The sequence below is a fragment of the Glycine soja genome, chromosome 17 (genome assembly GCF_004193775.1).
Source record: "Glycine soja cultivar W05 chromosome 17, ASM419377v2, whole genome shotgun sequence".
NCBI classification, from domain to species: domain Eukaryota; kingdom Viridiplantae; phylum Streptophyta; class Magnoliopsida; order Fabales; family Fabaceae; genus Glycine; species Glycine soja.
In genome coordinates, this window is record NC_041018.1 from 36,289,569 (window position 1) to 36,361,657 (window position 72,089).

The 72,089-nt window shown below is 33.6% G+C and overlaps 3 protein-coding genes, 1 long non-coding RNA gene and 1 pseudogene across 18 annotated transcripts in view; 3 read left to right on the top strand and 2 right to left on the bottom strand.

Annotated features, from left to right (window-relative positions):
* LOC114391794 (rust resistance kinase Lr10-like) overlaps positions 1-196 on the top strand; it is a 2,104-nt gene extending 1,908 nt beyond the window's left edge. Inside the window, exon 2 of the mRNA XM_028352769.1 lies at positions 1-196. This exon is cut by the window's left edge and continues 1,026 nt beyond it. Coding sequence (XP_028208570.1) covers positions 1-65 — 65 coding nt within the window. The 3' untranslated portion in view covers positions 66-196.
* Positions 197-3,310: 3,114 nt separating this feature from the next.
* Positions 3,311-5,239, top strand: LOC114391713 (annotated as a pseudogene).
* A 16,326-nt stretch (positions 5,240-21,565) lies between these two features.
* LOC114391790 lies at positions 21,566-54,102 on the top strand. Of its 15 annotated transcripts, none has more exons than XM_028352751.1 (38): positions 21,566-22,243; positions 22,567-22,964; positions 23,077-23,123; positions 23,493-23,678; positions 23,787-23,904; positions 24,274-24,455; positions 25,269-25,438; positions 26,268-26,369; positions 26,869-27,045; positions 27,133-27,263; positions 27,885-28,015; positions 28,521-28,687; positions 30,650-30,765; positions 30,885-32,033; positions 32,120-32,297; positions 33,152-33,255; positions 33,343-33,474; positions 33,573-33,755; positions 34,038-34,124; positions 37,818-37,922; positions 38,576-39,224; positions 39,315-39,403; positions 39,521-39,619; positions 41,631-42,312; positions 42,440-43,396; positions 43,522-43,636; positions 46,308-48,091; positions 48,301-48,373; positions 48,484-48,604; positions 48,705-48,800; positions 49,123-49,575; positions 50,299-50,394; positions 51,611-51,772; positions 51,903-52,067; positions 52,723-52,836; positions 52,915-53,097; positions 53,519-53,563; positions 53,739-54,102. In XM_028352751.1, the coding sequence occupies exons 20-38, from the start codon at positions 37,830-37,832 to the stop codon at positions 53,868-53,870; spliced, it is 6,108 nt and encodes a 2,035-aa protein (XP_028208552.1). In that variant the 5' UTR covers positions 21,566-22,243; positions 22,567-22,964; positions 23,077-23,123; positions 23,493-23,678; positions 23,787-23,904; positions 24,274-24,455; positions 25,269-25,438; positions 26,268-26,369; positions 26,869-27,045; positions 27,133-27,263; positions 27,885-28,015; positions 28,521-28,687; positions 30,650-30,765; positions 30,885-32,033; positions 32,120-32,297; positions 33,152-33,255; positions 33,343-33,474; positions 33,573-33,755; positions 34,038-34,124; positions 37,818-37,829; the 3' UTR covers positions 53,871-54,102. The 15 variants fall into 15 exon arrangements, with proteins under 15 accessions (XP_028208552.1, XP_028208549.1, XP_028208551.1 ...); XM_028352748.1 differs by having other exon boundaries at positions 30,885-31,686; positions 31,900-32,297; XM_028352750.1 differs by having other exon boundaries at positions 30,885-31,071; positions 31,168-32,297.
* A 29-nt stretch (positions 54,103-54,131) lies between these two features.
* Positions 54,132-58,213, bottom strand: LOC114391797 (hydroxyproline O-arabinosyltransferase 1-like). Its single transcript, XM_028352771.1, has 8 exons — positions 57,651-58,213; positions 56,340-56,407; positions 56,027-56,228; positions 55,843-55,940; positions 55,674-55,743; positions 54,814-54,885; positions 54,525-54,638; positions 54,132-54,426 (listed from the first exon to the last, which is right to left on the bottom strand). The coding sequence occupies exons 1-8, from the start codon at positions 58,062-58,064 to the stop codon at positions 54,367-54,369; spliced, it is 1,098 nt and encodes a 365-aa protein (XP_028208572.1). The 5' UTR covers positions 58,065-58,213; the 3' UTR covers positions 54,132-54,366.
* Positions 58,214-71,020: 12,807 nt separating this feature from the next.
* LOC114391798 lies at positions 71,021-71,261 on the bottom strand. Its single transcript, XR_003662174.1, has 2 exons — positions 71,201-71,261; positions 71,021-71,091 (listed from the first exon to the last, which is right to left on the bottom strand). It is a non-coding gene; the product is annotated as an uncharacterized LOC114391798 (long non-coding RNA).
* Positions 71,262-72,089: the final 828 nt, after the last annotated feature.

The window sequence follows — 72,089 nt, forward strand, 5'->3', positions numbered from 1 at the left end:
CCACCATTCCTAGTGGATTCACTTCGGCAAGACTACCTTTGGAATTGGAAGTAATTCAAGAATGAGAAATTAACTTATTGATTTATTTACAACGGGAGATGATTAGTGTTTACACATATTTTGTTTTCTCCTCAAGGAAAAATTGTTGTGTTTGAATCAAATGTATGAAAATAAAGTAAATTATTATTATAATTAATCAATTATTCTTTTATACATACATATATATATATATATATATATATATATATATATATATATATATATAATTGAGTATATAAATGATGTTTAATATTTGGATATGTTTGGTGAAAAATGATTATGAAATAAGAGTTTAATGGTGTCAATAAATCGAAAACTACTATTGGTAAGATTTAAAAAAAAAAAAAAACCCCACTGAAGTTCAATTAAATGTAGTGAACAATTATTTTTAACATTGAACATTTACATCTTCAAAAAATGAATTACTCATTATTTTATTATTCATATAGTTGTGTAGTTTGTATTAAATTCGTCTTCTATCTGGGTGGTAATTACAGAACCTCAATTTTATTTCCTATTTTTCCATTTACTTAATTTTCATTTGTGCTTTCAGCATGTCTGTAAATAAAATTGAGTTATAAAAAACCAAGATATGAAAATGTTTAAATCAAACAATACACAAGAGTTTACCAAATTTATTCTTAACAAGGGCTAGACTTTTTAATCAAATTTGTTTCTTTCCTAAACAAATTCTGAAGGATATTAATATTAAAAACTCATAATCATGCATTAATATTTATAAAATAAAATAAAAATTAAATTAATGCGGATATTTTAAATTCACAAGAAAATTACTTGCGAATTTAAAATCTATAGGAAAATTATATGGGATTTATAATCTGCTGGAAAATTACTTGTGGATTTTAGATTCACCTGAAAATTACATGCAGAACTATTTGAGGATTTGAAACCTGCAGGAAACCTAGCTAGTTGAGAATTTTTGAAATAAAATTTCTACAAAGAAAAATGCTTGAGGATATTTTCGTGTGAAAATCTACTGAAAATTTCCTAAACTTCGACTTTTCTACAAAGCAATTTGCTGCAAATGGCAGGAAATTGATTATTGATGTCCGTATTACTTGGAAACCAAAATTTGTAAGAAAATTCGCACATAAGAAAGAAAATTATACCACTCCTCTTAGTCAATATTATGTTATTTGAAGAGTACTACACCAACTCATGCATGACTTATATACCTTTTTGATAAAAATACATGCATGACTTATGCATGGAATATATGTAGATAATTTGATACAAAAATAAATAACTGAAAAATAGAAATAATAAATAGTTAAATTAATACACAAAAAATTGGCTATATATGACCTGTTCAATTTCAATTAACACTAACAAGGATCAGGTCCACGAACATTGTCTTCCCCAAAATAATAATGCATGACAGTGAGAGTGACACTTAGATTGGACATATATACAAGACAACCTTGTCATATTCTTTGAAATTTAAACCTGTATTAATCTTCACGGCATAGACTTTAATTAGTGAGCGGAACTGCTTCTATTTTACATTGTCCTTTAGCAAAGACTAATGAATAGTACCTGTGATAATAACTAAAGTTTGTTTCAAGATACGTGCAAGATTTTTGCATGAAATATATGAAGATAATTAATAACAAAAATAAATAACAGAAGAAAAATTGAAATAATAAATCCATAAAAAAAGCTCATTGGTAAGTTAAGTCACTATAATTTGCTGAGGATCTCAAAGTTCATTTGATACAACTCTGTGTATGTTAACGTAACCATCTTTTCCTCTCCCGTGCCCATGTAACACAAAGAAATTAAAATAAGAGATATAAATTTAATCAGGTGGGAAAGAAAGAAGAGAAAGAGAGAGAAATTGGATTCAAATTTTCCAACTAACAAAAATCTAATAATATTAATAATTAATATTTATGGATAAAAAAATCAAAATATTTTTCACACTGGTAATAAATTTTCACCTTATACATGCAATCCAACAATATTAATTATGTTCTGACTGATCGATAAAAAAATCCAATAATATTAAAGTTGGAATAATTATTATTTTCAATTTTGTAAATACTAATTATATGAATTACACAATGACTTTGACTAGTCAAAGTCGCTGCATATCATGTGATTATATAAGGCAACCCTGTCAAAATCATTAGAATGTATTGCTTGAATAAAACTTACTATATATCAACACGGATATTAATGGAAGACTTCTCTTTTCCACAAGTCTAGATGTGTGGTGGACTTTTGACGAGTACATTCTATGAACCAACCAGTAATTATCTAAATTGCTACGTTTGCGAAATAAACAATAGAAAAAGCTGAACTCGAAGACTAACAAATAGACTTGTGATCAATAATTAAATTTCTATAATATATATATATATAAAGATTTAATTATATTTTTTATTATTAAATTTTCTATTTTTGATGAATTTTACTCTTAACAAATTAATTTGACATATTTTACTTCTAATTTTTATGTTTATCAATGGATAAATGACAAGAAGTAAAATTTATAAGTTTCTTAAAAATTAAGGGTAAAATATAATAATTTTAATTTGTTAGGGTAAAATTCACCAAAAATTAAAAAGGTTAAGGCAAAAAGTGCAATTAAGCACGCCTTATATCAAATTGTGGTTTATTAATTTTATTCATTTATATAAATTAAAATCAAAACTAATTTTAACATATATTTATATAAATTGTGGTTAATCAATGTTACTCATTTATATGTAAATTAATTTTTCCATAAAAATGTGGACATTAAAATTTTTAAATGGAAAATAATACATGTGTTTTAATTTTTTAAAATATTGTTAAAATATTAAAGATTTTAATAAAAACTATATATTTACTATTATTATTATTATTGTTATTGTTATTATTATTATTATCTATCAAATGGCGTTTAATCACGATTACATGAAACACATTTTATGTCGATGTAAACATTAGTTGTTTGAAAATTTGTGGTAAATGGTGTTGTGCATTCTTAAAATTCAATGCAACTTCATAACATTAGCTATTTATAAATCAATATAAAAAATATCTTTTTATATCAGTTGTAACATCTGTTCAAATCAGAATCAATGTCGAATCATTTTTCGTATTATTAATTTGAACTCCTTTTTGCTCTAGCCTCACAAAATCTCAAAATCTCTAGTTTCTCTCTCAACTTTGTTGTCAATGACCTCATTGTCACCATGAACCCAAACCTACCAACCACATCACTGCCACCACGACCCCACCCCGCCACCGCGTTGCTACCATCATGCACCCAAACCCCTATCACTACCACCCTTACAAACCCAAACTCCCTATGACAACCTTGTTGTCACCACCACAGATCCAAACCATCGTCGCTACCTCCTTTATTAACCTGAACCCCCACAAAGACCTCGTCGCCACCATGATACCAAATCCCCTACCACGACCTTGTCACCCTTACCAATCCAAACCCATGACTATTGTTGTTAGGGATTTATCGTGTGCTCAGGTGAATAGGAGCTACTACATAACGAGCACACTTGGTATTATTTCTCATTCTAAAACTCTTATTAGTGCGCGTCCAACCATAAGTGAAAAATTGTTTTATTAATGAGTTATATTCAACGTTCGAGTGTTGCTAATTAACTAGCTTTCACCTATTATGAAAACCAGTATATATAAACTGAGTTGTTTTATTCACATCCAATGGACTTAATCACTTACACGTTTTAATTTTATACAATATATAAGTGACATCCAACAAGTGTTGAAAGCCTGTGTTAGCTACAATAGGAAGTGCACGAACTCTACAATAGTAAGTTGAGCTTCTACAACTGTTCTTCAGTTGAGCATCAATACCTGAGAAACTCTGAACAGTCACTGTCAGACTCACAAGATATGATCTCCTGTCCAATTTATGTTTCTGATCTTGACGACAGTGTGCTCAGATTGGACCTAACATCTTGTACCAAAATGTTTGACATCGTTACACCAGTTTTGGTTTACGGGATGCAGCGAAATTCGTTGGATTTGAGATGGTTGGAAGCAAATTCTAGTAAGTGCAAAGCAAAAGGAAAGAAATGTAAATGGAAGAACAACAAAGGTGACATTGAATGTTTCGACTGCAAGGACAAACAAAAAACTATTCGTGTTCCCAAATCTTTTTATTTACTCTACTACATGTTAGATCAAACTCCTTCACACAACTTCACTTAGTCTTTTTGCCTTTTTTTTTCTTTTTTAATCAAGTCTCCTATTGTTATTGTAGGTTCGATTCTTTTGGGGTTCGTAGTTATTGCCATTTTTAAGATCATATACAATTTTAGACAGAAAGAAGAGGACCAAGCAAGGGTGAAGAAGTTCTTAGAGGAATACAGGGCAAAAAAGCCTACAAGATTTACTAATGCTGATGTGAAAAGAATCACAGGTGGTTTTAAAGAGAAGTTAGGGGAAGGAGCTCATGGGGTTGTATTAAGAGGAAAATTTTCAATTGAGATTCTGGTGGTTGTGAAGATCCTCAATAATACAGAGGGAAGAAGGGAAAGAGTTCATCAATGAATTGGAAATTATGGGCAAAATCCACCACATCAATGTGGTTCGTTTGCTTGGCTATTGTGCTAAAGGAATCCATCGTGCTCTGGTCTACAATTTCTTTCCAAATGGTTCGCTACAAAGCATCATATTTCCACCAGATGATAAGTAGGATTTCCTTGGCTGGGAGAAGCTGCAGAACATTGCTCTTGGTATAGCTAAAGGGATTGAGTATCTTCACCAAGGTTGTAACCATCCCATTATTCACTTTGACATCAATCCTCACAATGTGTTACTTGATGACAACTTCACTCCAAAAATTTCTGATTTTGGCTTAGCAAAATTGTGTTCCAAGAATCCTAGTTTGGTGTCCATGACAGCTGCTAGGGGAACCTTGGGATACATTGCACCTGAAGTTTTCTCCAGAAACTTTGGGAATGTGTCTTATAAGTCTGATATTTATAGTTACGGAATGTTGTTGTTAGAAATGGTTGGAGGAAGGAAGAATGTAGACACGTCTTCTGCAGAAGATTTCCATGTGTTGTACCCAGATTGGATGCATGACCTAGTTCATGGAGATGTACATATCCATGTTGAGGATGAAGGTGATGTTAAAATTGCAAGAAAACTAGCAATTGTTGGACTTTGGTGCATTCAGTGGCAGCCATTGAGTAAGGCTTGAGTAAGGCTACATCCACGGGAGGGAAAAACAGAAAGCTTTTATTATGGTTGCATTATAAAAGTGGAAGCTTATCCTCTATGTAAAATACAGGGCATCCTTGCCTTATATAAACAGAGGACAAAACAGAAAAATAACAAAATAAACTTCCATATGGATTTTGGTCACAGCCCAGCAATTCATCACCTTGAACCAACATCCATATAAAACACAAGCTACACCCTCCAAACACACATGATTTTAACCCCAACAATCTACATTGAGCAAGCTTAAGCAGTGATCAAACTTGCTCTTTGGAACTGGCTTTGTGAACATATCAGCAGGATTGTGCAGAGTGCTAATCTTATGAACTTTGATTCTTCTCTCTGACCTAATGAAGTGATATCTAACATCTATATGCTTGGTTCTATCATGATGAACCTGATCCTTGGCCAAGCATATAGCACTAAGGCTATCACAATAGATGTTAGCATATTCTTGATTAATTCCGAGATCATTTATCAAACCTCTCAGCCAAATTCCTTCCTTTGCAGCTTCAGTAAAAGCCATATATTCATCCTCAGTAGTTGAGAGGGAAACAGAAGGTTGAAGTGTTGCCTTCCAACTCACCAAGCAGCCACCAAGGGTGTAAGCATACCCTGTTAATGACCTTTTCTTGACAAGATCAGCAGCAAAATCTGCATCAGAATAGCCAGTGAGGCAGCAATCTGGGTGAGATCCATAGATCAAACCTACATCTGAAGTCCCTTTAAGATATCTAAAAATTTTCTTCACAGCCTTCCAATGTTCCTTCTGAGGTTGGTTTAAGAACCTATTAACCATGCTAACAACATAAGCAAGGTCAGGTCTGGTGCAGACCATGGCATACATGAGACTGCCAATAGCACTTGAGTATGGAACCTTTGACATATAGTCCTGATCAGCCTGAGCTTGAACCTTTATCATAGCTAACAACTTCTCTTTTTCTGAAAAGGGAGTACTAATAGGTTTAGAATCAGTCATTCCAAACCTCACAAGTATCTTCTAAATGTAATCCTTTTGAGACAAAAATAGCCTTTTCTGAGTTTTGTCCCTATAGATCTCCATTCCTAAGATTTTCTTTGCAGCCCCTAGATCTTTCATATCAAATTCACCACTCAGGAGGATCTTTAGATTTTGTATATCACACATGCTTTTTGCTGCAATAAGCATGTCATCTACATAGAGTAGAAGATAGATCATTGATCCATCCTCCACCTTGTTGTGATAAACACAGAAATCATAGAGACTTCTCTTGAATCCTTGGCTGGTGATAAAGTTGTCAAACCTCATGTACCATTGCCTTGGAGATTGTTTCAAACCATACAAGGACCTCTGCAATTGACAAACATACCTTTCTTTTCCTTGAACTTCAAATCCTTCAGGCTATTTCATTAGAATATTTTCTTCCAATCTTCCATGGAGAAAAACAGTCTTGACATCAAGTTGTTCAAGTTCCAGATCTTGGTTTGCCACAATAGCAAGCAAAACCCTGATAGATGTATGTCTGACCACAGGTGAAAAGATTTCGTTGAAATCTACTCCTTCTTTCTGGCTGAATCCCTTGGCAACTAACCTAGCCTTGTATCTTATCCCTTCCTTTTCTGAAAGACCAGGTTTCCTCTTGAATATCCACTTGCAACCTACCACATGTCTTCCTTTAGGTAGTTCAACAAGTTTCCAGGTTTGATTATTATATAAAGATTCCATTTCCTCTTTCATAGCTAACAACCAATTTTCAGCTTCAGGATGATTGATATCTTCTTGGTAAGTGTCTGGTTCATTTGAATCTATTTATTCAGCTGCATGTAATGCATAGGTAGCCATGTCTTCAAAACCATATCTTTCAAGAGGTTTAGTGACCCTTTTTGGTCTCTGATTGATTCCAGAATTGAGCTGTGGAGGATCAGGTTCAGCAGCTAAATGAGACTCATTTGCACTAAAATCTTCTAATTTCTCACCTTCTTGAAGAACCATAGGAGATGTTTCGGAATGACCCCATTTTTCTGAGTCTTTGGTTGTTGATTCTACATCCTTTTCTTGAGGAGAGTGGCATCTTTGTGTTCCGGCAATTGGAACCTCAAGCTTGGGATGAAACATGTGTGATTCATCAAAAATTACATCTCTGCTGAGAAGAACTTTCCTTTCAGATGGTGACCAGATCCTATAGCCTTTCACCCCATCACCATAACCCATGAACAGACTCTTTCTTGATCTAGGTACCAGCTTTCCTTCATTGACATGATAATAGGCATTGCAGCCAAATACTTTTAGGTTTGAGTAGTTTGCTGTTTTGCCATTCCAGATTTCAATAGGAGTTTTAAGTCCTATAGCAGTAGAGGGTGTTCTATTGATTAGAAAGCAAGTTGTATTGATAGCTTCTCCCCAAAAACTTCTGTTGAGACCAGCATTGGACAATAGACATCTTGTTCTTTCCAGGAGTGCTCTGTTCATTCTTTCAGCAACTCCATTTTGCTGAGGAGTGTTCCTAACAGTAAGCTGTCTAGCAATCCCTTCATCTCTGCAGAATTTGTTAAATTTCGTTGAGCAAAACTCCAAGCCATTATCAGTTCTGAGTCTTTTAACTTTCCTTTCAGTTTGTTTTTCAATCAGTGCCTTCCATTCTTTGAAGCATTTGAAAGCTTGACTCTTCTGACTCATGATGTAGATCCATGTCATTCTTGAGTAGTCATCAATTATGGACAGAAAATACCTTCCACCACCTAGAGAAGGTACTCTTGCAGGCCCCCAACAGTCAGCATGAATGTAATCAAAAGTTCCTTTGCTGGTGTGAATTGCTTTAGGAAATTTAATCCTATGTTGCTTGTCGAAAACACAATGCTTAGAAAATTTAAGTTCATCCAGTTTCTGATTTCCCAACAGTTGCTGCTTTTGAAGTATCATCATACCTTTTTCACTTATATGTCCTAGCCTCATGTGCCACAATTGAGTTAAGTAAGGTATGCTCTTATTGGATCTTGATGCAATAGCTACTAGACCATCCTCAACACATGTTGTACCTTGAAGTATATAGAGATTACCCCTCTTTATACCCTTTATCACCATCGTAGAGCCTTTCTAAATTTTCATGACCCCATTTTCACTGCTGCATTTGAACCCTTTTCCATCCATAATACCTATGGAGATTAGATTCTTCTTCAGCTCTGGAACATGCCTAACTTCAGTGAGCGTTTGGATAATTCCATCATGCATCTTGATTTTTATTGTGCCAATTCCAACTGTCTTGCATGAGACATCATTTCCCATGAAGAAATTTTCACCCGATTTCTCTTCATAGGTGTCAAACCAGGTTTTGTTATGACACATATGAAAGGAAGAGCTAGAGTCTAATATCCACTTATTTTTCAGAATGTTGGTAATGATCAGCAGCTGAGAGAACAAGCTCATCTTTAGATGTGGAACCTTCCTCGGCAACAGCAACAGATGGTTTGCCTTTTTTCTTGGGACAATCTTTCTTCCAATAACCTGGCTCCTTGCAGTAGTTACAAATATCCTTTGGATTGACATGAGTCTTCTTCTTTCCTTTAAACGCCTTTTTATTGATGTTCTTGTTAGAGTTAGAGACAACAAGACCAAATCCATTTGATTCTTTAGAATTTCCAGGTGCTTTAGATCGAAGTTCCCTTGAGTATAAGCTGGATTTCACCTCCTCCATGGTGACACATTCCTTACCAACACTAAGAGAATTGACAAAGCTCTCATATGATGGTGGTAGAGAGGCTAACAGAATCATGGCAGCATCTTCATCCTCTATCTTAACATCTATATCTCTTAATTCCATCAAAATAGAAGTCAATTCATCAAGATGATCTTAAAGAGATGTATCTTCTTTCATGTGTAAACCAAATAGACGCCTCTTCAAGAAGAGCTTGTTGCATATTGACTTAGTCATATACAGCTTTTCCAACTTGAGCCATAAGCCACTTGCAGTTTCTTCATTTGCAACTTCATATAAAACTTCATCAAACAAGGAAAGCAAGATTAGTGAGTGAGCCTTTTCTTCTTGTTCTGCAAGTTCTTCAGTCTTTGAAATAGAGGCCTTTTCTTTTGATTCAGAAGCCACTTCTTTCTTCACAGATGCAGAAGAAACAGGAGCCCAAACACGTTGTTCCTTCCACAAAGCGTGCATCTTGATGCGCCACAGATTGAAGCTGTTCTTTCCATTGAATTTCTCAATCCTGATTATGTTTGACATGATTTCTTGAATGTTCTTGATCACAAAGAGCAGCGAAAGAACCAGAAACAAGACTCCCACAGCTTGATCTTTATATTCATACGAGAATCTTGAATTCCCTTGATCGCAACTTGAGCTCTTGATTCCAGTTTGTTGTGGAAGTGATGAAGAACAAGCAAGAACAACAACAACAGATGCAGAAGAAAGTTATGTCACACACACAATGATGCAACAAAATTGAAAGAGAAAGAGATGAGAGAAATAACACACAAACAAATTTACGTGGTTCACCTTGAGTAAGGCTACATCCACGGGAGGGAAAAACAGAAAGCTTTTATTATGGTTGCATTATACAAGTGGAAGCTTATCCTATATGTAAAATACAGGGCATCCTTGCCTTATATAAACAGAGGACAAAACAGAAAAATAACAAAATAAACTTCCATATGGATTTTGTTCACAGCCCAACACAAATGTTGGAAAGTAAAGAGGAAGACCTATTAGTTGTTCCTCCTAATCCATTTCACTCATCGACTTCCACTATTTCTAGTGGATTCACTTCGACAAGACGGCCTTTGGAGTTGGAAGTAATTCAAGAATGAGGGATTAACTTATTGATTTATTTACCACGGGAGATGAATAGTGTTTACACATTTATTTTTCTCCTCGGAAGGAAAAATTGTTGTTTGAATTAAATGGGTGAAAATAAAATAAATTCTTAATATAATAAATCAATCATTCGTTTATATATATATATATATATATATATATATATATAATTGATTATATAAAGGATGTTCTATATTTTGATATGTTTGGTGAAAAATGATCGTGAAATAAAAGTTTAATGGTGTCAATCAATCAAAAACTGCTATCAGTAAGATTTATTAAAAGACCATTGATAACCACTGGAGTTCGATTAAATGTACAGAACAATTATTTTCACCATTGACCATTTAGATCTTTAAAAAATGAATTGCTCATTATTTTATTATTCATGAAATTGTTGACAATTCTTGTTCTTCTTTAATTTAGAGGTGTGTACCATTCTTGTTACAAACACAAATCATAAGACACTTCAAAATGCAAAGTCAATTATTAATGTTTCATAGATCAAATTTGTGGGTCAGAAACATTTTTCTCTGTGTTGGGTGGTAATTACAGAACCTCCATTTTATTTCTTATTTTTTCATTTACTTAATTTTCATTTGTGGTTCCAGCATGTCTATAATTAAAATTGAGTTATCAAAGACCAAGATATGATAATGTTTAAATCAAACAATACATAAGAGTTTACCAAATTTATTCTTAACAAGGTTAAAAATGTTTTGGCACCATGCTGAGTTTGAGGAAAGGCATAAACTCATCTCCATTGAGCTGGAAAAAAAAAGGTGGTTGTTTCCATAGAGACCATTGCTCCAGTAACTGGGTGCTTGAAGGGACGCGCTAGATATCATAACAACTAGGAGAAAGCATACGAAGACTACATACCAAGGGCTTTATACAAACACAACTTTTCAAAGGTGAAAGACAAAAAAAATTGTTGTACAACTTATTTTGCAACCCAACAAAGATATGACCGAACATCATCAACAAGAGCATACTTCACAAGATAGGGTCCAAGGATTCTATCTTTAATCTTCGTAGTTTTGTTCTCTTCCATCTGGTAGAAAACATTCCATTTGATTTGCCACACACCATATATCTAAACATCCTCAGAATCACCTAAACATTGGGTGGTTTTGAAGATATTTATTATAGTTCACTTCTCAACAAGTTGTTGTGGGAGCAAGGAGTCTACACAACTTTCAACCATGAATTGGAAGACCAAGCAAAGGACGGCATAGTGGTAAAAGAAGGAGTAATAGCAAGACAACAGAGTTTTGGCACCAATAACATCAAAACAATGAAGTTTTGGCAATACAGAAAAGGAAGAAACATATCAAGGTTGTACTTGCTGCTGACCATGAAGATGATGGTCTGCTGATAAACCATAATTCAAGTGATATTTTATGTGATTTTTCATGTTATTTCATGAATTTTTAGAAGAACTCAAGTTTGAACATTAGTTTTTACCTAGTAGAAGTACATCCACTCAAACAAGTAAAAAGGTTAGAAAATACACAATTTCACGAAAATCTTATGTTATTTTCACTTAATAACTGTCGTGGTACATTGACCACAGTTGTGGTAAACTCCAAGAAGGTCATGGTCAACATCATGAGGGTTGTGATCAGTTTGCAACATCCCAAAATGTCACAACTTTCCACAACAGTCATGGTCAACCACGAGAGCCCTCGTCAATCACGATGGTTGTGGTCAACCACATGGGCCTTCATCATTTCACAACATCTCAAGTTTCAATGTCAAGATTTCAATAACAGTCATGGTGGCTATCACCAAGGTCGTAGTGAGCTTAATTAAGGAAGTTATCTTTAGAAGTCTAATTAAAGTAATTATCTTTAGGGATCTAATTAGAATATTTATCTATAGTACACCTAATTAAAGTAATTATCTTTAGAGATAATATTTGTCTTTTTCCATGTAAATTATCTTTTTTTGCAGTTGAGAAGTCCCTTTTGGTATTCATCTTCATAGATCTGGATGAAGATGGAATCTCTATCGATGTAAGGATTAAGGGATTAATTGATTGAATCTTTATAGACTTCCTAAGCAAAAGAACATTGTAAAGAAGGAACAAAAGGAGGTTTAGGCGACTCAAAAATATGGGAAAAGGATGTCCCAAGGAAGGACCAAGACAAACGACGAATTTGGGGCCCATAAAGGTCAAGGAAAACTCTAGGTGACATATTTATAATGTTTAAAATAAGCTGCAACGTAAAGGCCAACACAGTCGTGCTAGGTCAGCACGAGCGTGCTGGGTGAGCATGGCCTTTTATGAGGATTTCAGATGTTGATTTTGTAAGAAAAACTAGTGTTCATAACACACGGCGGAATAAAAGAGATCTATTTTGGGTTTAAAATATACTATCGCAAAAAAAAGAAAACAAATGAACAAATACTGAGATATAAGCTATCGGAGTATAAAGTTCTTCAACATTGTGAAGACTTCATGTGGTTCCACATCGAGATCAATCTCTGCTATCAACTCTTTGATGAGTGAAACTCTAAAGAACAAACTTTCTTTCTACTTTTCAAGTCTAAAACTAGGCTTAAACTTTTTCTAGTTTTTTGTATGTTGCACTTTGCTACTAGGTAGATCTTCTATTTATAATGTTAAAGAGATATGGATTTGAGCCTTTTTTCAAAGAGAAAAAAAGGAAAGATTTTATTTAAAATAATTTTATATCTCTTTATCTTTATAAAAATAAAACTATCTCATATCTTTTATTTTAAGAAGCTTCCTGATATAAGACAAAGATAGTTCACAATTAATCACATGACTTGATCCTAATATGTAGCAATAAAATATTATTCTTATTTTATGAACAACTTCCACATTTATAAAAATAATACTCTCTTTTTTATATATTAATTATATTTTTGGTGCTAGTGATGCAATCCAAGCCATGGAAGCTTGGTTCGGATCGTTCCGGATGCAAATTCAAGAATCACCGTTGTTGACCTTCCAAGAACTCAAGAACAGAAAAATAGAAAATATGGATAAGATGAAAACGATGAACAGAACGACGCCACGATCCACAGAAAATTGATAAACTGATGTAGGATTCACCACAAAAGAATAACTTCCTTGATAAGAATCAATTTGGTTTTCCGTCAAAAACCAAAGAAGAGCCTAAGCTCTCTCTAAGCACAAGCGTAATTGCAATTATAACAAAAGTTTGTACTCATGAAGTGTTTCTATGTCCTTATACTCTTTGGATAGCCCTTTATCAGCTAGCAAAGAATATAATAATATTTCACTAAAGCACTTATTTGATTAAATTAAATTCTCTAATTTAATTATCAAATAAATTACTTTTCATTTGCAAAGATTGGAACACTCGTTTGTGTGTGACCCCATAGGTTCAATACTAAACCAGTAATAAATTAATCATAATTAATTTACTAATCAAGGTAGGCGTCTAGCAACACTCCTTAACGTCAAGATAGTATGAAGTAATATCTTTTATCTTCAAGAACCAATAGAAGAATAATGTAATATTTTTTTTCATCGTTTATAGCTCAAGGTTAACTTTTGAGTATAATATTATTGTCAAACTCTAATAACCTAACACATTTAATCAATGAATGACTTAAGAGACTTTTTTCTTCTTTCATTCAATATTGTCCTGGCCAAGGTCTTAATTATCATAGAGCTCAAACTCATTACTAAGAGTTGATGGATTCCTTCTTAATTAATCATTAATTCTATAAGTATTTAATCATATCCAATATTCATTCAACTAGTGCTCTAAAGCATTAGGTGTTCAAAATTAAAACATAACAAATAACTTGTTAATTACTATGATAATTTCAGGTCAAAGGAAACTATTATATTTCTTCTTGAGAACTTCCTATTGACATGTTAAACTAATATTAACTATTAGGAATTATGGATGTTTGTTTCAATCCATAAATGGATCGTTGCAACTTGCAAACTTTATTATGATCAGACAAGGATGTGAATCCGTCGGGTTATGTCATATACACATCCTCTTTTAGCTCACCATTAAGGAAAGCCATTTTTACATCCATTTTCCATATTTCATAATCATACTATATTGCTATAACAAGAAGAATCTGAATTGATTTGAGCATTGCCATGGGAGAAAAGGTTTCATCATAACCTGTACCTTCCTTTTGACGATATCCCTTGGCAACAAGGCGAGCTTTGTAGGTCTCAACCTTCCCATTTGCTCCAACCTTTTTCTTGTAAACCCATTTACAACCAATTGGTTTTATATCCTTTGAAGCTTCAGCTAAAGTCCATACTTTGTTGATCTTCATTGATTTTATTTCAGATTCCATAGCTTCTTGCCATTTCTTACTATCCAAGCTTCGTATAGCCTCTTCATAGCTTCTTGGATCATCATCATCATGATAAACCTCATCCGATGTGTCATCTAGGACTATCAAGTTTAATCTATCAGGTGCACGGTGCACTCAAGTAGATCTTCTGGAAGGCTCATGCATTTGGTTCATAGGTTTTAGAATTGGCTCTAAGATTGGTTCATTAACCTAATCTTGAACTATAGATAGCTCTTGAACCACAATTGTTGGAGGTGATGAACTTTGTGGTAACTTTAGAACATTAAAAAAAGGTATCTCAATTTTCATCTCATAGTCCTAAGTTTTTTCATTGGTTAATTGAGTTTCATCAAGCTCATTTTCTTTACCATGACTTCCTCCTACAAGGAATTCCCATTCTAAAAAAATAATTCCCCTTACCATAAACAATTTATGGTCAGAAGGATGGTAAAAATAATATTCCATTGTTTGTGAATGTATATCATGCAGGTTTTGATGATACTAAAGTGTTTACTTGATGAGCATAGATTGAATCAAGTCAACAAACAAGAACAAGAAAAATCTAAGATAAGAACTTAGTCAATTTTGTTAAAAGAATCTCGAAATTTTTTATTGCTATAGTTTGGACTCAAAATCTTTTATCAAAATTTCTTTATCAAAGATTAATCAGTTTAAAGTAATATCTTTTTGAACTAGTAATCGATTACCAGAGCCTATAATCGATTACCAAAGAGATCGTGAACATGACATTTTTAAAATTTTGAACTTACTTGAATTTTAAATTGTGTAATCAATTACCATAATTCTGTAATCGATTACCAGCAAAGAGATTTCAGAAAAAGCTTTGAAAAGTCATGAATCTTCTGAAATATAATTGTGTAATCGATTATTGATTACCATAAACCTATAATCGATTACCAAAAACCTATAATCGATTACCAATGAGAAAGTTTCAGAAAAACTTTTTGAAAAGACACATCTCTTCAAACTATTTTGAAAAGACACAATGGGCCTATATATGTGTGTGTCTTACTTCGAAAAGTAAGAGAGTATTCTCAGAGAACTTAATTGTTAAATTCTCTCTAAAAAAAACTTTGGCCAAACACTTGCAATTTACTTAGAATTCTTCTAGGAACTTCAATTTGTATCATCTACTCTAAGAGAGAGAACTCATTCTATATATCTTATATACTCAGTTGTAATCAAGAGACTATTTGTCTCTAGGCGTGTGATAATCTTGAACACAAGGGTGAGGCATCCCAAGGTGTGTTCAAAGACTATAAAGGATTTATAATGATAGTGGAAAATCTCAAGTGGATTACTTGAGGACTAGATGTAGGCACGAGAAGTGGCCGAACCAGTATAAATCAAGTTTGCAATTCTCTCTTTCCTTATCTCATTTATTTTATTGCAACTGATTTTGTCTTGCACGTTTATAGAACATTGATTAATTTAATTGTTGCTTCTTCTTCTGCATTTTGAGCCTATCATATATCATTTAAAAGGGGATTAAAAATTTATTAATCGAAAATTTTAAAACTTAATTCATCCCCCTTCTTAAGTTATTGAGGTCACTTGTTCAACATTGTTTCTTAAGGATATCCAATGAATCTACACTTTTCTAACCTTGCCTTAAGTTTATATATTAGCAATCTCTTGACGTAAGGATGACAACCCCATACCTTGATGTGTTTGAGATTCAGTGTACGTCCTTTCCATATCTTATATAAAGTTGTAGAGACTATCTTTGTAGGAAATTTATTTAGCAAGTACATTGTTGCTTCTAAAGCATATCCCTATAAGTTTTATGAAAGATCAGTGAACCCTATCATAGATCTTACCATATCCAATAAGGTTCGATTTCTTTTTTCAGACACACAATTGTGTTGTGGTGTTCTTGGAGGTGTCCATTGTGAAAGTATTCCATTCTCTCTTAGATAGCCAATAAAATTAGTACTAAGATATTCTCCACCCCTATTAGAACTAAGCATCTTGATACTCTTTTCGATTTGTTTTTCAACTTCACTGCGAAATCTTTTGAACATTTCAAATGATTTTGATTTATGCTTCATTAGGTATAAGAAACCATATCTAGACATATCATCAGTGAAAATTATGAAATAAGAATATCCACCTTTGGCTTCATTTTTCATTGGACCACAAACATCTGTGTGAACTAATCCTAATAATTTAGAGGCTCTTTCTCCAGTTCCAATAAAGAAGAGATTTAGTCATTTTTCCTTTAAGACAAGACTCACAAATTGCATATGATTCAAAATCAAAATTTTTCTTACCAATGTGACCAAGCCTACAATGGCAAAGAAATGTTTTATTTATTTGGTTATCTCTTTCTCTTTTAGAACTAGAAGAAACATGTAGAATCGAGTTATGGTTCACATCAGGTAAGACATAAATGTCGCATTGGAGAAATCATTCACATACAAATCATCATCATGATAAATTGAGCAAATGCAATTATTAAAATCAATGTGAAAACCTCGCTTGTCCAACATAGAAATTGAAATAATGTTTAAAACAAATTTCTGAACATAATAACAATCCTCTAATGCTAGTACTTTTCCAGTGGGCATTATTAAAGAAAAGAATCCTAAAGCTAAGGCGGCAACATTTGCTCCATTCCCTACTTGAAGACTAATTTCTCCTTTCTTCAACCATCTATTTATGTGCATCCCCTCCAACGTATTGCAAATGTTAAAGCTATTGCTTAATACCCACATTGCAAAATCAATAACAATTAAGAATATCATGAAAACATTTTTCATCAATGTCTCACCTTGTTTCTTGTTTTTCAAAGAATCAAGATACTTCTTACAATTTCTCTTTCAGTCTCCTTTCTCCTTACAGAAGAAACACTCAGCATCACTTTGGTCAATCTTGGCCTTGTTGTGCATAGGTTTGGTCACACCACCCTTAGGTCCAAAAGGCTTTCTTTTTGGTGCATATTTTCCCTTACCTTTCTTTTTGGAGTTCTTTCCAACTACCATGACAGTTCTTTTTCTCTCTTGAGAAGCAATTTGATTTTCATAATCAATCAACAAATTCAGCATCTCATGCAAGTTACAATCCATTTTGTTCATGTTGAAATTCACAGTAAATTGTGAAAAGGTATCAAGGGGAAACTGCAGAATCAAGTCTTGAGAAAGCTCTTTCCCAATTTTACATTTTGACTTCTCAAGTTGCTCTATCAGATCAATCATCTTAAGGACGTGTGGTCGAACTTGAGCATTTGCAGGCATTGTGCATTTGAACAAAGCCTTAGATAACTGATATCTTGCAGTCCTACTCTGACCACCATACATCTTCTTAAGATGATTGATGATTTCATGTGGATCCATATCCTCATGTTGCCTTTGTAGTTCTAAATAACTTGATGCCAAAATAATGCATTTGGCACTAAGGGTTTGTTCCATATACTTTTGATAAGTATTGGTAACTTCAGAATCATTCAGGTCAGGTGCTTCAATAGCAAGCTTATCAATGATGTCAATGAGCGCCGCGTGCATGAGAACAATTTTCAAATTTCGATACCAATCATCATAATTGACTCCAACCAATTTTCAAGATTCAAGTATACCACAAAGTGATAGTGAAGACATACTATCAAACAAGCATGTAGTAAAACACAATTATGTCAGAACATATTTTCACATTAAAAGGAAGACAAAAGCATTACAAAAATCTTAAAACTATGAGCAAGCTACTTGGTTGTCAAGTCATTTCTTATACATATTTTAAGAAAGAGAAATTGTATCATATACACTTTCAAAAGAATTATCATCACTACTGGGAAATTGTTGGAAATAATTCAAGTCTCACGTCGGATAAAAGTAATCTCATATTAAACTTTATAAGTGAGGGGCAACCAAGTAGGAAATAATCCAAGTATCGACTAAAAGTAATCTCATCAATCCTATTGGTATTTATAAATTAAATTTAATACTCCCTTGGATAGTCTAGATGTATAGTATAAAAAATAATTTTGAAATCTACATTTCATGCTATAATTAATTTAATTATAAGTTTTCTGTTCATGAGGCCACTCCTGATTATTAACAATTAACTATAGAAATTGCATCGAATGCTCCGATTTATTTGAATACTACAAGTCTCTTTTTCTTTTAAAACCATTATTAAAATAAATTTGAATTACTGTTAATTATATGAAAAAAAAATTAACATGTATCATCATACAATTGTTTCGAACACATGTCCAGATTAATACTTGTGAACCCAAAAGCTTTATTTAGGAACAAATCACGTTTAGTGTGATATATGTAACACTTACAATTAAATCAAATATTTAACAAACAAATTTGACATTGTAAAAGAAAAAAGCATAATAGAAATATAAATCAATATGCCTTCAAAACAATATTGCAGGGTTATCCTGTGGGACGTTTACCACAAAATCCATAAAAGGATCAGATATTTATCACACAACTAATACAATAGCACATATTATTTCATTTTAATGATCACTACATTAACATAATAATATGAAATATAATTACAACATCTCGATCGATGTATTGAATACACCAATAAAATAATTTCAGCAATAGGGTTAAGTAGTTAACAACATATATCACGATATCACGATGTATGTATACATAATTTAAAAAAAAAAACTCAGAATTTTCTCAACCGTGAACAATTTTATGAAAACACATTTTCGATTGAATTTAAATATATATATATATATATATATATATATATATATATACATATTTTGCATTAAAAAAATATTGGCAACCGTTGCGAATAATTTTACAAAAAAAAATTCAAATAGTATAATCTTAAACACAAAAATCCTTGCTCTGATACCAATTGTAAGAAAAAATAGTGTCTATAACACACATAGCGAAATAAAAAGTGATTTATTTTCGGTTTAAAAATATACTACCGCAAAAAAAAAAAAAAACAAATGAACACGTACCAAGATGTGAGCTATTGACAAATCTTTGATGAATGGAACTCTAAAGAACAAACTTTTTACTTTCATGTCTAAAAACTAGGCTTGAACTTTTTCTAAGTATTGTCTATTGCACTTTGCTCTCAGGTAGATGCTTCTATTTATAATGTTAAAAGATATGGATTTGGACATTTCTTCAAAGAGAAAAAAGAAAAGATCTTATTTAAAATAATTTCATATCTCTTTATTTTTATAAAAATAAAAACTATCTCATATCTTTTATCTTAAGAAACTTCCTGACATGAGATAAAGATAATTTACAGTTAATCACATGACTTAAAATAATTTCATATACTCTTTTTTATATATTAATTATATTCTTGGTACTAGCAAAGAATATAATAATATTCCACTAAAGTATTTATTTGATTAAATTAAATTCTTTAATTTAATTATCAAATAAATTATTTTTCTTTTGCAAAGATTGGAACACTCCTTTGTGTGTATCCCCGTGGGTTCAATACTAACATAGTAGTAAATTAATCATAGTTGATTTACTAATAAAGGTAGGGGTCTAACAACACTTCTTAATGGATAGCATGAAATAATATCTTTTACCTTCAAGAACCAATAGAAGAATAATGTAATATTTTCTTTCATCATTTACCGCTCAAGGTTAACTCTAGAGTATAATATTATTGTCAAACTCTAATAAGCTAACACATTTAATCAATGAATGACTTACGAGACTCTTTTTTTCTCTCATTCAATATTGCCCTAGCCAAGGTCGTAATTATCAGAGCTAAAACTCATTATCAAGAGTTGATGAATTTCTTCTTGATTAATCATTAATTCTACAAGTATTTAATCATATTCAATATTCATTCAACTAATGTCCTAAAACATTAGGTGTGTTCGAAATTAAAACATAACAAATAACTTGTTAATTACTATGATAATCTCATGACAAAGGAAACTATTATATTTTTTCCTTAGAACTTCCTATTAACATATCAAGGTAATATTATTAGAAATTTTCAATTGAGTCAGTTCAATGATGATATCCACATGTGCATCATCTATATATGCAATTTAATAAATGATATCTATTAATCATTATCCAATAAATATTATTACATATATATTGATTTATCTGAATTATCAATATCCTATTCACAATAATCTTATGATCAAGAACAATTTAGATTAAAATTATAAGAGACTTGATTCTCATTTTCATAATCTCTATTATGATAACAAAACTTTAATTTTAATCAAGGACCTTTATCAAGTTAACTATTTTATCAAACAATATAAAAAATGATAGAGAAATAACAATGCTTTATTATTGGAATTAAAATTGATTACATGATATATTGGATCTTAGGCATACATTATTATTCTCAATAGATTTAGCACGGCCTGTAGGTTCAGCATGGGCTGTGTAGATCAACATAGGTTATGCTTAGTAAAAAATGCTTAGAATTTCCTTTTTCTTATCTCATTTGGTTCTCTTGTCTCTTTATTAGCTTCTCAGCTCAATTGTTCACACTTAACCCATACCCATGAGCTCTACAAATAATATAAAGTAAAAACAAGACAAAATGGGACCAAAATTGGAATCCAAATACATTCAAATAACGATTTATCACTATTTGGATTCAAATGTTAATGAAGGAATTCAGGCACAAGCAGCAAAAGATTACCGTGTATTGTGACAGTTAGAGTGCCTTGCACATTGCAAGGAACTCAACCTTTCATTTTAGGACAAAGCACATAGGTGTTCAATATGACTTTGTCAGAGAAGTAGTAGAGGAAGGAAGCGTGGATATGCAGAACATTAATACCGAAGATAACCTAGTAGATGCTATGACAAAGTTGATCAATGCAAACAAGTTTGCTTGGTGTTGATACTCATTTGGCCTATTAGAAATGTAAGCAGTAAGGAAATGGCAAGATAGAGAGATGGTTTTTTGAAAGCACACGAAAGTAGCTTTAAGTGGGAGATTATGACACTACTAAAAATAAGCTTTTTTACGACGTTCCTTCTACTACGATCGCGAGAAAACCGTCTTAATTAATTAGGCGGTGGTATTATTGTAAATATAAATGTGTGGAACAAACTCTATGACTGCAGTTATGTTCAAGACCGTCTTTGAAAGAACAGCCCACATTTGTGGCATTTTTGAAATTAAATGAAAGTTAATTTAAGACGGGTTTATCGTAAACCCGTCTTTAAGTTTTAATATATTTTCGATAAAACCCTAGATTCAAGCTCACTTGGTCTCGCGTCATGGCCTCACTACCGCCTCCCTACAGCTCGTGTCGTCGACTCTGTCGCGACTTTGCCTCATGGCAAGACCAAAGCGGCGCGCCACTAAGTTCATCCCCAACCGCACCACCCTCCACCACCCCCCGGTGGTAGCGCCGATCAGTGTGGTGGACCACTGCCTCCCCTACGAGAAGCACAACCTCTACGATGTCACCTTCAACAACACCATCCTTCGCGACCACCACCACCGCGTCCTCACCGTAGGCCTCGACGTCCTTCTTTTTTTCTATTTTTTCGAACCCTTTTTTTTTATCTTTTTCCTCAATTGCTAATGCCCCTTTGGTTGTTGCTGTTGTGAGGGTTTTTTTATTTTATTTTGGGAAAGTGAGGCAAATTGCAAAGAAGTTGGGCTGAAATATGTTGCCAAGGTTGGCCCTGCTTACAGCTCTTCTGGGCAATGGTTGTCATGCGCAAGTGGTTTAACATGGGGAGCTATGAGTCTGATTTCAGAGCTGATCGAAGTCCACGAGTGCTTTTGCGAGATTATCTCTATGGCAGGACGAGAACCAAAAACCAAAAGAAGAAGAAAAAGCTACCGTTTTGTGCATGTGTGTGACCTCCCATCAAGGGAGATTGATTGCTACCATAAAGTTTGAAGTAAGTGAGACGTTAAGCCTTCTTGTTTGTAAATTTTTTGTTTTTAAAGATGCACACACAAGTTCTATTGCAAAAGCAGGAACTGAAGAAGCTATTCAGAAATCCAAGATTTCTGAGTCCCAATTTGAGAAAGGACTGACATATATGATCTTTGATATTATAAAGGGTGCCAGTAGTCTAAAAGCCTATAAGGATTTAATATTGAAAAGAAAAAAAATTGGGAAAGAAGTGAAAAATTGTGTGCACAAAACATGGGCCTTTTGTTTATTTTATATAGTTTTAGTAAATTTTCTTTTTTATAGAAATTATCTATTTTCTTACAGGTTATGTGATGGGGATCTGGGTTCAATGAAAATCTAAGGATCTAATGGCTCCTTTCCACTTGCTTTAAGAGTCTTGGCAGTCTGGAAACTACAGGCTTACATGATAGTGATACAATTATTTTCTTACATTATATGATTATTTTCAGTTGTCTATTTGCCATAAAAAAATTCTATTATTGACCTTTGTTCTTGTTTGAAACTTTTAATGTGAGAAAATTAAGTAGTTGAAACTAATTTACACAATATTAGAACTTCAAAATAACTTTGTTCATTTGCTTTGAGTAGTGGTTGTTGTTTCTAATGGCTTGAAGGCATAGGATAAGTCCCCTGCTAAGATTGATCCACGGCTTCTTGATGTGAAGCATCTCTTTTAGGGATCTGTGGAACCACAACCTAAGGTAATAATTCAGTTTGTTTTTGGGGATGCTGGGTTGGCATTTTTGGTTTTGTTCGTTTTTGGTTCATTTGGTTTGGTTTTCTTGTGTTGTGATTGGTGTATTGGTGATGCAGGTGGTGGATGTACTTAGAGATACTAAGCAAAAAAGGCACCCTGATGGGTAATTATTGCTTCTTTAAAAGACTTGGTTTGACTTTTAATTTGTATTAGCTTTTCTGTGGCATACTTTCTCTAATTATTCTGGTCATCTTCTTGCAATGGAATGGATGATCTTAATTTTTTATCTGCTATATTCATCACAAGCAATATTGCATAACAAACTAATTACAATGATTATAAGGTATCCTGAAAAACTGAAAACATTAAGAATGCAAAATAGTTGGCAGTTCAATTGCTTGAGCTGATTTATTGCTATGAATAGCAGACTTATTGTTCCCCATTCCCACCCCCTTAATTGCTTACCCTTTTATTGTGGTTTTGTCTTCCAAACATATGGTACTTGTTGTTGCTAACTACTTTGTGACTACAGCTATGAAGATGGAAACACAACTTTGAGGAAGGTGTCTTCAGCTGCAAATTTCATTTGGTCATGTGTAGGTGGAGGATTCAAGTTAGAAAAGCTCTTTCACCAATTCAAAAGCCTGATATTCACTCTCTCTCTGTTTTTAATAAATACGGGTGATTTGATATTCACTCCTAAGATTGCAAAAAAAAAGTAAGTATTTCTTTTGTAAATTCATTTTCCTGTTAAATGTAGATAGCTGATTCTCTTGCTGCTCTAATATTATTCAATAAACTTGATGATGTTAAATTTTAATTCCAGGGTGTTAATATGGTTGCTCTAATCATATGCATACTTCTAAGACATCATCGTGATTCTATAGTTCTATGATTTGATGAACACAATCCCATCATTCCAATATAACTATGTAACAGTAAAGGTGATGAGTTTAATCCCTCTCCTCCATATTTAGACTGGGAAAAAAAGATGTAGGTAAATGAAAGAAAATAAATTCTGTAAAGAAAAATTAATTTATATTTTTTTAGAACAAAACCAAACACATTCATATTATATATAATTGGATATCTAAATCAGCATTTTTGGTGGTCATTTCTTTCCTTAGCTTGTCATGTTGTTTTTAATTAGTTATCTTTTTTAACTGATCTTTTATGTTACATGTGATATTTTAGTCATATATATTTCTTATATTAATATCATACACTTAATTTTTTAGTCTTTCATCCTCAACGATGCAAATAATTCATCATTGTTTTTAGTCTTTTTTAACTCATCTTTTATGTAACACTAGATAGTGATACTCAATCTCCTTAGCCAGAGTTCTAGTGTATTATTACCCCTTAGCTGGAAGGTTGAGGAGTGTGGATGATCACACTCACAAGCTTGAGGTGGATTGCAACGGAGAAGGTGCTGTTTTTGCTGAGGCTTTCATGGCCAGAGTTCTAGTGTATTATTCCTCCTCTCATAATACAGGTCAGAGATTAATTAGTTCCTTCAACTTTTGGAATTTCTAGTTCATGAACCGAAAATCCTATGACCACAGTTTATAGAAAAGAAGAAAAAAACACGTTTAATTATAATTATTATATTCATTTATAATTTATTTATTTATTAAATATGATCATAATTATGTAAATATTTAAATTATGACCTACTAGGTTTCTGTTAATATAACAGGGTAGGCATCAAGTATTTAATCCAAGTTTTATGGGCTGGTGGATCAACGCATAAAGCTTGTGTTATAGTTATGTACTTATGTTGAATGAGAACGTTTTCTTTTAATTTATCATTTTTTTATTTCTAAATCTAAATTTTCATTTTTTTTAAAATTATCAATAATTAAAAATAATCCTACAATATAATATAAATTATTATCATAAATTAAAAATATAACATATATTTAAAATATTTATTTATTATAAATTTCATTTAAAATAAAATAGACATCTATCCTTTACACAAGTTAAAATACTAGTTTGTTGAAAATTATAAAATTAAAAAATCATTAAATAAAATATTTAATCCATAATATTTTATGATTTCAAACAAACTTCAATTAATAGGATATTGTCATATTGAGATATTCAAAAAAGTGTGGTAAGAATGTTGTTATCATTAATAAAAAAAGAAAACAATGTTAGTACCGTTTCTCTTCAAATTAAATAAATTCAGGAACAGAGGTAAAGAAAAAAAAGAAATACAAAATGAGAAAAGTACATTCATGGTAGCCGAGGCATGTTTTCTTCCCTGGTAACAAGAGTGCTATTGATCCAATGAAAGTCACAGGAAATGGTAGTTATTACTACTACCATGGGAGAATTTGGATGGATACTGATGGAAATCCTATTCAAGCTCATGGAGGGGGCATTCTATATGATGAAAGATAAAGAACATACTATTGGTATGAATATAAAGATGGGCCCACGTACCATGCTCACAAGAGAGCATCTGCTCGGGTAAGTCATTTCAATTGAAACTATTATTGTTTTAACCACTAGTCAATAATTGTCCTGATGGCTATGGGAATTTATTTAGTTTTTTTCTATTTCATCAAATAAATTTAATTGTTGTTGATAGCAGGCTGATTATCAAGCAGGTCTATGTTTATAAGAAATAAAATTGGGCCAAGGGAGGGATAGGACAATTAGTAACTAACTAACTGATTGAATGTAAGTAGTTATAGGACTTGGTATAAATAGGCCATTGTAAATAAGAGGGGTGGGAAAGTAATTGTAATGTGGAAAGGTGCTGATGTACTCTCAAATTAATCTTAGAAGTGTATTCGACTATGCTATACAGTGATGAGATGGAGGTAAATTAATAAACAAGCATATTACTTAATCCTAGTCATATTAGACTTGTATTTTAGCAAACAATATATATGTATTTAAAATTTAATTCAAATTACTTAGTCCTAGTGATATTAGACTTGTATTTTTTTCTTCTGAAAACAAAATATCTTCTTAACCATACCTATATTCTTAGCTTAGTGACAGCACTTATCTCCTTTTCTTTTTCTCTGTTATCTCTTGTGTAGGGTGGCCTCTATCTAGTTTACCTTCCTTATGGGTCATAAGTTTTCTTTAATCAGAACCTGAAAAGAAAAAAAAACATATCAGTAATGTTGTCATGTTTGAATTTTTTGCAGGGTAAAGCTAGATTAAGTTTGTATTTTGATAAGATTAAAAATTAAAAATATAGAGTAAAAATATTGGAGTGTTCTTTTTATTTTTTTTAAATATTCTTTTTTTTTTTTTAATTTGGAAACTGATGTGGTTGTTGCAGATGCGGCTGAACAAAGTTTCGGAGCTAATACACAATTCCACCAATCACCAGAATTTGGATAGTGCAGGGGTTTCAGTTCATTTTCAAGAGATTGTGGATTTGGTAGCTTTTCTTATTATTATTAACCTTGTTTTATGTCACATTTTGGATTGTTGTTGTTGCTGCTTAGAATATGAGATAAAACCAGGCAAAGCATAGAGCTAATCAATTTTATGTTTGATGGTTGCTGTTTTTCTATAAGACTGAAAAGTTGAGGAAGTGTTTGAGCTTTTGTTTACTTATTTTTTATGTTTATTATTATTATCATTAAAATGACTTTGTTTTCAAGAATTTACAAAGTGAAAAATGCTGCATTGAAAACATATCAACTGAAAATGAAAATAAACCACAAACCATAGGCAGCAGAAATGATACAAAAGGAATTTCTAAAACAAAAAATGGCAGCAAAGAGTACCTTCCTCTTGCCAGGTTTTGGTTGGTTTTTACTTTTTCTTACTTTTCTTTGGTTTTATGAAATGACCTTTTTATTATTAATATTTCCCAATTTCATCTTTGGTTAAGGGAAAAGGAAAAAAACAACTAAAAGTATCAATGGTTACAGGATGATGGAACATATGAGGCGGTTGCACGAAGTGATTTTGTGATTACCAGGGTGGCTTTTCGGGACAACTCCTCTAAGTATTACATTAATGACCGCACAAGTAACTTTACAGAAGTTACGAAGAAACTAAAAGGGAAAGGTGTTGACCTTGACAATAACAGGTTTCTTATTCTTCAGGTTCGGTATTTGTTATTTGGTGCTTTTTAGTTTTTTCAGTAAATGTTTATATCTACCTCTTTTGATGTTTGATTTGTTTCTTATTAGGGTGAAGTTGAGCAGATTTCACTTATGAAACCAAAAGCTCAAGGGCCTCATGATGAAGGTTTTCTAGAATATCTGGAGGATATCATTGGAACCAACAAATATGTGGAAAAGATTGATGAATCACACAAACTGTTAGCACTCTTTCCATTTCAATTCTGAGATAAAGAGAACATGCAACTTTCTTAATCCATGAAACCATTTATACTTGTTGCAGTACTGGTCCATTTTTTTTATTTGAGTATGATTAAGTATTTAGTTTGTTTTAATGAATTTAGTGTGTTTTCAAAATAGTTTTTAATACTTTTTTTATACTTAAGCTGTTAAGCATTCTTCCTTGCAGTTGCAACTTTTCATTTTCCATTCTATTTTACCATTGAAGTGCTTAGTCAAGTTAGGTTCCTTATTCTAATAGCAGATAATCATAACTCTCTGCTGCAAACACCATTGCTGTATTAGATACTCTTATATATATATATATATATATTGGCATGATTTATTTCAAAATATGTTCTTATATTTTTTATTTTAGTCAATTGTATATAATTATCTCAAGGTCTAAATTGTTTTTTTGTTGTTATTGTCTGGGATGCATCAAAGCTGATTTTCAGTGTTTTTGGTGGTGGTAGCTGGTCTATTTTTTTAATATTATCTACCATGTAGACAAATGGAGCTAATATCCTATGTGCTATAGAGGGTTTTTAGCTACTTGTATTTTTTTGCCTTTGTTAACCCTGTCATTGACTGGTAAGCAGTTGAAACTGAGAAATACCGCTCTGAGCTTGCTAAAGTTCGTGCTGAGCTTGAACCTTGGGAAAAAGATTTGATTGAGCACAATGGAAAACTTGAAGTTGCATGTACAGTGGCTAAGCTTCTAAATGATAAGGTGAGAATGATTTCTCTTACTTTCAAGTGCTATTGCTCTGTCCATGCCATCAAATTACTAATCCCCTCTGCTGTTAGCCTGTATAATTTAAATTTCATCTGTGTTATGATATTTTCCACATTTTATGTCCTTGTTATGCATTTAACAAATATAAAAAAATATAAACATAAATACCCAAAAAAAAACAATGGCTGCCTGAAGCTAGCTTAGTCATAAAATGATATCTTAGTTTCTTCCAGATATAACAGTTCACCCTGATGAGCAACAACAAAGCCAAAAAAGGGTTAAACTCAAAAAATGGAATACATAGAAAACTAGTAACACCAACCAAAGTTTCTGCTTCACTTTAATTAAGAGGGCATCTTTCTGACATGCATGCTCGAGATTCTTGGGGGATGCACTTATTTATTTATAATGAATTACTCTATACATGTGGAGCAGAATCTCTTTATATTTTCCAGTAGGTGGATGTTTAATATAAGACTATTCTTGATTTAATTTGCAGCATGAAGGTGCTTTCTCAAGCCTTTGAAGATGCTCAAAAGCAGACGGAAATCATATCAGAAACAATTAAATCAAAAACTGCCAGCATTTGTCAAATCAACAGTGATATAGAAAAGAGGAAGCATGAAGGAATATATGGTCACATGGGTGATTTAGGTGCTATTGATGGTATTATTTGAGTGAGCTAGACCCCTTGCTAGTTTCCTGTTAACTAGTGTTTGAAGACTATTGGTGATTTGGTAGTTTAATTTATTATGTGAAGATGCTGGATTTTTAGGTTAATAAATTTATTCATACAATAGTTTGGTTTGAAAGTTAGATAACATACGTGGCTATTATTTCCTAGTATAGAATTTTAATTTTTAAATTAGCATTGAGTTGAAAATTTGAAATATTAGGAAGAATGCACAATATATAATTATATATATATATATAGTAGTTAAATACTAATACAATTTAAGATAGTAATTAGCTCTAGTAAGTTAAATTAGCACGTAGTTTGTGATTTTTCTATTACTGACTCAAATATGTGTATTTTTACATTTAGTAAACCACAATCATGCACTTTAACATCACATCAATATTTGAAGGGTAAATTATAAATTTCGCACAAATAATAAAAAGAAATTCATTATTCTACATCGGTTGAGTGATAAACGATGTAGAAACCCTTCAAATTCTACATCGGTTGACTTATAACCGATGTAGAAATCTTGCCATTGTTACCCATTCTACATCGGTTGACTGATAACTGATGTAGAAACACTACCATTCAACATCGGTTTCAACCTTAGAACCGATGTAGAAAGCTCACATTCTACATCGGTTGAGCTACACAACCGATGTAGAAAGGTCGCCCTTCAAAGACGGTCCTCCAACCGATGTCGGTATTCAACGACACTGTGTTACCACCACGCGTCATAACTGATGTAGAAAGACCATTAGAACCGATGTAGAAGGCCTTTTTTTAGTAGTGTGAAGGCAGTGAATAGTAAAGCCACCTTTAGTGGCATAAGACAACAAAGTGAGAATGAAAATTTTAACCCCTATGTGCATAGGCCTATGAATTGGTTGGGGGAGTAGAAATTTTCTACTATGCCTTTAATGACCAAGCTTCATCCTTGGCTATAAATAACACCTCCCTTCCATCATTCTTGCATCCCACTACAATTGTAGTAATTCCATTTGAGAGAGTTAGCAATACTAATGAGGTGTGTTCTCCTATTATAAGAGAGTGAAATTGTTCTCTCCTTATATTTAGATAGATGTTGTAATTTTCTTCCACTGAGTGAAAATATTTCTCTTGTCTTGCCGGTGATTTTTCCCTTCTATTGAGGGTTTTCCACGTTACAATATTATATGTCAATTCCTATTTTTCTAATCTCTTATCGTAGTTGAGTGATTATTTTGTTACTCTGGTACCTAACACAAAGTGTTGCGGGGATTGAGCTTGACGCTCACAATGGTCATGTTGTTTCCAATCATAGAAGAAGGCTTCCCCAGCTTCTCCATGACCATGATGATGTTTTCCTCTTTTGTTTGTAAATTGATGGATGGAAATTGTCTGGTTGCTATACATCAAAGAATTTAAGTGTAAAATGCACTCTATGATTGATACTTGTGGGACATGCTTTGGACAAATGTCTCAATTAAAAAATATTCTTTTAGACTCGTACTTCTCTCTGACACAGTTTGGACACTCTCCTACACACCTTGTGTGCATATGTGTGTGTGTGGTGGAGTTTGTGCTTCACACTTCATAAATTGTGTTGTTTGGATTAATTTACGTGCGATCTGGTATCTTATTTTTTGGAAAATTAGTTGTATCGCAGTGTTCTTATTGTGTGCTTGTGGTGGAGTTAGTGGCTTGATGCTTGCATTTCATTATAATGAATTAGTTTGAAAGAATGCATTGCTCTTCAAAATACAATTTCATCAATGCATGGGGAGAAAAACAAACTAATGAGTTTAAGGGATTAAATTTGCTTAAAAAATATAAGCGACTAAAATCACTCATTAGTTATAATAGAGGAGCTAGAAATGTAATTTTAAGCCTTGTCAATTATTATTGTTAGCTAAGTTTTTGGTGTGGGAAACATATGGTGTTGATTAGTGAAGTTTCTATTGCAGACACAGATGATGACAGTCACGAGACTTCTAAAAGGGCTCGAACTTATTTCAGTTCTCGTGTACAAAGTGATGATGATCTCGATGGGATGCACCAAACTGGGAACGATCAAGATGATGTACTACAGTATTCCTGTCTGCTTTCAATTTTTTCTTCTTTTTCCTTTTCCCTTTTAAATCTTCTAGCAGTTTCACCATTGGTTTTATTTCACAATTAACATGGGTACACGGATCGTAGGATAAATTTGACGATGAAGCCGCGGAGATGCATCAAGTTCAAGGAACACTTCAAGAGTGGGTTATAAGAGATGAAGTACACTGCTTCATAGCCAGAAATTTCAAGAACTTCTTACTCGCATATATTAATCCAAAAAACTAACATCTAGGCAAGGAACATGTGTGGCTGATAAATGAGATGGTGTCAGGTAAATGTATTTTCTACAACATTCATGCCTTCTATACTTGTAACAGTGAGCATTGTCTTTTTTCATCGGCTTAGTCACTATTGTCGTTTAATGCAGCTAGTAAGTGCAGTTTGGAGATATAATACAAAAACTTAACCAATGTTCATCCCTAATTTGACTCTTGGTTGGTTGATGGGCCTCGATATGTTTTAGAAGTAATGGAAGATGTTACCAAAAAGCATTGTCTTTGATTACATCCAAATTACAAAAATATACACCAAAAGATTTATGTATGCATAACTAACTTGACTGCTTATGATCGGATTCGAAATATAAGGTAATATAAAAAAGCAGAACTAATGTGTTACCCCCATTTTCCTCCCTTTTTTTATCGGATGAAAAACTTAAAGTTGCTTCTTTGGAGCAAGCGGAGCCACTTGAATACAATGATACGAATTGGGGGAGTAATAACCAAACGCTCTGGAGTTTTCCCCCCAATTGCAGCAAGTGAAGTATGACTACAACAAATGTAGGGCAATTTTGGGACCTTTTTCCCAGAATTCCTATTTAGGGGTGAAAGTTGGATATTGTCCCGCGTGTCAATCGAAAGGACCATTCTCTATCAATATTGATCAGGTTTAACTTTTTCAAATTCCTTTTTTCTTTTGGTTTTGCTAAATAAGTTGAGAGGGAATATCTAAATTTCATCTTTGGATGCACCAATGTTGATGAATATAGATCATCGTTTTTACTAGGCCAAATGATTGCAAAAGGTTTTATCCATTGAGATGTTACTTAAGAGATAAAAAGATACACAAACTTACGTTTTGCTTTCTATACTTGTTGTAGACAACTTATAGGAATTTCCACAAGCTTACTCTTCAAGAGGGCCCTGGAATAGTTCCCGCTGGTCGAGTTCCAAGAAACAAGGAAGTGATATTAGTGAATGATCTGATTGACTATGCTCGCATAGGGAAGAAATTGTATCATGGTTAACTTGGACAGATTATTTTTTGGTCTCGAGTATTGTACATTGATTTTCTTATGTATTTTATATTTTCTGTTTCAGGAGGTCAGAGAACTTTGAATTATCCCTAAACACAAAAAATGGGTTTCTTGTGTTTGCCACCGTTGTTTAAGCAAATTATGTTACTGTAAAGAAACATGTCTTGTCTCCCTACAAACCTACATAGGAAGACAGAGAAGAGATTGAAAATTTGGGCAAAGACCCTCGAATAGGAGAAAGGGTTTGTTCCTTATAATTTTTATTAGTATTTTGCTTTCAATTTTATTATTGTTGTGTAATGTGCTGCAAACTGAATTTTAGATTATTGAGTCTATTGTCCATCAATATATGGTCATGAGGACATAAAAACTGTTATAGCTTTAGCTATGATAAGGAAGGAAATCATAGATTGAGAGGAGACATAAATGTTCTTCTTCTTGGTGATCTAGGAACAACAAAGTCTCAATTTCTTAAGTGTAGCTTCATCCATCTTATTTTGTAAATATCTTCTTTCCACTTATAATTGTGATAAGTAAATTAATAAATATTTTAAAATCTACTACAAGGTATGTTGAAAAAACAGAACATAAAACTGTATACGCTAGTGGCAAAGGAGCTTCTGTCATGGGTCCCACAGATGCAGTTCATAAGGATCTAGTGATAACAGTGGATAAACACCAAGGAGATTTACACAACACTTTAATCCAAAACCTTAAAGACTCAGGTTTATAAGTCTTTCTTTCACTTATATGGTGTTCAACCTTCTCATTCTTACACAATATGAGACTTCATTTCAAACTTGTATTTCAACGTACACATTGAAAGATATTGGACGTACTAGTCTGAGTATTGATATATGGTTTAGTTCTTTTTTTCAAGCATCGAATTCATAATATTATTTCTAAATTTACTTTTTTTTTATTGGACTTCCTGATATGGTTCCTCAAAAACATTTTCCCAAAATGTTAAATTGACAGATCCTATCATTTCTCGTTTTGACATTGTCTGCGTTGTGAAGGTTATGTTTAAATTCATTGGTTCTTTGTTACATCTTCATTTGAATGTATTTATTGAGGGAGTTTTATTATTTTGCAGGATGTTGTTGAACCGAACACTGCTGAAATGCTTGCAACGTTTGTCGTTGACAATCACTTCAAGTCACAAGATGTCCATGTATTGCCCTGCCAGCTGATCCAGAGGTCCTTATTAATATCCTATTGTTGTTAGTGTCCTTAAGGTAAACTTACATTATGTCTTATTTGTCTTGACTCGAGCCTTGTTTGCAGATACTTCCTCAAGAGCTACCGAAGAAGTACATTACATATGCCAAGTTGAATATTTCTCCACGTTTAGATGATCTCAAAATGGTTAAAGATGAACTGTCAGAAACCTATGCTGAACTGCAGAGGAAATCTTCAGTAATACTTTATCTCATTTTTTTTTGCTTACCAAACTACATTGTAGTTATTTCTTGTATTCAATTTTTCTAACATGTTGCTCTTATTTTCTTCTATAGTATGGACAAGGAGTCCATATCGCCATAAGACACCTTGAATCAATGATAAGGATGTCTGAAGCTCATGCAAGAATGCATCTCAAACAACATGTTACACAAGAAAATGCTGACATGGCAATTCGTGTTCTACTTTAATCATTCATTTCAACTCAAAATTTTGGGGCGCAGAAAGCTCTTCAAAAGGTATATAAATATATTTTGAATCTGCCTCAGAATTCTGCTAAATCCCTATACTCCCTAGCATCATACTTTGTTATAAATTATTTTTATTTTGGCATTTTCTATTTATATAAATACTGCCATTTTTGCGATAGTGATTTCCTATAGAATTCATGGAATTTGTGCTGAACAAACATGTCATTTCCCTAAAATGTGTGCTTGTTGTTACAGAGCTTTAGAAAGTATGTGACTTTCAAGAAGAACTATAATGATTTTCTCCTTTATATTCTCTGTGAGCTTGTACAGAATGCTTTTCTTTCAGAAGAAATTGTCACTGGATTTGCTTCGGGTCTAACATACCTAGATGTCGAAGTAGATAATCTCTGCAACAAGGTATTAACATTTGCCCTTTAATTTGTGTTTGTCTCCCACTAAGATAAGGGTAACTGACCAATGGTTTTTTTATTACAAACTATATCAAAATAGGTTTGTTTTGAAACAAATTATTAACATGAGACTGTTTTGATCTTATGACAGTCATTTTTTGGTAATTACAAAAATAACCATAAATTGTCACAATATTAATATACCTTTTCTTATAATTTTCTAATTGTTTGTAGTTAATTTCTGACAATTTTAAAACGGTTAGGAAATAACAAGTATTGGGACAAAATAATTCCAAACATTATTTATGACTATTTTAAATGCTAAAAAAACATCTTCGTACCAGTGATTTGTTTCAAAACAAATCCATTTTGATAAATACTTCCTAAAAGGTTGCTCCTTTGATCAATCACCCACCAAGATTAACAAATGACTTGATTCTCAAATTTGTTTGACATGTGGAGGCTCAAAGAGCATGACATTTGTGTGTGTGTGTGTGTTCGAATGTTTGATCCTCCTTTCAATATTAATAGTGTTTTTATCCTAACCACTTCACTTGTGTTTCTAAAACTAGCATTTCCTTTTCTTTGTTTTTTTTATTTATTATTTTTCTTTTTTTAGATATAATTTTCTGTATTTAAAATATTAATTCCTTCAATGCATCAAATACTTTCTATTTCTTCAACATTCCTTTTTTTTTTTCGTGAAATTTACATGCAGAGATTTTTTTCCCATGCAAGACAAATTACTGGTAACGCTAACCCTTATGGCACCTCCTGCATAGCCACCAAAAAAATTAGGAGAGACACCAAATGATAGTTATACGTGACAAAAAAATCCCTACAAATAAATAGTTTTTTGTTAAATGAATTACTTGAATGAGATGTTTAAATTACTTTATTATTAAATTTTAATTAACGATTTTTCAAATACAAAATTCGTATAAGGCCTAAAAAGTTTTAGACATGACCTTGTCACCACCCCCACCACCATCATCATCCATACAAGTTTTGTTATTGTTACCATTATTACCATCATTGTCATTGCTGATTGTCATCACCATGAACATCAATATCACTTTCCTCATTGCTCCCACCGTCACCATTATCATCGTTGTCACAGTCATATAATTGACTAATACCACCACTATCGCCACAGACATCACCAATGCCACCATTAGTGTCACAACCACACTATTACCATTGTCATCAAAATCATCACCAGTGTTACCATTGTTGTCACTAACATCATTACCGGCATTGCTACACCATCAATGCCTCTACTAGTGTCATTGTTACTACTATCATTACTAACAATACTATCTCTGTCATCGTCACCATAACCACCATCAATGTTGCGACAAACACCACCACCACTAATACAATCTATGTCACCACCATCAACATCGATACCACCAACACATTGCCATTGCAACCACCATCCGCATCACCACCACTACCAATGTCATTCCACCACCATCCATCACAACTATCACTAATATTTCTATCATTGTCGTTGCTGTTGCCATTAGTATCATCATCATTCATCACATACAAAAATACTCTTAAATTAATTTTAATATGATATAAAATTTTAAAATGAGTTTATTTAAAATTAATTATATTTTAAAAATTAGTTTAATTTTTTTTAAACTAAAACTAAAAACTGATTGTCATTTTTTAAAATTTCAAAACTTAAAGTTAAAGTTACCCCAAACGAGTTGTAAATAAGTAATGAAATATTATTTTAACTTTTCCCCTTCTATTAATATATTTAAATAATATATCTTTTCAGTTTTATTTTGTTTTTGTCTTTCTCATTTCCCCCCTTCTTATTTCAATTTTATTAACATCCAAAATCCAAATAGACAAGCCCAACAACCCCGATAATGAAGGGCACTGACCATTTGCATTTCTTTTTTGGAACGGAAAAGACAATATTTGGCTACGAAAGTGGGGTATTCTGAATTTTGGTGCTTTTGGTACAAACATTGAAATCGTTATCCATTTTACTTGGCCAAGACAAGAACCATGCCAGCAAATTCGCCTCCAATGGTAAGAATGAGGAACGTCCTTGCCAACAAACACACATTACATGTTTCCCTTCAACCCAACAAACAAAAAATACCTTATTCCCAAGTTCTTGAGTGCCTCTAGCACCGAAAAGAATAGTATATAAAAAAGGCAAATAAAGTGTTTAAGATTAAGAAATTTAAAATAGAAATATTTTTATTGGGTGACAAAAATTAAATTATATATGATCTTTTGTACGTTTTTTTATGATTTATATAATTATCTTGTATATAACGTGTTTATAACTATACACCAGATAACAAGTTAATGGTGTAATAAAAAACCAGTCAATTCTGTAAATAGAAAACCAGTTAATAGAAAATTGTAGTTTAGTAAAAAAAATACAATATATGTAGAAAAAAATAACATAACCATTAGAAAAACATAAAATAAATACAAAACTTGATCCAAAAGAATAACTACATTATAACTTAATAAATCAAGGCTAACTCATAGTTAGCTATACTAAAAATTAGGATAAATATTGATTTTTGTTTATGAAAATGTGTGGTATTAAATAGATTGATCTCGAAAAAAATAAAATTTAAATTTTGTTATTGAATTTGTAAAAAATGTAACGTATTTATTATATTGTTAACCTATTTTTATTAATAATTTATGTCTATGTGACATTTATAATAATGAGATGATATCTTAAGATTATTATATGTTATCAAAATTAATTTTTTAATTTAATGTCTGAATTAATAACTTATTATTATCTTAATCTTTAAATTTAATTAGTTACTGATATTTTAGTCCGAACTTAATCATATATACTACATTTTAGTAAACTATTATTAAAAACATTATTATATTTTATCACTTTTGATTATTTTATCATTAAGTGTATTAATAAATTATTATGAATTGTAGCCGTTTAATTATAAGTCTTAAGTTTGAATTCTAAATATATTCTTGTGTTAAAATACTTAAAAAAGAAAAACTTTATCCTTAATATATAATAATTCTATCTCACTGACTCAGATAAAATTATGTTTCGTAGATAATATATGTGTTTTTTAAATTAAAAAAAAAACTCAGTTTTTTACTTTTTTCTTACACTATACTAATTATGAGGAAACGTGTGAGCGTCTCATAGGTGAAACCAAACTGACCCTCCACTGAGAGTGAGAGGCATTGCCACGCACCGATTGGCTCGTGAAACCTGACGCAGTGCAGCATCACCATGTCTCGCAACTTGACTTGACCAGACCACACAGCGTAGCAGCCCATTCACTTTCTAAACCAGCTGTATTCACAATCAACGGCCCACAATGGCTTCTCCCTCATAAACCAGACAAATCAACGCTCCAAATTCTCCAAATATCACCTCTCGTGTCAGTTTATTGTCAGTCCCTGCTGCCTCGGATTACTCCGCCACCCTTCTTTTTTATCTATTCACACTCTCCCCTTAGGCGCTGTTGTTCCCACTGCTCTCAAAATAAACTTCATCACACTTTCTTCCTCTCTCTCTCTCTCTCTCACACACACACTCTATTTTTTTCATCTCCTTAGGGTTCTCAGTTCTCACCTCACGCTTTTCGCATTTCCTTCTTCCGTTTTCTTTAGTCTCTGTATCTGTTAAAGGTTTTGCGGAGTGGTTTTGTTTCTGATTGTGGAATGTTAGGGATTTTACGTGATGGAGAGCGCGTGGAAGAGGAAATGTGATTCGCCGTTTCAGCCGTCCACGTCCGCGGCGGTTCCGTCTGCACCGGTGCCGGAGCCGGAGCCGGTAACTCCACTGAGCTCTTCTGTTTTGCTTTTGTTTGAGCTATTTCTTTTGTTTGAATACGTGACTCGTAATGTGTTGTGTACCGGTGATTAATTATTTGTTGTCTCTTGTAATGAAGTTTAATTTGAAATATTGCAGTAGTTTGATCGGATGCACTAATTGTAGTAAAATTTATTGTCTAAGTACAGTCCTCGGCAAGTGGTATTCCTAGATGTATTTTACTTTTTTTTTTCTACTTTTATTTTTGAACTTTTATGTAGCATTATAGATGAGAACACTACAATAATTAGATAAGTTATAGCATTTTATTATGTGTACAATAACTAATGCACATGCACTAATGCTCACTTTTGAAACAGTGATTCTATCTCTTGATTTAAGACTGGTGTTTTATGTTAATTATATGCTTCATATTTTGTATTATTGTTAGGCAATGTCCTATTTTTTAATATTTACAATATTCCTGTGTCTATGTTGTTCTGGCATACATGTCACATGTTGTATCTTTGCTTTATAGTCTCCAGCTTTGCATGTATGAATTCTATATCTTTATATAACACTTGGACTATATGTGTTTCTCTTAAGATCATTGTGTTTTATTAGAACTCCTAATTTTTTTTCTATCCTCTTTTTCTTGCTATTTTACATTGAAGGAGATAAACACAAGCCATTGTCTTTATCCACAATTTCCTCATGGCTTAAGATCAAAATTTGTTGGAGGGAAGCAATGCCCTGTTTACCAAAGCTTTCCCCACTCAATTACCCATGGATCAGGCCAAGCCGACACTGGAAGTTCATTTCTGTCTCTCCTTTATGCTCCTCCATCCTTGTTACAGCATGAGTCTTGGGATTTGTCTAATCACAAGCTTTGCATCTCATCTTGTGATTGTACTGCTGCTATTGGGAATTCTGTTGTTGGTTCCATAGAAAGTGGAACCTTCCGAACATCTGGTGTGGGGTTGATGACAGAAAATTTAATAAACCGTAACCTGCAAAGTTGGGTGACTACTTTTCCTGAGATTTCTTCCAGGGCAATGGTTGGTCTGAAGAATAGTAGTAATTTTGTCTTCCATGATATTCAGAGTAGCAATACTGCTACTCAGCCCACAATTCCTGGTGGTGAGAAAGCTAGGGAGTCTTTTTCTTCTTCAGGTCAGTGCCAAGGTACAAGCCCTGCATGTAGTCTAAATGTTTGCTGGTCAGATGTTCAAACTACACCAACTGTTGCTTTAGAACAAAGCTCATCTAAGTATGCAACACCTTTTATGAGTGGGTGCCCTCGTGTGTTCTGCATGGGAAAAAGTGAGTGCTAGAAGCATATATTTTCTTATTAATTAAGATTTATCCTTGGTACATATATAGATAACTCACATTTCCATTGTCAATTTAAAGGTGGCCATCTTCTTCTTAGCAATACAGGGCTTCTTGGTATTGTTTGCTCATGCCATTGTTGCCACATGTCTGTTGTTAAGTTTTGCGAGGTAAATGCTATCTAAACTGGTTCTACTCACAATGATTAGACACACCCTTCTTGAACAGTTAATTTCACATGCTCTGCATAATTAATGCTTAATGGTTTGTCTATTCTGATACTGCAGCATTCAGGGTTATATGGTGTAGACCCAGGGGAAGCTGTTCGTATGGAAAGTGGGGAGACCATTTCTCAGTGGCAGAAGCAATACTTCTTGAAGTTTGGGGTAAGATGTGGCTTTCATGCATTTTATTGGTTGATGTTTTGTGATACATAGTTTATATATGTGGCTGTGGGATTTTAGATATGAATGTTCCTGCTTGATCTTTTGCTTAGAATTCCATTGGGAATTTATCAACTTACAGGAAAAGATATCTTTCTCTGGTGCTGTTTTTTAATCCTCCCTCGAATAATGACTATAAAATCAGAGAAGGTCCAGAAGGAAGACACTATTTTTTTTTTCTCCTATGATCTAAGAGAAATGCTTGTATCCCAAGCCAAAGCTTTTATTTACGAGGGTTTCAAATGTCTTCTGATGAATCGTTTGAGTGTGGATGCTTTCCTGTAAGTTTTTCCACTGAGTATGGAATCATGGATTTCTTTGGCATTTTCTTTTCAATATTTGGGGGATGTCATATGTTATGGTCCCTAAAATTTCTTTCACTTGTTTGCATCTTTCTCCTTTCTATTGGAAAGTTTCTGCTACACAACACTAATATTTATTGTTTACAGTGTGTTTGGTTGGAGGGAACAAAGAGGGGAGTGATTTTTTTTTATTCATTTGGTTTAAAGATTTGGAGGGGACATGAGGGAGCTAAAATTTGCCCCTTCCTATTTTTGTCTTTCCTCCAATATTGGGAGGATTTTAAGGGTTAGGAAAGTGATTTTTAGTTTTTGGACTGCAAATCATCCTTTCCTATTTATTTCTAAGGATATAACAGTATATTATCTATAATTTTCCTTCCCTTCCCCTGCTAACCTAATAAGGTAACCTTTCACTCACCTTTTTGAGTCATACAAACTAGGGGGACCTCTCCTTCCCTCCGTTGAACCAAATGCTCTGATTGAATTATCTAATTGGAGCATCAACCTTTATTTTACTGTACATAATAACCTTGGATGGGATGCTAAATTGATAGTTGATACAATGTCATGGTATTGAAATTCAGACTAGACTAGCAAGTTTGACCGGTTGGAACAGTGTTAAATAAGCATATTTTGGTAGAAATCAGTGGACCAGATTAGTTCTCTATGATGGTTCTTGGTGCAATAGTGTGGCAGTTTGTAAGCTGACACATTATTGCATAGGTGTAGCCATAATAAGCCTATGGCATACCAGAAATGTATGTGCTACATGTTCTAGGATTCTGCCTACTTACCAATGAATCACATGAAAAATGAAAATAGCCTGTTTTACCATGTGCACACTGTCTAACATTGAGGGGAAAGGAAGCAAACCATTAGGCCAAACTTCTTTGCTACACACTATTATACCTTGCACTTAACTTACTGATGGATAGCATAAATGGAAAAGAAAACTAAGTATTTAGCACATCTTTAATTCAATATTTATTTTAAATTTTGAATGAATTGTTGTAACCATAAATTAGTAAAACATCATTTTATGAAAACATTAAGAGTTTAAAATTTTATATATTTATGGAAATTGTCACCTAAAAGTTTTCTTTTAGATTTTCTCTTGAATATTACTAGCTCAACAAGTTTTTTACATAGTTACTATCTTACTGATATTTTTTCATACTTATATTATTTTAAAATCCCGTTTGATTCACATTCATACCAACAAAGCATGAACTCCATTTCTGATTCAGTCAGTCCTGTTTTCAGAACATTGATGTGAGATCTGTTCAAGTGTATTGTTGCACGGGGTAAATTAGCAACTACAAACAATAATAACTTTAGATACTAGACTTTAGACTACCGGGCAGCCCAAATATGCTAATCTTATTAGTTTGTTCATACATAATAGTTATTCGTTCATTGGGCATTGTAGTACACTTTGTCTTGTCAGTGACATTTATTTGTGAGAACTCTAGCTAGCTTAATGGAAGATAACCAAATTTTAAAATTTATGCATGTGCAAATTTTGATAAAATTTTTACGTTCATTTTACATGTCTTTTTTTGTTTTTTGTTGGCGTTGAGAATTGAATTTCTTATTTGCCTGTGTTTGAAGCAACGAGAACACTGGATGGTGATACTTTTATGATGCTTTAGATTAGGTCTCTGGGAAATGAGAATGAATGGGACTGGCCAGAAGTATTATCAACAACAGGAAGTCTGATGAGATCCAATGCATCTGCATTTGATATGTCCAAGACTAATTTGTCTCATATGTTGAGTTCATCTGCAGTCATGTCAAGGTCTGCAAAGTCTTCTGACTATGCCGTGTTTCCAAAAAACGCTCATGCAGACAACAATTTATTTATTGATGCATTGTCCAGTAAACAAGCGACAACAATCCAGGATGGTTGCAACATTCCACTCAAAGGTTTTACTGGTATTTCACAAAACAGCTTGTATGATCAGTTGAAAAACCAGCTAACGGTATCTAATCTGGCTATGTATACAACTGCACCAAACTTTGTTGGAACTCAATTGGATGATGGTTGTCAGCCAATACCTCCTTTCTTTGATTCTCAAAAAAGGAAAGGAAATTTGTCTAGTGCCCACTCTCCTTTGCAAATTCCAACAAGCCTTTTGAAAGACCATGATTGCATCAAAAAGAAGAATGCTAATGATGGTCTTGTAGGCAAAGATGCAGCTTCTTCCAATATTGATCTTAGGCTTGGTCAACCACCTCAGACAGGAAATCTACTTCCATCATTTGCAGAACCACTGCTGTTTAATGCCCTTGCCAGTCCTCCAAAATCACAACCTCTGAAGCAGATGATTAATAGTGCGTTGAATCAATGTTTTGTCTTAGCTGATTGTTCGAGTGTTATATTGTATCTATTATTTATTCAGTGTATACTTCTTTTGTTTCATTTTGAAGAAACCTCTTAACAATGTTCTTTGTACATTAGATGCAGACCTCAGCAGGGAGGAGGAATTACAGAATAATTTTAGCTATGCTGCTGGTTCAATCAAAATGGTTCAAGAAATGCCTCAGCTTAAACTCAATAACTATATGTCTGCTGTGGGTAATGCTTCTGCTAGAGCTAGATCAGAAACTAAAAATGTGGCCGAGGGTTTATCATTTTCACCATTTCTGCAATTTGATAATCAATCTGGGGGAAAGACAAAAGCTAGTGAAAATTTGTGGAATGATGAAAGCTCTATCATGCCCAAGAAACTGTATTCTGATTACGGCCACACTGGAAGGCAATCAAACAATTCTGGCATAAGGACCAATAAAAGTTTGAACAATGATAAAGGGGTGAACTTTGCTAAAGACTCTGGTGTTAAAATAAATTCTGGTTTTGGTATTGGTCAGTTAATGGAATATCCAAGCTCCATCAAGAGAGCTGTTAGTGCTAGTGATATTTTGGTTGTTAACGGAAAGATACATGAATCAAGCTTACCATCAGATACATCTGTGTGTGCAGATATTTTGCATGGTTCAAACAATGTATCTTTTCTTGGGCAAGAAAATCATACTCCACAAACATCCATTCCATTTAAAGGGATTTTGAAAGGCCTTCCCCATCATGTTTCAAGTTCTGTGTCAAATCAGACTCCTATTTTGCCACAGCAGCAGCAGGGCATTAATATGGATGCTTATTTGCTTGATGAAAACATGAGGTTGCTTGCATTGTCACAGATACTGGAGTTATCTAAGCAACAGCATGCATTGTATCTTAAATATATCAATCAGAAGCAAGGGAGATCCAGCTGTATTTCAAAAGTTCAGCATTATAGGTGTGAGGCTTCAACATCTGAACAGGGAACTTCTGGTGCAACGTTGAAATTGTCCCAAAATAGAGGAATTTGGGGGAATCACGAGAGTACTGTTGGTTTAGAGAAACTGGCTTCCCTCACAGGCAAGCACATTGCATTTTTTATTTTCCTATAATTTTTAATGGTTTTTTTAGAGTTTAATTTTTCACGGATTGGGAAATTTTAAATTTTTTGTAGTATGCACATGTTATTGTGACTGTCCTTTCAGGTATGAATGGATATTGCCATTTGTCTGGCCTGCCACCAATACCTTTACATTCTAAAGAAAAGGAATCACGATGTAATGAGTCTTATGACCTTCAAAATGAAGACACTTCTTTAAGGTAATTGCAGATGAATATCATGTTAATGTCATAAGGATATTTGTGTTGCATCTTACTGGAAAATTATCTTCTGTAGTGCTGATTTTAAAACCAGTCAGTATGTTCAGTTTACAGCCTAATTTTATAGCATCTTAAGGAATATTTTCCCCCTAATTCTATAATTAGGTTTAGGGTAATTGTTATTTTATTTAGCTCTAGAAGGGTGTGAAGGAAGATACTGAGGGTACATTTGGGAGAACTTATATGTTTGGATTTATGAAATAGGTTATGATTCCTACAAGTTCTTTTTAGCATATTTCAATAAACTTCCTGGTGAATCTTGTGAAAATAAATTTGATTTTTACCTATTTTTTTAATATGTTCCGCGGTCAAGTTTAGGAAATAAGCTTTCGTGTGGTAAAATCTTATTAAGTAGGCGCTTAATTAAGTTGTTTACTCAAATACACGCTAAATCTCAAAATGTGTTAGGCTGAATGTTGTGGGACAGGTAGTGAGAAATGGGATAAATTGGAGGGAGAGGAAAGTATATTGTTGAAGGGATCAAAACTAAATCTCTTGGAACCTAAACAATTTGCCAAAAGCAAATAATTTTAAACCTGTTGACTTAAAAATGTGAGAATTTTCGGGGGTAGATTGTTAGAGTAATTAATTCAATATAATAGGTTATGATTCCTATAAGTTCTTTTTAGCATATTTCAATAAACTTCCTGGGGAATCTTGTGAAAATAAATTTGATTTTACCTATTTTTTCAATATGTTCCACGGTCAAGTTTAGGAAATAAGCTTTTGTGTGGTAAAATCTTATTAAATAGGCCCTTAATTAAGTTGTTTACTCAAATACACGCTAAATCTCAAATGTGTTAGGCTGAATGTGGTGGGACAGGTAGTGAGAAATGGGATAATTTGGAGGGAGAGGAAAGTATATTGTTGAAGGTATCAGAACTAAATCTCTTGGAACCTAAACATTTTGCTATAAGCAAATAATTTTAAACCTGTTGAGTTAAAAATGTGAGAATTTTTGGGGGTTGACCATTAGAGTAATTAATTCAATGACTTTGCTTGAAAGTTGAAGCTAGAAAGACCACAACGAAGGATTGCAGGATGTTTTAATTTTGTTAGGGAAGAAACATCAGCCATTGGTTTAGTCTGGTATTATTATTGAAACATGGTGCAAAATCATGGGTGCTTAAAACAGAGGCCTAGCTTAATTGGTTATGTGCAAAATATGTTGATGTTGTGCTTGTTTTCTTTTGTGGAAAATAGACTGACAGTTCAAAAAACTGTATGACTATGTTCTATGTAGTTGTGGTATGGGATCATGTGTTTAGGGTCAACATCAGTTTTTGATAATGAAAATATCAATGTTATATTTTTCATTTCATGTATTCTGTATCCATTATCCACAGTCAAGGATAACGTCTTTACTGCTATTTGGTCCTTTTTTTTAATCTTTATTTAATGATTGGTTTTCACCTATCACCAAAATAGTTATTAGTGGCATGATAGTGCATCTTGCACAATGAACACAGAAGTGGTATTACATTGAAAACAAATCATGGTTGTTGTGATTAACAGACCATTAAAAATTCTTGTCTTGCCCCCTTTGTTCATTTATCCCTCAAATTTTTAAGGTGACTTTTGAAATTTCACATTTGCTCACATAAGAATGAAAATAGGGTTCAAAACCCTTCCTTATTCCAAGAAGGATTAACTCGGTTGCTTCTCTGTCCAAGCTTAAAAACCCATCTCTGGAGGCGACACATTTTCTGGATAAGCCATTGTTTTTCTAGATAGGGTTCAAACCCTTGCTTATTGTTATTAAATATGATACTGTATGACATGTAATTTATCCTATTTACATTTACATTCTTTCTGACAAAGCCCAACAAGTTTTATTACAGCCCCCTTTGACTTGTCTTCTGCTTATTCCAGATTCTATTTATATGGTGCATACCTGCAGATTTTTCCTCTTTTTTTTATTTATGCAACTTGCTTTATCCTATTATCTGTTTCTTTTTTATGTGAAACACATCCTCTCCATCGTGTCGTCTCTTTTTTGCTGTTGATTATTTTGTTCCAGACTTCCAGCTGCTTTGTTGTTCGTCCATGGCATCTCTTCTCAGTCACAACCAGGGCAACAAAGCACCTCAGCATCAGTCTCTTGTTCTTATTGACTTGTTTAATTATGCCTTAGATTGGTGGTGAATAAGTCTCTAGATTATCACTGTTAATTATTAATATGATGTTTATTTTTCTAATGTAATGAGGCTATCCCATAATTTGCTACCCTGCTATAGCATTTAAGTCTTTGGGGATAAACCAGTCTGCATCATTATTCAGTGTTGACTAGTGACTACTCTGCCTGTTATTGTTGACACCTGTGGATGAAACTGCAACTGTTCTTTTTCTTGTAATCTCTTCACAAGCAATTTTAATGAATAGTTTTCACCTCAGATCAGATCATAAACATAAAACTGGTAGCTGTTGAAAAAAAAAACAGCTGCTGGGATTTCTGTAAATTGGGTATTTAATTCATTAACAATATTCTATCTTTTCAGATCAGAAACCTGGGTTCCATTTATAATACTATTGTCTGCAAACTTTTCTGTCCTCTGGGAGTCACACCTCTAACTATTGTTACTTTTTCTCTCCCCTAATTTTGATGTTGCAGCCTTGGTATAAACAAAGACAATACCAGATCAGGTGCATGTGAAAAATGTTCTGAGCAACCATCAAATATATGTTTGGGAGGCAAGTACTCTTGCGCTGCTCAGACAAACTGTTGCAGAAGCAATTTTTTCTCAGGAATTGAACCCCTTTGTTACAACTTAAAGCAAAAACTTGGTAATGCCAGTGGTGAAACTTCTTTGAAGATGGCTTCAGATTTGAGTAGAGATGTGGATACATCAAAGGGAAAAAATATCCTCATTGAGCAGGGTGGGAAGTTAGATGGCCAAGACTCAATCAAAATTGGCTTTCATACACCTCAATGGAGAGATGTGCCAAGTAAGGTCAGGAAAGCAGTTTGTGATGCAACATCTTTAGATCAGACAGCTACTGGTTTGGATTGGGAAGGACAAGATGGTGTTCAACTTGGAAACATTTCTATGAAACGCTTCAAAAGAACTATTGGCATGGGAGACATCTCAAAAGAGCAAAAAAGTTCTAATGTTTCTTCTGGATGCTCTGCTCCTGTGGTTACTCAGGCATCTGTGGAGGTCAACAAAATTGATTCCTGTACTGATGATGCTGTAGACACTGGCTTTGTCAACAACCTTGTAGTTGATGAAGGGTCAGGTATTGATCAAGGCTGGTCGTCAGATTTGGTTGAAAGAAGTGATGAGTTTCTAGGCTCGACCACTGGGAGTTGCTTGAAAAATGATTATCTGAGAGTCTTATATGATCAACCATGTTGCAATCTCCTTGATGACCTTAAACTGTTGGATTCCTTGATATGGAAGAAAGGACGGAATCAAAATCATTTTGTGCTTTCTTCTAATTGTAAAACCAATCAATCTCAAAAAGTCAAGAAAGTCCTTAAAGGAAAAAAGCGAAAGAGAAATGTGGTGAGGATTGTAGATGCTTCATCTTCCTTATTGCATAAAAAGAATGAAGAAGGTGCTGGGATTTGTAATTCCTCTTCTAGTTTGTCAAGAGAAATGCAAATGCACTCTTTGTCTAGCCTGAAAAAATCATCTAACAAGTCTTCCTTCGTTCAACCTAGTAACAAACAAAAACATACTGCATATTCATCCAAATTTCTTTCTTGTAAGAATCGTCTGAACAAGCATCAAAGTTTCAAAGTTGGCTATGAGTCAGAATCAAGCTCTGATGCTGAGTTTCACACATTGCCTGGAGTTTCAGGAACAAAGAAATTGGAAAAGGATCTCAGTTCTGATTGTTTTGAACAGTTTCAAATGCAAGAACTAGCCTATGAGGAACCTGAAAATGATAAACTGAGGCCATTCTCTTGCAGGAAGGAAAATGCTCATAGAATCACAAGGCCAGTAGTAGTATGTGGAAAATATGGTGAAATATCTAATGGGCATTTGGCTAGAGAGGTGCAAAAACCAGCAAAAATTGTCTCTCTCAGCAAGGTTCTTAAATCTTCCAAAAGATGTATGGGCCATACAAATGGAAAACCCAGACTAACTTCAAAAAAGAAATGGAAGAGATTGAGCATTGAAACAAGTAGTGGGCACTGCTGTAGGAACCCTGGTTTGAAAATTAAGGAACACAATGAAACCGAGAATACAATATTTTTAAATGAAACAAATGTTGATGTGTCCATGGAAGATTTGGAGAGAGGTGGCAAGCCACCTGCTGTATATAAAGGGAAGAGAGATGCCAAAGCTAAGCAGGGTGATAGTGTTGGAAATAGAGCTAATATTTCATTGAAGGTGAAGAACAAGGAAATTCGGAAACAGCGTAGTATTAATGAACTCACTGCTAAAGGTGAATTTGAGCTGAGCTACATGATTAATTTTCTAAATAATGTTATTTTGTTGTAAATGGGTTTAGATTGTTATATACACATGCATGTCCTCTTCATTTGAAATATGGTTGCATGCTTTACTTACCTTAATCTCTTCTATAGCTTTTTGAGTGTGAGAATTATTTTCCTGAGAAATGCCTCTTCACAATGGTTTTTAAATGCATGCCAGAAACCAAAGTGATGGATATGACGAAATGTGCTCAAGATCAGGAGCCTGGTTTGTGTGGCACAAAAAGTAGAAAGTGAGCAAATCAAAAGTTGTCCTATTTGCTTATTCTGTTTTAGAAGTATTCCATTTAAATGCCTATGCTTTCTTCACTGAATGTTTCTCGTTGCTCTTGCTGTCTTGCAGCTCTATTCAAGGTCACACGAGCATATCCACCATAAATTCAGATGCTTTCTGCTGTGTGTGTCGACGCTCAACCAATGATAAAATCAACTGTTTGTTGGAGTGTAGTCGATGTCTGATTAGAGTATGTTTTTAATCAAGTAATATTCAATTGTTGAACTGTTCATATTTTTTTTTTGTATGAAACAAGAGTTTGATACTATTTCCTTTATCTTGTGTATTAGGTACATCAAGCTTGCTATGGTGTTTCCACATTACCCAAAAAAAGTAGTTGGTGTTGCAGGCCATGCCGAACAAACTCAAAAAATATTGTATATCCCGTAAGCCTTTTGAATTTTCCATTTGATTTCTCAATCCTGATATAGGATAGCCTTGTTTTTGTGGTTTCCTTTTGACTTACATGAAGCCATTTATCCTTCAAATTTCGTACTTGTTATATATATATATATATATATATATATATATATATATATATGCTTTCTGTCCATACCCAAGATGAAGTTATTCAACTATTGATTGATATTCCTGAATATTTGCGATTTCTTTGCTACTGTGTATATAGCCATTTATAATAAGTTCTTTATTTAGGAACTAATTTATACTTCTTTCCATTCTTTTCATTTTGGTGGGTCCAACACCAAGGCTTGTGTCCTTTGTGGTTATGGAGGTGGAGCCATGACTCGAGCAATAATGAGTCACACGATTGTCAAGAGCCTCCTCAAAGTGTGGAATTGTGAGAAAGATGGCATGCCTAGGGATACAACTTCATGTGAAGTTCTTGAAAAGGAAATAGATGCATTTCCATCCTCAAAAGATGGACTAGAAGTTGATCAAGAAAGTGTTTTGAAGCCGAAAATCGTTGATACATCAACAGATCTGATGAATCAAATATCTACAAATCACATACCACACACCCCAACCTCTTTTTCAAATTTCAAGGTACATAACAGCATTACAGAAGGGGTTCTTGATCCAACTGTTAAACAATGGATTCATATGGTTTGTGGTCTTTGGACTCCTAGAACAAGATGCCCTAATGTTGACACCATGAGTGCTTTTGATGTATCTGGTGTTTCACGTCCAAGAGCAGATGTGGTGAGTACCTAACAAATTTTATATTGCTCAGCTGGTTGAGCCAACTAATTTCTAAACTAAAACAGCAAGTATGTTTGTTCTCAATGGGTTCTGATCCTTTACCATTATTGATTATTTTGGGCAATTACTGTAGTTACATGTGTATGTTTCTTTTGTCCTATATATACTTATTGTATCTTAGTATTGCCGACACCAATGACACAAAATTCATAAATGAAAACAGAGAGTATAAGCTGTTTTTGAAATAGATAATCATGTGACTTCTTTGTTTCCTCCTTTATCTGTCTTGTTACAGTACAGGCAGTGATTAATAGAGTCAAGTCCCTCCTCCCAATAAGTACACAAATATGTACCTTTTTCAGGGTTGATTTACTGATTTGTACTCTTTATTTTCATGTTCTGGGTTATATGGGTAAGCCTTGGAATGATTGTTGGGTCATATATGTGGGCTTAGTAGTTCTTTGAAAGTCCTAATCCATAGGATTAACACTGGACTCAAAATACTATGCAATTTAGTGTTTAAATAGATGAAATAGTGTTAACTATGAAACGAAGAAATAAATTGTGCCTGCAAGCTCTGACTGAACAAAGATATGTAAGGTCAAACTTATTTTACAACTGTTTAGTTGCTCTAGTTTTCACTACAATATTTCTCACTGTTAGACCATTGACTGAACAACTGTTTAAAATTTGCTCTAGTTTTCACTACAATATTTCTCTCAGGTTTGTTCCATTTGCAATCGATGGGGTGGTTCTTGTATAGAGTGCAGGATTGCTGATTGCTCTGTCAAGTTTCATCCTTGGTGTGCTCATCAAAAGGTACTTTTCTTTGATAGGTGGGACTTTACATCACACAACTCTTCTGCCAATTATGTGGTGGCTTTAATTAAACTAAATCAAAAACTATAACTTTTAGGCTTAATTGCACCTTTTATCCCCCAACATTTTAAAAAACTTGCAAATTTTACCTTCTGTCGTTGAGCTGGCATGGGATGCTAAAATAATTGAACTTTTTACCCCCAACTTTTATGCTTATGTCAGCATGCCACGTCAGCTCAACGGTATAAGGTAAAGTTTTTTAAAAAGTTGGGAGTATAATGCATTAAGACTAATTTTTATTTCTAAGGTTGGTTGTCTAATGATATCTGTTCTCTGGGAAAATGTGCATGTATCTATCTTACCAAAACACACCATAAAAATATTGAGATCAATGCTTTCCTACAAGTAAATTTGCCTAAGGATATTGCCCAGGTTTTTCAGCAGTACTAGTTGTCCGAGTTCTTTGGTGAGATATGCTATTTTATTTCCATTTGTGGATTTGTTACTTATGACCTGCTTAAAGCTGAGCTGACTTTTAGTTTGAGTGGGACTGCTAGCGAATATTAGGATTACTAGTCTTACTGTTTGTGGACTTGGGTTTGTATTAGTAATACTAGTACTTGACCTAATTATTTGTATTTGTTCAAATAATTTGGAATACTAGGTTGGGATACTGCATCATATATTAAATTTTAAAAATTACTGTTGTTAGCTATCTTTTATTTTTTCCTTTCTCCCACAAAAATACTTGTTGGATCAAGCATATATTGTTAGGTTAAATGCTTAACTGGGAGTTAGGGTGTAACATTTTCTACCTCAAGGAAAGTCCATGGTTCAAAGAGTTTGTGCATGAGGGCATGTTGCCTGGAGGTAAAGGATCAAGATCCCGAGGATCACTTGAGTCTGAATCAGACATTTCATCCTCCATATCCTTATTGTCAATCGGATTAGATAGGGCTTAATCCCATCAAAACACACTAGAAACTTGGATTAGAATATGCTCCATTAAAATTGCTGCGGTGTGCCTTTTTCTTTCTTTCTTGCATTTGGTACCTAAGATGAGTTGTCAAGAACTTCGTTATCCACTATATGTTTTGTTGAATTTTAACATTTATTATGAAATCTTTTGTCAATAAATATTTGACGACACACATTGTGCTATACCCATTAGGGTACCATAACTACCATGACAATTGCTTTTCAACTTCTTTTGCAGAACCTCTTGCAAAGTGAGACTGAAGGTATTAATGATGAGAAGATTGGATTTTATGGAAGATGCATGCTTCATACTATTGAACCTAGATGTCTGTTCATATATGATCCTCTTGATGAAATTGGCAGTCAAGAACAAAAGGAATTCACCTGTGCGAGGGTAGAGGTATTTTCTTCATTCATTGTGTTTTTGGGACTTATTTGGGGTGAAGTGGGGTCCATTTGAGTTTTGTTTTTATTTTTATTTTATGTCTGACGTGTAATGAAATTAAATGTCTTATTCTGGATCATTGTAGGGTTACAAGGGCCGTAGGTGGGATGGTTTTCAGAATAATCAGTGCCAAGGTGGATGCCTTGTTCCTGAGGAGCAGCTAAATGCTTGGATACACATTAATGGGCAGAAATTATGTTCGCAGGGACTTCCAAAATTCCCAGATTTAGATATTGAGCATGATTGTCGAGTATGTTTCAGTTGTATTATATGGCCTCAGTTTTTATAGATATTAGATTTGTTTTGCACTTTTGCTGAAATAGAAGCTTTAAAATTTTATTTACTGGTCAGTAGCTGATTGATATTTTAGTAAGTATTTTCCTTGGATGTGTAGCTAATGTATGACAATGTGTTTGTTAGTATTTTGAAAAGCATCTCACCTATCTTATCCTATCCTAGGGTATCTTTACCTTCAAGATTAATTTCCCTATTTCCTCATTATTTCTTAAGATTAGTTACCATGTTTCCTTATCTAATAATTTGTTTCTTATTTAGTTAGGATTATGATTAGTATCATGGTTAATGCTATTGGTTTTATAATATCTGTATATTATAAAATGAGTTAACATTAATTTAATGTTTCATTGTCTTTTATCTCTCTTCCTTCCTCTTCTTTAAGTCCCCATATTTTCGACATTTGTTCAAGTCATGAAGATCATGATTTTAGTTTTCCTAATTGCATATACATATTTATCCTTGACTTCTTAATGTAGCAGAACTTAAAAAACTTCAGGCCTTGGAAAACAAGTACTTTTTAAATGGAAATTTACATTTGTATCCTTGGTATTCTAATTCTTTTGGTAAGCTTCAGCCTATTTTCCTGAGTAATGCCCTACTTTATGCAGAAGGAATATGCTCGGTACAAACAAGCAAAGGGATGGAAACACCTTGTTGTATACAAGTCCCGAATACATGCCCTTGGTCTTTACACTTCTCGATTTATTTCCCGGGGTGAAATGGTACGATACTGGCCTACAAGTTTTTATATGACTCTCCACTATGATTGCAAATACGATGTATTTCCTTTACTTCTACAGGTTGTTGAGTATATTGGTGAAATTGTGGGGCTGCGTGTGGCTGATAAAAGAGAAAAGGAATATCAATCTGGAAGGAAACTTCAGTACAAGAGTGCCTGCTACTTCTTCAGGATAGACAAAGAACATATTATTGACGCCACAAGGAAAGGGGGGATTGCTCGATTTGTTAACCACTCATGCCTGGTATACATTATTTTAAAATTTGATTCTACATTCATTTTTAGTTTTGTCAATTTTAGTGTTGCATTCATTAACGCCTTTGTCTATGCCTGTGGATGTTTGTTTACAAGACTTGGCTTGTTATGAGGTTGTTTGGGGTAGTATCCTCAATTACGAATGTTATTGGTGATTTTGTCCAAAAAAACTACTCTGCATGTACAACCCAGAACCTTATTCTAATCGATCTTTATGCCAATGCATGTTTTGCATAAAATTTGAACTCCATACTTGTGAGCAAATCTTTCGTCTATCATTGATATAACTTATGTCCATGACCATTATAAGTCTCAATTGATGTGATGTGTTTTAACTTTTTAACAATAGGTGTTGTTTCCTTTTGTACTTCAATTCAGCATTATAACAAATCTTTTATTTACATGACCAGCCAAATTGCGTGGCAAAAGTGATCACCGTAAGGCATGAAAAGAAGGTAATTTGCTACTTTAGATTCAATTTACTGCGTTGGAAATTTGCTACTCCCCTTCCTAGCAACGCTTTGACCTTATGCATTTCATTATGTTCAATAATGAAAAATTAAAGCTATGCCGAGATGAACAGCATATGGGGTTTCTGTAATTAAAACTTATTTGCCTTTGGTTTTGAAGGTCGTCTTCTTGGCAGAAAGGGACATATTTCCTGGTGAAGAGATTACGTATGATTATCACTTTAACCACGAAGACGAAGGAAAGATTCCATGTTACTGCTATTCAAAAAATTGCAGGCGCTATATGAACTGATTGCAGTTGTAAGTTATGGTTTGTTGCATGTTCGACCCACATGGATAGTGTTCATGATGCTTGAAAATCTCTTTACCCATTGAATTCGGGGGCAGGGTGCTGCAACGCAATCGACAAGGAGGTGCTAAAGTTTTGTAGCCTTTTGTAAAACGAGCTTCCCTGGAAATGTACCTTACAAAGTGTTTGAATTTTTCATGTCTTGAATAGTTGAATTGTTTTTTGCTAGCTTCAATTAGTAGACACCTTTAGGATTAATGAAAATTAAGGTGAAGCAAGGTTTAATTAAGAAAACCAAATACTGGAGCAGCAGCTGAACGCAAGCATTTTGACGAAGCACCGGTGATACAATTCCACAGGTTTGTCTCACTCGCAAGTCCAACTATATACGAAGAATTACATAAATACATAAGCAACGTGTACAATGCTCTTCCGTGTAAAATGGCCATAGGTCCAAAGCATTCTCCAACGATTGTAATTTGCAACACCTTTAAAGTTCCTATGACCACCAATTTGGAATATTTGCTGTAGCTTCATTCACCATTTTTACGAGAGTCACCTGTAAAAGGTTTACAAGTTGATGTTAGAGAAAACCGCCACAAACAAGAATGCAACTCAACAAAATCACATTATCTAGTGAGGGAGGTGAAAACATACCACACTTTCTGGAACACCAGGTGGTGGCAATGTCAGATTCTTTGGGGGAGCAACTTTATCATAAGATCTTTTATCAAATCTCCATTCTCCAATCTTTCCATAGGTCAGCTCACCCTAAATATTTAACATCATACATTGAGTAACAACTCTACGCAATAAAAGAGATATGTATATGTACTGCTCCGTGAGTGGTAATTAAATTAAATATAAGTTTTCCTTTTCATCTTTTCAATTTCTTCAATGAACATCATAATAAAAATGTGTAGGAGCTCAATCCACAGCACAGTACCTTCATTGTATAGTCACAGCCATAAGTGTAGTGAATTATGTATGTCTTGCCAATTTCTTTGTCCCATGGAGGCTGATCGCATAATAAACAAACAAGTGTTAGTAAATTTGAAGATGGAGAGTGTTTGTGAAGAATTCAGTTTATACAGACAAGATAAGTATGCGTTTTAGTGTAATGTTAGAAAATGAAAAGCAACGAAGCATAGTCCAGAAACCTTCGAATTGCAATAACAAGAAAAAAAAGTCTAGGTTGACAATGGAAAAATGAATACAGCATTATTCTCGTACTATTCAATGTGTCTTCTATTTACATACATTAACAAGGAAGTATGCAAAATATAGTACACTTTTTTTTATAAAAAAATCGACATTTTAGAATTTTATTTTTTCTTTATTTAAATATATGATTTAGGCTGCACTTAAACAAACTTCAATAAGCCCAGTTTGGAATAGCTTGTAAGAACCTTTTAATTATAAAACCTTAGTGTTAAGACTTTTCCAAGAAAAATACCAAACTCCTAAGTTTATAGTGCTTATGAAGAAGTTGGATAAGTGAGCTCCTAAAACAGTTAGAATGCATAAATTGATTTTATCGTGTGCAAGAAGTTTGATTTATTTTATTTTATTTCCTGCTTATTAAATTTTTTATCCAGACTAACTTCTACCATTGGTCATTTAAATGGGGCTACACGGGACTAATGTGTTTTACTTGAGGTCTAGTCAGTAGTGTATGATACCAATTCTTATATATTGTTCTAAGCTTATTCACTATTACATATTAACATAAAGTCCTTGTATAATTTACTTATTAATACTGGTCGGCAGAAAAAAATAAAAATAAAAGAGAGAACCTTATTGAACCTGAATCATGAAGTCCTTGTGTAATATGTTACGAACACCATGAAGAGCAGATGCAACAGCATAAGCATACCTAAACCAATGACACAAAAGAAAAACATAAAAAAAGTCAAGTTGTGAGGTTAAGAAAGGATATTATTATGGATAAGAGAAAGAAAGCAAATAAAATTACATTTCAAGCACCCATCCAAAAGCTTTATCAGTTTCAGGATCCTTCTTCATTGCCAGAGAAACATTCATCCAAGTGGGAGCAATTTTCTTGAGGAATTCCTAACATTTTTTCCACAAAATTTAAAAAAGTGGCCCAAAATCAAGAGTATTCATTATTATCAAAGAAAACTTATTTTGACCGATACCTTCCCAACAATAACAGGTGAATTCCCAATTGGATCAATATTGGATATTGGTCCCTTCTCCTTAGGAAAGTACTTCCTTAGCACTGTTTCATACTTCTTAGGCTCAATGTAAAAGAAAGGGAACGCAGCTCCTAGCCCATCTCTGGCTAAGTTGGGTATAGGTTTGACAATTATATGGTCTGGCTCTGACATCAATATGTAACTGATATACAGAACTAACAAAAGTCAAAACCAAAATCCCAAGAGAGAAGGAGAAAGATAGAAAAATGGATTCCAGCTTTGAATATAGAGATTAAGTTTAAACAGGTCATACTCTTCTTTAATATCTGCTTGTTGAAGCCACTGCACAAATGCCCATGGTCTGTTAAGGACTATGTAACCCTGTTATAGGGTAGAGATGACTTAGAATTCATAAGAATAAGGAATAAACCAGTGATTTTGATCACTGAAAATGTGCCTTACTTACAATTTACAAACGAGAAATTGACTTAAATTAATACGATTTTAGTCCTTCAATTATTCAAACCCATTTATGGTAGGAACTAGTCTTCATATCTAAATCTGGAACAAATATGCATACATTTCCAATAGCCATTTTTCCTCCTTTAGAAATCTTATAATTTGGATTCAAGGCCTCAACCTTCAAAGTTAGTTCATGGGTGAGGATTCTCCCTCACTTATGTATACTATTTGGTTGTCAATGCGAGATCTCTAACACATTTCCTTCATGCTGAGGATAGAACATCTCGAGTGTGAAGGATGGCCCATTAACCAGTGCTCCTATAGACCCAACAACTACCACTAGGATACATACAAAGATGTCCCCCCATATATACACTATTTTGTCTATATGACTGGTTAATAAGATCTCTAACAAAGAATAAGTGAAATCATTCAGAAATTGAAGCATCCGTATAAACATTTCCTTTCTTTCTTTATTCTTTTGTTCTGAATAATCACAGCCATAGTGGTAGAAAAACATAACCCAACACAACCAAAGCCAACAAATAACCAATAATCAAAACACCACTTGAAGTTACCAAAAAGTCAACCTACGACCATTCATAGTTGTTGGATACAAGTTTAAAACTTTTTCACACTGTTAGACCATTCCAACTAAATCCACACAATTTTTTCCTCCAAGAATAAGTGCATTCACACAAATCACCCAGAAACTCAAGCCCCAATATAAAAATTTCAATTTTTTCATATAACTTTTTGCATAATCACATCCACAGTTGTGAATTTCTAGCCTAAAACCTTTTCACACTGTCAGACCATTCCAACTAAAATCACTCAGAAACTCAACCCCCCACATAAAAATTCATTTTTTTAATATACCTTTTTGCATAATCACATCCACAGTGGTGAATTTACAACCTAAAACTTTTTCACACTATTCGACCATTCCAACTAAAATTCACACGATTTTTTTTTCTCCAAGAACAAGTGCATTCACACAAATCACCCAGAAACTCAACCCCCCACATAAAAAAAAAAAATCATTTTTTTAAAAACCTTTTGCATAATCACAACACACAACCAAACCCACAAAAACACAATTTTGCAAGAACCAATTAAGAGGAATTCAAACTCAATTGAGAACCCCAAACCAAAACCAAACCTGATCCATTCCAGCAGGCAAAGGCTGAGCAACAAAAGTGGGGATCTCATCCATGAACTGGTCCGGCTTCCCGGAGTGCAGGATCCTAGTGAACCCCCCCATCCCAGATTCATCTCCTCCTTCATCCCTTACCTTCTTGAACCAATAGTACATCACCCTGCACTGCCACGTGTTGTAGACCGAGTCAGAAGCAGTGACAGCAGTGTGGAACAACAACCTCTTCTTCGATTCCTCCGAGGATGATGATTTTCTGTGCAGTGGCATCTTGATGAGAGGATCCACCTTGATGGAAGGGCGTGAGGGCCCCGGGAAGTCCTGCTTGAGAGGGGCATTGGCTGAGATTATGATATTGTATGTTATGAGTGCCACTGAGAAAGTTATCAGAATTGTGAAGAATAAATTGCCACACCCCATTTTTGGTTTTCTGATGCCACTTTGGTGGAAGAAGCAGAAAGAGTTGGAGAAATAGAGAAGAATCTTTGTTTATTAATGAAAGTGAAAGAGAAAGAGAAAGAGATTGGAGAGTAAATATAATAGAGGCGGCTTTTAGTCTTACTTCCTTCTGTTCTGTCACCTGTGTCAAGTTGTTAAAAACTTGATTGAAATGAAACTCCAAACAAAAAGTCTTCTCCTATTTTTTTTCTTTTTTTATTATTCATAATATTACGAAATAAATGCTACTGCTTTATAAATTTTTTTAGACTATGCTGTTGTTGGGAAGTGGATATATGGTCAGCCATCGCCATTGAAGGAAAGATCACTTTCAACGTTGGTTTTCACTTGCATTAATTAATTATGTATATATTTTTTAGAATATTGTTTTTGAAATAATTGTTGTCATAGACAATAAATTTATCAACATAATTATTTGTGATTGAATTTGTTTACTTTGATAATAATAATAATAATTATGTTAAAATTTATATTAAATATAATTTTTATACTTTCATTCAATTAAATTATTTTAAGATAATTATTTTAAAAGTCAATAAATATATGATATATAATGATTTGTGATTAGATGACTATGTAAAAAATTTATATTATCATTGTATAACTCTTTTATAAAAAAAATTATATTGATTGTATATATTTGTTAAACTATTTTATATGTTTTTGATAAAATTATGAAAATTATAGTAATTAATTATAATTATTTTTAATTTTTCTTCAAGAAAATACACGTTTTAATTTATCCTTTATAAATTTCAGACTTTTAAAATATTTGTGTAACATGAAAAATATTTATACTTATTAACATATTAGTATTTTTTTTAAGAGCTTGTTTTAAGAAAAGATAAAGCATTAATAAAAGAGAATTTAATTTAATTTTTCCAAAGTAGAGTTGATATTTTTTTATTCGTTTTTAATATATATATATATATTTATCGCCTATTTAGGAAAATAGAAGAGAAAAAAACTTACGGTAACGTAACGGCAACTATTAGTAACTTTTACGGAAAAATAGAATAACTATTTTAGGTACATCTTTAACCTCAATATTATCATTTAATACGTAACTTTTATTACGTGACTTTACTATCATTTAATATCATTATTATCATCCATATTTTTCTGAGTTCCGTTGATTTAGATATATTGCCACGTACTTAACGAAAAAAAGAAAGATACATTCCCACGTATACTTCAAAAGAAAAATTAACAATTAGTTTGTTGAAACTTAAAATAAATAATTTTAAAATAAGTATTTAATAAGTAAATATGATTTTCTTCTTAAAATAAATAAAAATTTATTTTTTCAAGCGAAAACAATTTAGACAAACACTAAAATGTTATAAAACTACCTATTTTATTAAAATTAATATTTTTTTTAACAAATAAGTTTATCCAAACTAGTCCTAAACATATTTATGTAGTCATAATTAATAAGTTTTCTTGTATTATATAACTATTTTCATATTTAAATAAAAATTAAAAGAAAATATCGGATATTTTTATTATTGGTAATAAATATTTTATTTTATAACATAAGAATAAATTAAAAATATAAGACTTTTAAAATTGTGAAACAACTTATGAAAATTGAAATAGTTTAAACTATGTTTGATTTGACAGACAAATTAAATCTCAGATGATAGAAAAGTAGTGGTTAAATTTGGTCGAAATGAATAATAAGAGAATAAAATTTTAAGTGGTAGACTCAAAGCTTAAAATTTTCATTTTTTCGGTTGTAGTGATATAGTTTTTTAAGACAAAAAAATATTAGGGAGAAAATTGATTTTAAAATGATTTTTTTTTTAATTTTTAGATAAAAAAATGATTTTCTTAAACACAAAAATATCATTTCTACTTTATTTCTCTTAAATCAAACAACAAAATATATCATTTCCTTTTTATTTTATTTCTATTTTTTCAAATTATTTATTTCTATTTTCATCTATTTTATTTTTCATCTCTAAACCAAATACATCCTAAAGAGTAATAAGAAAAGAGAATTGATATGTGATGCTTGAAAACTTTTTGCTCTAGGTTTCAAATCAAGGAAAACACATTTTTTATCTCTACCATCAAAGTTGCCCCTATTCTAAACCAAAATGAACAAATAAAAAAGGCAACCAAACACTCTAAAGAGGTAAAATCAGGTAATTTCCCAAAAAGAACCTGAAAAAAGAAACTTGTCATGTAGCTCCTTAACTGGTACCCTATATATTAAGTATACTGCATGACTAATTGAGTAGCTACATAGAAATTTTGGAAGGAAGGATTGAAGCATCAAAGCATGAGAAACATTCAATATGTGCTTATCTTTTCGCTCCATTCTCCCATTTTGTTGGAGACTCTACAATATGCATAAGGAGTTCAGGTCCATTATCGCTTCAAATTACTTTATCTAATGCACCAAATTGGTTTTCCACCAAAGTGACTAAATTATGGATCTTAGATTAGTTTCATACTTCCTTTTTCACCATTATCACCCATGTAAACCTACTATGGTCAATAAATACTTATGCCTGTGTTGTGTACGGAATGGGTGGAATGTGGCACACAGATATCAATTATACCCTGCCTGTTGTTACTAATAGTATAAGGAATTCTCTTTTGTCTTTTCAAATGACAAATATCATGAACATCATCTTTATTTATTTTGATTGAAAGAAAATCTTTATATAGAATATTCAACTTGTCGTGTGATACATGCCTAAATTAACCTGAGGGGCATCCTTTGAAACTTTATTAAAAATAGAAACAAACATTACCAACGGTACAACAATCTTGAAAAGAAGCTTACAAGTAGTAAAGTCTCTTCCTTAACTTACTCGATCCAGTCTTCCTCAATTAACCAAAGGTAAATTGAGGCAAGTGAATAACATCCAAGAGCACAAGATCCTTCGTAATTTTAACTTAAACAACATACTCAGCCCTGGCAACACTACCAATTGACATTCTAACAAAAAAAGAATTAACCCTTTTATAGGATTAAAACCAAATTAATGAAGCACATATGTGATCTGTTGCATCTGAATCAAAGATTAATTTATCACTATTATGTCCCCTAGCACAAGATAATGTAAATTTTGTACATTTAGTAGAAACTAATGGCTAAAATTCCTTGGAACAAACTCCATTAACTACTAACATGTTTGGGGCAATGGTGAGGTGAGATAAAATCAATTATGAAATCAAGGTGAATGTGAAGCAATATATAATTGTTTTGGAAAAATCATAGTGACACCGTGATTTTGAGGTAATCAACATGTCTTTGATCAGAGGGTTATTCTTGATTTTCCCAAATTCTTAATTTTTGTAGCAAGTCGAGAAGTTCTTTACACTCTAATAGAGGAAACATATAATCCTAACTTAAATGCTACATAATAGAGGAAACATATAATCTTAGCTTAAATAAGGAAACATATAATCCTAGCTTAAATTATTTGACAGCACAATATTGTTTTCCTTTCCTTATTTTTCTTCCATATATATTATATTTATGAGATTGATTCCATATTTCCTTCCTAGGTTCTAGGTCATTCTATTCCCATTGTACAAATTATAAATAATGTAATCATTGCTATTATTGAGTAATGGAATTTCATATGAATTCTCTTTGCCTCATTCCCTTTTCTGTTATGGTATCAAGAGCCTTCTAAGCTTCTAGTCGCCATCTCACTATGGCTACCTCTGGCTCATCTGGTGAGGATGATTCTACTCCACCACCACCACCTTCCTTCAATGATCTTAGTCAAAACCCAGCCAGCCCTTTCTATATCCATCCCAATGAGAATCCCACATCTGTTATTGTTACTCCTCCACTTACTGCCAATAATTTCCAATCTTGGTCCCATTCATTTCGAATGGCTCTTATCTCCAAGCACAAAATGGGTTTTCTCAATGGATCTATTCCAATTCCTCAGCCCACAGACTCGATTTATTCTTCGTGGGAGTGATGCAATACGCTTCTCATATCATGGCTGCTTAACTCGCTTTCTCCCTCCATTGCTCAAAGTGTTATTTTCTTTGAGCATGCTATTGATATTTGGAATGACCTCCGTGAACGCTTCTCTCAAGGTGATTTGCTTCGAGTCGCCGAATTGCAGGAGGAAATCTATGCTCTTAAACAAGCCTCTCTCTTTGTAACTGATTACTACTCTACGCTTAAGTCTTTGTGGGAGGAACTAGATAACTATCGCCCTTTGCCTCCTTGTTCTTGCTCTGCAAAGACTTACCACCAACATGATTTTATCATTTGTTTCCTTAAAGGCCTTGATGAGCGTTTTGCCATGGTGCGTTCTCAAATCCTCTTGCTCGATCCTCTTCCTTCTGCCAATCAAGTATTTTCCATGATCATCCAACATGAACAACAACATTCCAACCCAGCTTCTTCAGCTCTGGACACAAACCCATTCGTTAATGCTGTTTTTGGCAAAGGCCGAGGCAACCCACAACAAGGGGGGGACCAAATCAACACGTAAATGTGACTTTTGTGGCCGCCTCAGTCACACCATTGATTCTTGCTTACAGAAATCGAACACCACGCCGCCAAAATGTAGCCACTGCGACAAACTTGGTCACACTAGTGATGTTTGCTACTCTAAGTTTGGGTACCCTCCTGGACATCCGAAATATCCAGGTCACCCACGTCTCTCTAACAACAAATATACCTCCGGTGGCGGCACAACCTCTTCAGGTGGAGGTGCGGTGAACAACGCTAAAGTGGCAACCCCAACCCATGGAGGAGAAAGCAAGAAAGAAAGCTCAACTCAGGATCATGGGTTTCACATCACAATGGCCCAATACCAATAATTGATGAATCTTCTCAGCAAATCCTCTAGACCTGGTGGTGCAAGCTCAGAGACTACTCTTACGCGAGCCAACCTCACTCATTCTAGCCCAAATCAAATTCACAATTATGGTTTTGGTAGTCATTTTGTTTTTTCTATTCCCACCACACACACACTTAACACTCTTAGTTCACACACCACACCATGGATAATTGACTCTGGAGCCACAGACCATATAACTTGTTCCTTAGATTGTTTTTATACATATTCTACAATTGCACCAGTAAATATTCATTTACCCAATGGATCCACTGTCCAATCCCACATTTCAGGCAGCATAAAATTCACTCCAGATTTCATTATCCATAATGTTTTTTTTGTTCCTGATTTTAGCTTCAATCTTTTGTCTATCCCAAAGTTATTATATACTTTCCCATGTCGTATTACTTTTTCTAATGATCTTTCTAAAATTTCTTGTGCAATATAGGACATGAGCACGTTGAGGATGATTGGTTTGGCTGACTTGAAGGAAGGCCTTTTTCACTTGATAGTTGGAAAGGATAGAAGCCCATCTACCAACAATATCACCACCACCAACACCAATAACTCTAAGCTTTGGCATTTTAGATTAGGTCATTTATCTGGTAATCGTCTTAATGTCTTAAATCAACAATTCCCTTTTATTTCAAAAGATTCTAATGAAATTTGTGACATTTGTCATTTAGCTAAACAAAAATGATTGCCCTATTCTCTTAGTTCGAGTAGAAGCTCTAAAATTTTTGAGTTGATTCATATGGATATTTGGGGACCATTCTCTAAATCATCAATTCATGGACTTAGATATTTCTTAACTATACTTGATGATTTTAGTAGATATACTTGGGTGGTTTTATTAAAATCAAAAAGTGAAGTGAAAACACATGTTCAAAATTTTATTAATTTGATTGAAAATAAATTTGAAACAAAAATTAAATGCATTCGATCCGATAATGGTCCTGAATTTTTTCTTAAAGAGTTTTTTTCTTCAAAGGGTATAATTCACCAAACTAGTTGTGTGTATACCCCTTAACAAAATGGAAGAGTGGAACGCAAACATCAACATATCCTTAATGTAGCTAGGGCCCTTATGTTTCAATCTAAAATTCCAATAAATTTTTGGTCCTATGCTATAAAACATGCCGTTTTTCTCATAAATCGTGTTCCCTCTCCTGTTATTTCTTATAAAACACCCTTTGAACTTTTATACAAAACTCACCCAGATTTTTCTATGATCAAATTTTTTTGTTGCTTATGTTATGCATCAACTCATAATCAAAGTCACAAGTTTCAACCTCGTTTAAGAAAAGGGGCATTCTTAGGTTTTCAAAATGGTACCAAGGGATATGTTATTTTAGACATTAAGACAAGAGAAATATTCATCTCTAGAAATGTTGTTTTTCATGAATCCTTTTTTCCATTCCACATAAGCCAAAACCTCTTTACTAGCGAAACCCAGCCAAATTCACATATAGACCCAATTTCACATACACCACCTCAATTTACCCCATCCACACCTATCACAACAAACACTGAACCAACAATTTCTCAACCCAATGGCCTACCATCATCTCTCCCAAATCCTTCAACTCCTCATAAAACTGACACACCAAACCCTAACATCATTGATCAATACACCCAAGAACCATCATCTAACCATGCTATACCACGTCGCTCTAACTGTGACACTCATCCTCCTTCTTACCTTTATGATTATTAGTTTCAAATTCCTTCCCTCAAGTCTGCTCAATCCTCATCAACATGCACATATCCCATTCAGAGTTTCCTCTCATACACTCATGTCTCTCCTTCCCATCACCATTTTCTTATGACTCTGTCATCTGAGCACGAACCCACCAGTTTTCATGAAGCTGTGAAACATCAATGTTGGTGTGATGCATGAAATGTGAGATCAAGGCTCTGCAGTTGAATCAAACCTGGGACATTGTTCAAACCCCTTCTCATGTACAACCAATTGGGTGCAAGTGGGTATATAAAATCAAACGGCTACCAGATGGCAGTATTGAGCGTTACAAGGCTCGTCTTGTTGCCAAAGGATACTCTCAAATTGAGGGCATAGATTACTTTGAAACCTTCTCCCCTGTTGTTAAGATGGCCACTGTTAGAGTTGTTCTTGCTCTGGCATCAATTAATCGATGACACCTCCATCAGTTAGATGTTAGCAACGCTTTCTTACACGGGTACCTCAGGGAGGATGTTTACATGGAGATCCCTCCTGGCTTGCTTGGTTACACATCAAGTCAAAGTTGCAAATTGAAGAAATCACTCTATGGATTAAAGCAATCTAGCAGAAAATGGTATGAAAAATTATCTACTCTATTGCTGACTTGTGGTTATTCACATGCCCATGCTGATCATAGTCTATTTATCAAGGCTCATAATTATGAATTTACTGCTTTAATTGTATATGTTGATGACATTGTGCTGACCGGTAATTCCCTTGCTGAGATTGAACACATTAAGCGTACTCTTCACACTAATTTTCACATTAAGGATTTGGGAAAACTGAAATATTTTTTGGGGCTTGAAGTTGCACATTCTGATAAAGGAATTTCATTATGCCAACGTAAGTATTGTTTGGATTTACTGAAAGATTCTGGTATGCTTGGGTGTAAGTCGTCCTCCACTCATATGGACAGTTCTCTTTGACTCCATAATGATTCCTCTGGTTTTCTTGATGATCCCCTATCTTATAGATGCCTAGTTGGAAGACTGGTCTATTTGACAAGCACACGCCCTGATATTGCCTTTGCTACACAACAACTAAGTCAATTTATGTCCAAACCAACAAAAGCCCATCATGCTGCAGCTGTTCGCGTTCTTCGATATCTCAAAGGGTGTCCAGGCCAAGGTTTATTTTTTCCAAGGACTTGCTCTCCTCATCTACTTGGGTTTAGTGATGCTGATTGGGCAACATGTATTGACTCTAGGCGCTCTATTACAGGTTATTGCTTCTTTATAGGCAATTCACTTGTTTCATGGAAAACCAAGAAGCAAACTACAGTATCACGTTCCTCTTCCGAGGCTGAATATCGAGCACTTGCTTCTGCAACTTGTGAATTACAATTGCTTTCTTACCTTCTAAGAGATCTTCGAATTCCTCTTTCTAAGACTCCTGTACTTTATTGTGATAATCATAGTGCTCTTCACATTGCTGCCAATCCAGTCTTTCATGAACGCACCAAACACTTGGACATTGATTGTCATCTAGTCCGTGAAAAGTCCCAAGCTGGACTCATGTTACTACTCTCAGTCCCTTCTTCAAATCAACTTGCGGATATATTCACAAAGGCTCTCCCTCCTCAATCCTTCAACACCAATCTTTCCAAGTTGTAGTTACAAAACATTTTTGCACCTCCAACTTGTGGGGGGCTAATAGAGGAAACATATAATTTTGGCTTAAATAAGGAAACATATAATCCTAAATTAAATGCTACATAATAGAGGAAACATATAATCTTAGCTTAAATAAGGAAACATATAATCCTAGCTTAAATTATTTGACAGCACAATATTATTTTCCTTTCCTTATTTTTCTTCCATATATATTATATTAATGAGAATATGATTTGATTCCATATTTCCTTCCTAGGTTCTAGGTCATTTTATTCCCATTGTACAGATTATAAATAATGTAATCATTGCTATTATTGAGTACTGGAATTTCATACGAATTCTCTTTGCCTCATTCCTTTTTCTGTTACACTCTTCATTAGTGAGTCCGGAAATGACACTCCTATGATTGCTTGGAGAACATACGCTTGTAGATTCATCCTATTATGCCATTATGTTGTTTGCAAATGAACCGGTCTTTGGTTTATGATAGGTAGATACCAATGTTTTTTTGTAACATACATCAACAATGTGGCCCATTTTTCCATAGAACATACATTGCTTGGGAGTTGGGAAAAGAGAAAGATGAAGGTGAGAAGAGATGAAAGTTTTGAATTAAAATAAGAAAGTAAAAATATAGATTCTACAGAATTTTTTTTCCTGTTCATTTCACTCATTTTTCATCCTCTTTCGCCTCTAACAAACTGAGGGTTAGAAATTGCTTCCACTTCCATCATACTTATTTCCCTCTACTGCATTCACCACTGATTGCATCTCCTCTGTTTGAATGAATCCATTATGCCTTTCAATTTGAATAACCATAGAGAAAACACAATTGATTGGTGGCAGGCTGGGAACTAGCGGATCTAACAACATGATTTGAAATCTCACAAAAAAAAACTAATGATTCAAACCAAATCAAGTCTTAATGGTGAAACAAGAGAACATTTCCCATGGCCTGACAAGTGCAACAAGCTATACATTGCAATTCGACATTGTCCTGTAAGCTTCAATTCTTCCCAAAGAATCTTGAGCTTTGTAAATAACTTATTGACAAATCAAATCTGCTCATAGTTTTAAATTGCGGTCACAGTCATGGTTGTGGATGGAGTTACATTACAATGAAGTCAAAAAAACCTTTATATTATGGGTGATTGCAGCTGATGTGGCTGCAATTCCAGTTGCGATTGCCTTGCAATGACTCAAGATATCTTGACATCGCGGATGTAATTGCAATTGGAGGACACTTTTTAAAACCATGAATCTGTTGGAATTTTAGGGGATCCTTATAAAATATCAATAATTACCATAAACACATTATGTTAGATATCAATAAGAGTTTTAAGAATACCTGGATTATGATGATTGATCAAACAAATACGGTAAAATTTGAACCGCTGACTTTATGGTTCTTTTTCAATCGGAACTTTTTTATTCCTTAATAGGACCTTCGCAACTCTTCAAATGGGAGAAGATAAATTATAAGCTCCATATAGTGGGCACCATAACCTTATAGTGTGTTAACCTAATAAGATTCTCATTATCTTCTAATGGATTAATACTGATGTCTGATGATTTTAGTCCATATCATATGATTTAGTTGTCTAATAGACTCACTTAATTTGATCACATGAAATAAGACTCACTAATGATAAATAATTAATATAATTGTCTTATAATATTATCACACATTAATTATTGGAATAAATTTTTTTAATAGAATCTCTGCTTGAGAAAAGCACTCCTTCATGTCCTGCCAAACATCAATGGCATCTTCAAGAAACATGATACTTTGGCTGCGTTATTTGCATCTTTTCCGAACTTGATAGTTGGGATCTGATTCAGAAGGAACCTCTATACTGAATCTAAAGAATTGATTCATTTCACTCAAAAGAAGTCAATATTCATCGGTAATTAGTAAATTTATTATAAATCAATGTATTTATGATAGGTACCTCTCATAACTAACTTCCCCAACTCAGTAACAGAAAGTTGCAAATTAACTAATCCATTTTGCATAGTCAAGTCAGTAGCACAAGCCATTCTGGCCTACTATATGAGCATATTCCTTATACCAACATTCAGATGAAATTCAAAGGATGATCAACTCCTTTTGGTGGGGTAGTAACAACGGTAATGGAAGAGGAATTAAATGGCAGAAGTGGGATAGGTTGGCAGTTAGAAAAGAGTTCGGAGGAATTGGTTTTCGTCATTTTTATGGCTTGAATTTGGCCATGTTGGAGGAGCAGGGGTGAAAACTTGTTTTTAATCCAGATGTTATGGTGTCTAGAGTCTTCAAAGCCAAATACTACCCTAGGGGGGTTTTGTTGAGGCCAATCTAGGTCATAATCCAAGTTTTGTATGGCGTAACATCCACGCTTCACATCACAGGTGATGGTTAAAGAAAGCATAATGTAGCGTGTAAAATGTTTAACTTGTGGCATGATCCATGGCTTAGGTATCAGAAAATCACTTTGTCACAAGCAGTCTCATTTCTGTGTTGCAAATCTCATTGAAGACCGGTCAGGAGGCTGGAACTTGAAGTTAAGCGACAAGCTAATTTCTCTACTCAGCTTAGCAAGAGCGTCGCAATTTAATGCTAGTCACCAAGATTATGATTACATACCATCTTTTATTGAGCATGTCATTGTTAATGAATTGAGTTGAGATGTTCCTCTGAAAAAAAAAAAAAAACTAATCCATTTTGCTGATTCTCTCTTATACAGTCTCGTTTTAATGTTGATGCTTGTATAATCCTAGTGTCCCAAACATTTGCATATAAGTTTTTCCTACGTACCTAATTTGAAACTATCATGCCTGCAAATTTCATTTATCTGTCGCAATAATTTGGGATATTTAATTTATATTAAGTTATCGTACTATGAAACATTAAAACATATGCAACTTAGTCATTTGGTCCTTAAATAGAACGGTAGATGTAATGAAATTCGGTTCACGTACTTCACTGGTAACTAACCGAAATGACTAGAAGTATGATCATTAATGAGTCACATCAAATAAATTACACATTGCATGTGATGTAAGTAAAAGGAAATTTAAATTGTTTTATTTATTCGTATGGTGTAAGTAAAAATGAATGTGAGTAATTCATCCTTAATTTTATTACACCTTCATTTTTATATCTACTTTTCATTTCTTTCTTTCTTAATTACATTCCTCTCTTTTTTTTTATAACTAAATTCCTTATTTTTATTGTATCTCTTTATTGTTTCTCAAGATATATAAACTAACGTATTGTTTTTTAGGTGATTTTGGGGAGAAAGAAATATATGAAAAAGAAGTGAGAGAGAATGAACTTTTTTGTTGTATAGGACAGAGGAGGGGAGAGAAACGGTACAAGTTTAGTGAAACTCGTATTAAAAAAATCTCTCCACAAATGACCAAAATTACATGGGAGGAGGACCCGTTAAAAAAGATGAAATGATGAATCTAACCTTTTTGTTTTGGACTAAGCTTATAGGGAAGGACACAGGTCTTGACTGGGATGGGGAGAAGAAAATCATTGCAGCTAGTGATGAATGATGAAAAGCCAAAATTCAGATATGTATTATTCAACGAAAATAGAGTTTTTGTGCACGCCACTCTTTTGTTTTTTATGTGTGATTCTTGACTTTGCGGCCAAAATTGGAGTTGCAGACTATTTTTTAGAAGCTTGCATCTGAAATTTTAGTTGATAATTAGGTTGGTTATTACTCTGTTACATGTTGCAATTAAGATAGTTTACATGCAAAGAAATGAATGTGTTGATATAGTGATGATTCTTTTAAAACCTAATGAAATGGAAATTTATTGGATAGTGCTGTGTTCAAGAAGAGATTGTATTGTGGTGAAGTAGCTGACATCAAATCGAATGGACATTGTCTGCTGCATGTTTATCTGCATCGTTTGGTATTGCATAAAGACATGTTTTGTTATCTGTAAATTTATAAAAGAATAGTTCTCTTTCTATTGATTCATGTAAATGTACAGAATATAATCAAAGATTGGTCTAATGGGTAAAAAATGAAATGCACCATGCTGGCAATTTGAGGTGTTGTTTGCCAGAACAATTTGAGGCTTGTGAGGAGCACAACCAATAAATCAGAGGGTAATGGTTCCTTTTGCAATGCTGATGCAGTGGCCATACCAAAATAACTCCTTATTTTTTTGGACTTTGGGGGGAAAAAGTTGTTCTAAGTTGTTATGTGAGGAAAAACACATTAATTTTTTGGACCTAGGAAGACATTAGGTGCTGAACTATTTATCAGCCATCCAAGTAGAATCTGTCATGTAAGTAGAATCACATTTAACTTTTTCCTAGGAAGACTTAGGGAAAACACATCAACCTTTTCCTAACCATTTATGGGTGCCATGAAGCCTGCATTTGGAGGGCATGGCCATATGATTGGTTTGTATACTAGGCCTTCAAATGGGGACATGACAGGAACTAGCCACTGGTTCCCAGGTGGGGGGTAGACATAGCTTGGCGACTGTTTGGAATTTGAATTTGAATCTGCAGAGGCTAATGCATGGTTTCCTAAATGATTGCCATAGTTTGGCAGCTGATTAGCATGACCTTTGGTTATGTTGCTGATACAAGGAATGGGAATCTTCCCAACTGCGCTGTTTGTAGTCTTCTCAGCAGTATTGACCTTCACAGATTTATTGTCAAGTTTAACAACTGATGATGGTTTTTGGCTGGCAAAGTCAGATTGAAACTTCTTGGTTGTGGATGTTTTTGGTGGTGGCTTGTTAAGTAAAAGGTTATCTTCAAGCAATACATGGGGTGAGCCTGCTATTAATCTTTGCACCTGCTTACAAGAAATGATTTAGTTACTTCTCATATTATGATGAGTGAAATTAAGGTGCATATATTTAATAGAACAAACAGTCAAGAAGAATATCTAGTCTGGCAATTACCTTTATCAGTCTATGCAACTCAAACACTTGCTTGACAAAGATCTTCTGTTGACTGAATAGAGCAATGTTCAGTATCAGGTCCAAGTAGGGATCAAAAAAAAAAAAAAAAAGACAATTTTAAAAAATGAAGGGACAAAAAGTGAGCACGTCAAGAAATAGTTCACTAGATTCAATCTGCATTAAAATTAGATGGTGAAGAAGGTCTCCGATTATGTGGGGATTAATGGAAACTGGTTGGTGAATAGTTTAAGAGTTATGCATCTAAGCAGTCTGTAAATTAGATCATATCCACCTCTCCTCCTGTTCGAAATGATCAAAAAGATGTTATGGCTTGGAAGCATCTAGTGATGGTAACTTTGCTTTGCGAGCTGCGTATGAGGTGGTTAGTAATAACATCCCTTTTATGTATTCTAGTTTATTCAAACTTGTTGCTAATTGGAAGGGTCCAGAGAGGGCTAAATGTTTTATTTGGAAACTTTGGCGGATGAGATTGAGTTTGACTAACAACAATTTATGTCCTGCTTGTGATAACCAAGAAGAGAATCTCCTTCATCTTTTTCGAGATTGTGACTATGCTAGTGTGCAGTGGAAATTTTTTATTTGAAGGAATGATGGCAATGAATTTTATTCCATTGCTGATTGGAAGATGTGGCTGCAAGTTAATATCTTTCTATGACCCATCTAGTTCATGATATAAATTGGTCTTTGCTGTTTGGAGGGTTGTTATATTTTATGGTGCAGGTGTAATAGGGTCATTTTTCATGATGATCATTGAACAGCTCAGGAGATTATTCACAAAGCTTGTAATTGGGTTCGTGCTTATCAAGAAGCTGCTGCCATTTATAAGTCTATCAGTGCCTTTAACCTGGCGGCTGGTGCATTCCAAGTG

Bases quoted from the DNA above. Each gene is read 5' to 3' on its own strand.
- LOC114391790 (XM_028352747.1), top strand. From the start codon at position 37,830: ATGGAGAGCGCGTGGAAGAGGAAATGTGATTCGCCGTTTCAGCCGTCC. The intron at 39,620-41,630 runs GTAAGATGTGGC...ATGATGCTTTAG, and splicing joins AATACTTCTTGAAGTTTGGG to ATTAGGTCTCTGGGAAATGA. The intron at 52,068-52,722 runs GTATGTTTCAGT...TACTTTATGCAG, and splicing joins ATATTGAGCATGATTGTCGA to AAGGAATATGCTCGGTACAA.
- LOC114391797 (XM_028352771.1), bottom strand. From the start codon at position 58,064: ATGGGGTGTGGCAATTTATTCTTCACAATTCTGATAACTTTCTCAGTG. The intron at 56,229-56,339 runs GTATGACCTGTT...TCTGTATATCAG, and splicing joins CAAGCAGATATTAAAGAAGA to TTACATATTGATGTCAGAGC. The intron at 55,744-55,842 runs GTAATTTTATTT...TCATTGGTTTAG, and splicing joins TTTGGATGGGTGCTTGAAAT to GTATGCTTATGCTGTTGCAT.